This window comes from Salvia splendens, chromosome 17, assembly GCF_004379255.2.
Source record: "Salvia splendens isolate huo1 chromosome 17, SspV2, whole genome shotgun sequence".
Lineage (NCBI taxonomy): Eukaryota > Viridiplantae > Streptophyta > Magnoliopsida > Lamiales > Lamiaceae > Salvia > Salvia splendens.
The window spans coordinates 8,921,446-8,992,722 of NC_056048.1; the positions used below are offsets into that span (position 1 = coordinate 8,921,446).

Consider the following 71,277-nt stretch of genomic DNA (forward strand, 5'->3'; position numbering starts at 1 on the left):
ACTTCTCTCCTTACACTCCATGGCTTCCTTGTATGTGGCTGGCTCTCCAAACTCCACCTCCTCAGCCACACATAATGCAAAATAAAGCATCTCAGAATCAGCAAATCTGGCAGGTACTCTGATATTTGTTCTTTTAGTCCTATCCCGAGCCAGCTGATAGTGAGTCAAATCCTCAAGCTCTGTAACTGATTCTTCTTGTGGAGGATCATTTAAAACTCCATCAGCTCCACCTGAAACCAAATCCTCAGACTCCACCTCAAACTCCATAGATATATCAGAGTCTGCAGCAGCCTTCCTATTATTCTGTGGTTTCTTGAGAGGCATCATAGCTTCATTGAAAACAACATCACGGCTCACAATAATCTTCTGGTTCCCAGGTTCAATGCACCATAGTCTATATCCCTTTACTCCAGACTGAAATCCCAGAAGAACACACCTCAATGCTCTTGCATCTAGCTTGCTTTGTCTGGAGTGAGCATAGGCTTGACAGCCAAAAATCCTGATTCCAGAGTAGCTTCCATATCTGCCATACCATTTAAAATCAGGTGTTTCACTATTTATGGCAGAGAAAGGACACTTATTCATTAGTTTCACAGTAGTTGCTGCAGCCTCGGCCCAGAATTTTTTCTCCATCCCTGAGCTTATCAACATACATCTTACCCTCTCCAATATAGTTCGATTGGCTCTTTCTGCCACCCCATTTTGTTGGGGGTTCAAGGAAACAGTTCTGTGCCGTTTAATCCCTCTCTCAAGGCAAAAGCTATCAAACTCCTTTGACAAGAACTCGAGGCCATTATCTGTTCTCAGACAACCTAATGATCTGCCCTTCTCTCTTTCAACCATCACACACCAATCTTTAAATCTAGCAAATGCCTCAGACTTTTCTTTAAGAATGTATAGCCACATCTTTCTAGAATAGTCATCTATAATTGTCATATAATATCTTCCACCTCCCACTGAATTCACAGGAGAATGCCCCCACAAGTCACTATGAGCATAATCAAGAGGTGCTTGTGAGAGGTGTTTACCTGTTGGATAAGGAAGCTTCTTGGCTTTACCAAGAATACATTCTTCACACGGCTCAAACTTCTTGTTATCCTCACAACTGATCACACCCTTCTTGATCAATTCTTTGACACTTCCAACCGCTGGGTGCCCAAGTCTCATATGCCATGTTCTTACTGAGTCTAGAGTAGCAGTGTTAACTTGTGAGTCATCAGTCTTGACAGCAGCTCCACAAAGATAGTACAAATTGCCCTTTCTTTCTCCATTCATGATCACTGTGGCCCCCTTTTTGATCTTCATTACTCCATCAGAGGATTCAAAAGTGTATCCTCTCTTCTCAAGCATGCCTAATGATATGTGATTTCTTTTCACAGTAGGTATCAATCTAACATCACTCAAGATTTTTTCAGAGCCATCATCCAGCCTGAGTTTTATATCTCCAATTGCTTCAACATGGCACACCTGATTATTGCCCAATATAACTGTACCTGTAGACTTTCTCAGATTAATGAAAAATTCCTCACATGGACATATGTGGAGGCTGCATCCGGAGTCAAGAATCCATGAACTCCCATCCTCATACGCCATAACATTCAATACTTCAGGAGATTCCTCAGTGTCTTCCACAAAATCAGTGGTATTTCTCCCTTGTCCAGATTCAGAGGCTTGTTTCTTCTTCCAAGCGAAGCAGTCTTTCTTCAAGTGACCTGGATTTTTACACCAAAAACAAGAGCGCGTCTCCCTTTGATCACTCGATGATGCTTTGCTATTTCCACCGATCTTCTTGAAAATTTTCTGGAGTTTGAGCTTTCTGATGTTGAGACTCTCTGGTACAGATTCAACTACTTTGCAGCCCTTCTTGTGTAATTCCTTGGCTCTCAAAGCATTCTGAACCTCCTGTAGAGTAACCGTCCCTTCTCTCCCAAAAAGTATGGCGTCTCTCAACTGATCAAACGACTTTGGTAAGGCATTCAACAGCAATATAGCTTTGTCTTCATCACCAATGGAGACATCAATGTTCTCCAAATCATCCACTGCCTTATCAAAGTCTTCCAATTGCTCCAATATACCCTTGTCTTCCAAGAAACGATATGAATATAGCCTCTGTTTCATAAAGAGTCGATTTGCCAAAGACTTAGTCATATACAAGTCTTCTAGTTTCTCAAGAATCCCAGCAGCCGTTGTCTCTTTCGCCACTTCCCGTAGCACCTTGTCTCCCAAGCACAACACAATAGTGCTATGAGCCTTAGCAAAGATCTCTGCCCGCTTTGCTTTGGCCTTTTCATCGAGCGCTGGAACCTCCTCCGTCTTGCTCGCTGGAGCCAGAGCCTCCGACAACCCCTGCTGGATAAGCATCGCCTTGATCTTCATCCTCCAAAGGCTGAAGTCATTCTTCCCGGTAAACTTCTCTGCTTCAAATCTTGAAGCCATCACCACGTCGCCGAACACTGAATTCGATCGATACTCTCGCCGGATCTTCCCACAGACGGCGCCACTTGTTGGAGATAACCGAGAAACACAATCGAATAAGATGAACACGGGTGATTGAAAGGAAAACTCTTGTATTTCTTTCTTGAGAGAATGTGAATCGTGTTTGAGTTACAAAATGATTCTATTCAATCATTGACTTATATGAAAACCGAAAATCAACAGCTAAAACAACAAACTAACAAATCAAGCTAAAACAAACTATTCACTTTCAGTTTAAACCCAACGGCTAGTTGGATCAACGGCTGAGAATTAAGCTCTGCAATGGCGCGCGATCCAACGGCTCCTGAAGCTCGGGAGCTGTTAGCTTATTTCCACGTTTAATCTTCATCACTCAGCAATTGGTAGGCACGATTTACAAAGAGTTTGACAAGAATACAAATCAAATCAAGCAAAGCTTATTAGTGCATTTTCATTACTAGCTCGTTGATCACCTTGAAGTACATGCGCTCACAAGTGTTTAGAATGTGTTTATCACTCACTCTCAAAGTGCATAAGGTAAAGAATATATGCTCTCAGATCATGCAACATGCAAAGTTTACCATATGCTTGCTCGATGTCTAATCTCTCATCTACTTTATGTGATTAAAATCAAAAATCCGAAAGGTCTTTATTTTCGGTTATAATGTAGGCTCTTAGGTAAGGTGAGGAAATATGGCTAAAAAGTGACTAATCCCAAACATAGCAAAAGTGATCAATTTCTACTACATCAAACATAGCACTGCACCAACAATGATATATATTTAGTTTGATTCTTAAAAAAATTATTGAAAATGATTTTAATTTTCATAAAAATCAAAACTTTATTTGTTATTTTATTCATTTATTTGAAGTCATAGAGAAAACGAGTAAATCGAACTTTGATTTTTATGAATTTTGTGAAATTAAAATTTCAATAAGATTTTGTTTATATATTAAAATTAAACTAAATATATAAAACAAAACAAACTGTTCAATATTGGACTCCTTTCAAGTGGGTTGCTAATAATATTGCTTTGGCTAGTATTTTGTTGAGCCCATTCATTTGTGTTATGGCCCAACTCCGGTTTTGGCCGGTGATTTCCTTCAAGCTCCTGTTTCGACCGATGATTCTCAGCATTAGAGAGATCTATCGGTGTAGTTTGAGAGTTAGGTCACTACTTCGGTTTCCTTCTCAAACCTAGGGTTCGGTCTTCTTCTGTGACCAACCCAGTTGTGCTTGAAGGTGTTGTGCGAGGGTTTCTTGTGTGCAAGACTGTGTTCTAAGAGGTGCTTGTGGATCCGTGTGTTGAGATGGCCGTGGTGTGCGAGAATCAGTGAGATCTAGGGTTTCACAGATCTCTGATTGTGTGGTTTGTTCAACGATGTTCATCTTTGTGACTTGCAGTGAGGATTGAGGTCTGAGGCCTAGTGCAGTCACTGCTGTGACCTGAGCCATATATGACCCGATTCTCTGATTTAGTCTGTTCTACATGTTTAGATCCTTCGGGATCAGTTTCTTGTGTGACTAATACTTCTACTAAGTGTGCAGGTGACTCGGTGAAGCTGAAGTCTCAAGTCCAGAGATGTTCTTGAGATAGCTTAGGGTTCTTACCGTGTAATACTTAATCAGCTTGTAATGATCTTGATATCACAGTTGTACTTGGCTTGTACCTCTGAGATTAACTATCTCAAATTGCGATAAATAAAAGAGGTCCCAGTAATTAGTGAATCCATAGTGGCCTGATCCCTACACAAACAATATTAAACATACGTCGAACGAGGATTGTAGTCAAATAAAGAACTCACGATATATAGCACATCGTTTCTCTATGTTCCAATATCAAATAATTTTCGGAAGAGCGAACTATATGTTTTGGTTACTAGGAGTAATAGTTTTTTTTACCTTTTTTCGGAGCCAAAATTGATCAGTACTCACTCATTTATCTTTTTCCTTTTTTAAAATTGAATAAGTGGAAAAGATAATCCATCTCTTTTTACATTTTTGGACAGATGTCAAAAACCTTTTAACTTCAACCTAATTTGACTTCAGATTTTGGGCATAAATAAGTAAAAAATTGAATTTGAAATCAAAATATAATGCATTTATATTTTACAATTACAGTAATTTAACTTCAGATTTTGAATATAAGTAGGTAAACATTTCAAAGCAGAAATTTAAATATACATGAGCATATTGCTAATGGCGGTGGTATAGATTATTAAAATATTGAGTGGAAAAAAAAGAAAGGAAGAAGATAAACCGCCCTTTGAGTATAAGCAAAGCAATACCTACTTTTATACCATAGTCTTATGGTATAACAGACAAAATTGTTAAATTCTTGCAATTTAAGTGCCTAAGTTGCCACATCCCTTTTTAGTCAATCTAATGCTAATGGATGCATCGTCACATTTTATTATTTAGCTAGCGTTGGTTGTATATATATATGGATGCGTTATAATGCTAACTTTTCTTAAATTGCTAACTTGCTAACTCATCAACGTAGTGTATTAAAAATGTCAATACGATCACATTAAAATGTCAACACATATTTGTATAAGATAAGATATTAAATACAAATTGATTCTCCACTTGAATAGCTTAAGGTTTAAAAATAGAAGACCATTACCCTAATTCCCTAAAGAAATATGTATGGAATGGTGAGTAAATTCGGATTATGTCAAATAATATAATTCAGTTGTCTATTGAATAATATTGATTCATGTTGTTTTATATCATGCTTAAATAAATCTTTAAAATACTTTATGGTGCAAAAGTTTTAATTGATACTTTACTTATATTTGGTTATACTTTATTTCTTAGGTAAACCATTTTTTTATATTCATTTATTCTAAAGTACTTAGTTTTGTTTGGCGCTAAATATATATTGTCCTTGTCTCTAAAGTCCGTATTTTGCGTTATTTTTTGTACTTACTACTGAAAACGGATTACTTCATCCATGCTAATGCTACACATAAATTTTTGGCATGGGATGGATGTACATATGGTTAATAATAGTCAAAATTTGGACAACAAACCTTTAGAAATAATTGATCATGCTAGTTGCTACCATCAACGCATTAAGTGGTGAATAGTGATGCAACGGTTTACAAAGTGATGTTTGATCATTGTATAAATAATTTAAAGTCAAGTTCACCAAGAATACAAAACAACAAATTTGTTAATTGTTTTTAAAGTCAAACTCATCAAGAATGAAAAAGGACAAATTCGTTAATGTATAGATAAAAAATAAAAACAACATGTCATCCATGCATATCCCATATTTCTATGATTTTACATTGAGTCATATTTTTCGGTTATAATATATCAATTACTTTTATTCTCTATCTCTAATACTATTCAACTATTATTATATTAAAATCGGTATCGTCTACAATTAAAACTATTTATATGAACGAATGTAGTTATTTTACAGAAAATACAAGTATAACCATAATAAGTGATATATAATTGGAAATAATAAGTGATATATAATCGGAAATAATAAATGATACTACCATATTATAAGTGTGAAGGAAACAAACTAGGTGATTAGCTAGATTTCACTGAGTCTGGATTCCAGCTAATACTAAAATAAATGTCTCAGCCGTATTTATGGAGCTAATAGCTTGGATTATTCAACTAATTATACCACCCATCATTTTGGTCCAAATATAGCTTCTATCCCTGCACACAACTTCTTACAGTATACTACTATAAGAATAGTTTCATTTGCTGGGTAGTGTAGTGACCATTGACCATCAACAATATTTTTCTCGAATAAAATAATTGTTGCTTATTGAAGTTATAAGGCTATTTTTCAATTCATACACAAACTTTACTCATGTTCGAATAAAATTTTTTAAGAGGCGAGAATACATTCAGACTTAATACTTGTCAACTTGCTAAATCAAAGTTTTACTTACTAAAATTTACTAGGAACAAAAGTAAAGGAAAAAAAAAAGACCACGGCTCTACCGTATTTCATTGGAAAAAGTAAATGTGTAAGTAGATGAATTAGCGGATCCAGACAATGAAAAAGTCGATTGTAGAACATTTGAAAAAAGAAAAATCCATGAAAAGAAAAGAATTGGGTAAAAAGAAACGCCAAAAGTCTTTATCAAATGTTTGTTTTGCGAATTGTCCTTCAATTATAAGCCTCTATGCTATATATGTTGCAGTAACTGTTGCCTCACACATTCTCATATTCATTCCCACACACCTTCCTCTCTGCACCATAAAACATCAGAAATAAATTTTATCTCACTACAAACTAGAAAATATTTCTCTTCCACAACTAGAGAGAGAGAGAGAGTGAGAAAAAAAATGGGGAGGAAGATACAATGTAGTTGGAAGTTGAGTTGGATGGCTCTTCTTCTTCTTCTTCAAATATTCTTGCTTACACAATGTTCTGCATCAAGATGGCAGTTAAGTCTCCAATTAATCATCTTTTATTTATTTATTTTCCTTCAAATTGTTATTTTATGTGCATGGTTATCATTCATGTATGAGGTAAAGAGAGTCTGTTTTATGTTTAATTTGACTTTTTAATCTCTTCTCAGTTCTTCACTCTTTTCTCAATTCCCTTTTGCCTTTTTATTGAATCTGTTTTCACATATTTTGGATGCATGCCTCGAAAAAGTTAATTTGTAAACTTATTAATATGTCTAGTGGACATATATTAGTAGTAAAATGTAAATAGGATTATATTTATATGTTACTCCTTATAAATACAAACAATAGAATTAAACCCAACAAACCGAATTTGGTTTCCAATGATGAATAATAGTTTTGGAGGAAATGAATTCCTCTGTTTTGCCATAAAAGCTATTTTTGATCACCCATTCTCTCTCTAGATATGTACTATGGTATTATACTCCCTCCGTCTGCGAATAGGAGTTTCATTTTTCCATTTTAGTCCGTCCGCGAATAGGAGTCCCGGTTCACTTTTACCATAAATGGTAATAGGGTCTCACCTTCCACTAACTCATTTCACTCACATTTCATTTAAAACTAATATATACAAGTGGGACCCCTATTCCACTAACTTTTTTTCACTCACTTTTTTTAACACTTCTTAAAACCCGTGCCGCCAAGAAATGAGACTCCTAATAGCGGACGGAGGAAGTATCACATGCATAGTAGCATGATTATGTGGCAGGGAAAGTTAGTTTGGTGCACTCCCGTGATCACCTCCCATTCCCAACAAAAAAGTTGATTCCATCACACACACACCATTCACTTTCTTTTGCATCAGAGCATAAATAACCCCGTCCCAAGTTCCGACCCCAAGTCCCCTCCACGTCATCATTCCTCTACAGCTGCGGCCCGGCCTGAGAAGCCTCTAACCCTGCAGGCCGCAACTCGGGTCGCAACTAATAAATGACACTATTCACAACTCCAACCTATTTTAAACATTAAAAAAACGCCGGAAATTTATAACACGGAAAATTTAATCTCGCCGAATACTGCAAAATTACAACATATAAATTTTAAAACTGAAAATAAAATACATAAAAACATAACGTCAATGCTGGAAAACGTTGGTGCGAGTCCATTTTTCTTCGATTAGATCGGCTTGGAGGCGAGTGTGTTGTTCCTCTTGGCGCATCGCAGCTGAACGGACCATGACATTGCGGATGTCGAGAGGAAGGCCCTGCACGGGCGGCTCGGTGACAACGTAGTCACTCCCGGTGCTGGCGAGCGGATCCTCGCTCCACGATATGACGTTATCTTGCTCGTCCTCAACGATCATGTTATGCATTATGATACATGCATACATGATGTCGGCGATGTGTGACCGCTGCCAACCACGGGCCGCTACCTTCACGATAGCCCACCGCGCTTGGAGGACTCCGAATGCACGCTCGACATCTTTCCGAGCCGCCTCTTGCCTTCGGGCAAACATTGCCCTCCGATCGGTTGTCGGAGCTGTGATAGTCTTCACGAACACGGGCCATCGAGGGTAGATCCCGTCTGCCAGATAGTACCCCATACTATACCGACGTTGGTTGGTCGTGAACTCTATGTTCGGTGCTCACCCGGCACACAAGTCGTTGAACAATGGAGACTCGTTCAACACATTGAGGTCGTTGTTGGACCCCGCGACACCAAAGTAGGCATGCCAGATCCACAATCGTTGGTCGGCAACGGCCTCCAAGACAATCGTCGGATGTGTGCCCTTGTGCCCGCTAGTGTATTGTCCTCTCCAAGCCGTTGGACAATTCTTCCACTGCCAGTGCATACAGTCGATGCTTCCAAGCATCCCCGGGAAGCCGTGGACCCGCTCGTGCATGTCGACCAACTTCCTAACGTCGTCGGTCGTTGGCTTTCTCAAGTACGTATCCTTGAATTCTTCGATGACTGCCCGACAGAATCTCGCGAGACACTCCCGTCCAGTAGGCTCGCTTACATGGAGATACTCATCGAACATATCTGATGTAGTTCCGTAAGCGAGTTGACGAATGGCAGACGTGCATTTCTGCAACGTCGATATACTTTGCCGGCCCACAGCATCGGTAGTTTGGCCGAAATACATGTCACGAGATACAACTGCGTTGACAATGCGTAGGAACAAAGGCCTCCACATCCGGAACCGGTGACGGAACATCTGATCACTCCATCGCGGATCTCTTGAGAAATAATCCGTGAAAAGCCGAAACGCAGCTGCTTCACGGTCTCGGTGAATATACATCCGGGAACGTGGTACCCGGGTTTGTTCTTCGTTCCAAGCTTGGAAGCGTTCAACTTCGTTGTTCATTTCTTCTTAGATTGCCGGCAGCGCCTCGCCTAACACCCGGGTCAATTGATCTTCGAATATTCTTTGACGAGGAGACATTTTTTGGAATTATAAGAAGAGATTTAAAATTGAACGTAAAGTTGAATGTGTATGAAAATGGAGTAGTATTTATAAAAAAATTTCGAATTAAAAAAAAATCGGTTACTGCCCGGCCCGATAAGCGTGTAACGCTGGGCCGGGACTCGCGGATGCGGCCCGGCTCCCGAATAACGCCGTCCCAGGCCGGGCAACGGGACGGGCACCAGGCCGCGATAGCGGCACGGGGACCGGCCCAGGCCGTGCCGCCTCCTCCTCCAACGCGCGGGACGGACCGGGACTCGCGAGATGCGGCCCAGCCCCAATCGTTATCCATGCTCTCACATCCCTTCTATCTAGTATGAATTTTTTTTGACACCACTATATGATTTATTTATTTAATTATTATTGCTCATCTTTAGAACTAGGAATGTTTCTTTTCTTCATTCCTACGCACTTTGTGATAATTTATCAGCATCACATAAGAAATTTTCTCTACACCTTATATTATATGCAAATTGATCTTCATAATTTTGAGAAAATTTTTAATTTTTATTCAAGTGCAGAAAGGTTAAAAAAAATGAGACCGATGGCGATACATATTACCCTCCAGTAAAGATGCATGATTTCGACGACCACGTAAGCATTATGTTTCTTGAATTCTTTACAATTCTATACATGTTCTACATTTTCATAAAAAATAAATTAAATTTATAATATGCAGGTAGTGTTGGACAATGGCATCCTCAATGTGACTCTGTCAACCCCAGAGGGCATGATCACTGGAATAACCTACAATGGAATTCAGAATCTACTCAAACAAGAGTACAATGAAAACAACAGAGGGTACATACACACCATTTTCTACTTTGTGCAATGTTAAGGTTTGATATCTATAGAAAATTATTTTTAGTTTAATGATCATGTAATGAATATTCAGATGCCATGCCTTATAACAAAATGAAATTAAATTTATAGGTATTGGGATCTTGTTTGGAGCTCACCTGACCACCCTAAAGAAATTTTTGACAGGTTAGTAATGCTCCATCCTTTTCTCATTCCAATTGTTAAAGCAAATGAAATTAATCTATATTTGTTTTCATTGAAATGGTGCAGGCTTGATGGGACTAATCTCTTTGTTGTACACGAAGACGAAGAACAAGTGGAGCTCTCGTTCGTTCGGACTTGGGATTCTTCGCAGACAGGGGTTCCTCCCCTCAACATTGACAAAAGGTATATTCGACTCGTCTAACATGATCTTCACTTGTCGGACAGTCTAAAGCGAGTTTTATGTCCTAATGGGAAGGTTCATAATGCTGCGCGGTTGCCCTGGATTCTACTCGTATGCAATATTCGAGCACCTCCAAGACTGGCCGGATCTTCACTTGTCTCAGGGGAGGATAGTGTTTAAGCTACAAGAAAATATGTAAAGCTTTGTCATCTCTCTTTGTACTAATTTTAGCTATGGTTTGGTGATTGAAGCATTGTGTTTTGTTCTCTAGCTTTCAATACATGGCAATATCGGACGACAGACAGAGGATTATGCCAACGAGCGAAAACCGGAACAGAAGCCAGGTTCTAGACTACCCGGAAGCTGTTCTATTATCGAATCCAAGCAACGCTTTCCTCACAGGAGAGGTACTAATTTTTGTTGAGTGACTTGATCTCCTAACCTACTTGTTGAAAATAATGTGAGGTTACTAGTTTGAAGTTGTAATTTTTTATACACGTGGCGTGTACAGGTGGACGACAAGTACCAATACTCAAGCGACAACAAGGACAGTCTGGTCCACGGCTGGATAGCCCCGGACCTTACTACAGGGTTCTGGATCATCACCCCGAGCAACGAGTTCAAGACGGCCGGGCACATGAAGCAGGACCTCACCTCGCACGCCGGCCCAATCGCCCTGTCTGTAAGTGGGCCAGTTAAAAACAAAACTTAATATACTAAGTATTTTGCAAACAATGCTTGAAAAAATGCATGATATGTGCAGATGTTCTTCAGCGCTCACTATGCCGGCCTGCCGCTGGAGCTGGAGTTCCGGGGTGGCGAGCCGTGGAAGAAGGTTTTCGGACCCGTGTTCGTCTACTTGAACTCGGTCCAACCCGGCCAAGATCCGCTCGCATTGTGGCCTGATGCCAAGCAACAGGTAACTGCAACACAGTGTTCTTTTTCAAGACTTTACAGAGCTTTAGCATGTAATTTCTTACATAGATACTCTGTTAGATGCTCGTAGAAACGCAACATTGGCCGTACGATTTCCTGGCGTCGGACGACTTCCCTCGTGCCAAGCAGAGAGGCAGAGTAAGCGGCCGGTTACTTGTCCGCGACAGGTAGTAAATAAAAAATTATTTCTTGAATCACAAACTTAAAATTAGGAAAGTTTAGTTCGTTTTTTTTCTGCGTCCATCCCTGATTATGCCTGGTTTGCTTCAGTTTTATCAACAAACGCCTTATGACCGCTAGCAATGTGTACATTGGACTTGCTTCCCCCGGGGATCCAGGATCATGGCAGAGAGAAAGCAAGGTTAATATCTTCAAATCTTCCACAATCCAACTTGTTTACAAGATTTCACTAAACCTAACATGGTTTCTTTTGGTTGGATGTATACAGGGCTATCAGTTCTGGAGCCAATGTGATGCTTTAGGATACTTCAAAATCAATAACATCAGAGCTGGGAACTATAGCCTCTATGCTTGGGTTCCCGGGATCATTGGAGACTACAAATACAATGTTCCGATCAACATCGAACCAGGTTAGGACAGTCTCTTCACTACAGCATAAGCTCAGTGTCTTTTCCTTAACAAAAAACAAGATTGTTTTTTCATTGAAGGAAGCAAGATTAGGCTGAAAAATCTTGTGTATGATCCTCCGAGGGACGGGCCTACAGTGTGGGAAATCGGGGTCCCTGACCGTTCAGCTGCTGAGTTCTACGTGCCTGATCCAAACCCGTCTCTCATGAACCAGCTCTACAATGTCCACCCCGACAGGTTAGTAAACACCGTGGTTTTTTTCACATGATCACGAGCAATGCAGCGATAAACTTTGCTTGAAATTCCACAGATTCAGGCAGTATGGCTTGTGGGATCGTTACACCGATCTGTATCCGGATGAGGATTTGGTACATTCAGTCGAAACAAGCGTTTATCAGACTGATTGGTACTTTGCTCATGTGAATAGGTAGGTATTTTTTACATAAACCTAATTAGTAGTATATCTTTAAACTTTGATACAAGTGAAATATTTTCTTGCAGAAACATAGGGAACAAAACCTATGTCCCAACAACATGGAGGGTTCTATTCAACCTCACAGACGTCGACACTTCAGCAAACTACACCCTGCGGATTGCACTGGCCTCGGCCAGCGATGCTGAGCTGCAGGTGATCATTCTTGGACTTGATATAAGGTTTACCTAGTGTTTGTGTTTTGATGTTTTGAGTTTGGTGTTTGTAGGTGAGGATCAACGCGGAGGTAGGAGAGGCTCCATGTTTTACGACGGGGCTAATTGGGAAGGACAATTCGATTGCTAGACATGGAATCCATGGACTGTATTGGCTTTATAGTGCGAGTGTAAGAGGTTGTGTTCTTGTTTGTGGGCAACATGCAATGTTGTTGACTCAATTGAGAGGATCTAGCCCTTGGAGAGGGATCATGTATGATTATATTCGTCTAGAGGGTCCATCTTCGAATATTCAGACATGAAAAATATACAGTAAGGTAGAATGAAAGACAGAATTATCGGTTGTAAAAATATGTTCTCGTCTCATCTATAGTTAACCCAAAATCATTGAATGACTAAACATCAGCTAATTAAGCTCATTTAGAATATTTTTGAATGAAGACTTAATAAGAAAATTTGAATTCTTAGTAGTAATATATATCTGTATCAGACTATATGTGCCCAGGAGCATAACATTTTACTCCATATTGGAGGCCCACAAGAAGACGTGTTATCATTTGAATTCTTTATTAGTACTTAGGCACACTCCAAACTTTCATAGGCCCACACCTTATTTTTATTACAGTACGAGATAAATTTGTAAATTTCAAATATAGCTCATTCCATAGTACTCCCTTTGTCCGCAAATTGGAGTCATGTTGTTCCATCGGTCCGTTCGCGAATAGGAGTCTCAGTTCATTTCTATAAATGGTAATAGGTCTCACATTCTACTAACTCATTACACTCACATTTTATTTAAAAGTAATATACACAAGCGGGGTCAATATACGAGTAACTTTTTTCCACCCACTTTTCTTAACATTACTTAAAACCCATGCCATATAGAAATGAGACTCATATTCGTGGACGGAGGAAGTAGTACTTAATAATATACCAATAGATTATACTCCCTTTGTCCGCGAATAGGAGTCTCGTTTTTTCATTTTAGTTCGTCCGCGAATAGGAGTTCCGGTTCACTTTTACCATAAGTGGTAATATGGTCTCATCTTCCACTAACTCATTTTACTCACATTTCATTTAAAACTAATATATACAAGTGGGACACAAATTCCACTAACTTTTTTTCCAACCACTTTTCTTAACATTTCTTAAAACTCGTGCCACGCATAAATGAGACTCCTAATGACGGGCGGGCGGAGGGAGTAGTACAATTGACAGTGCTAAGCTATGGTTTTGATTTTCACATTAAACAATGCATCTTTGTACTTGTACATACACAATGTAAATGCATCCTTATGATAATGCATTTGTTTACGATAATAGGGAGTAGTAAATTATACAAATATCAACGATTCAGATTAGATCGTCGATGGTGAACCATACTGATACTAGTATGAACGGTGCAGTAACTCTCGTACAGTTGGCTACAGTTGCATATGAGCTGCAGGCTATTATATTTTTAGAGAAGCAAAATTCATTTTATGTGTTTAGACCTTCAGGCATTACACTTTTATAATCCTCAAAATTTACATTTCATAAGACCATTCATCATATTAAATTCCAATTTATGAATAGTTTTCTTCTTAATTATCCTATGCACCAAAATTAATCACTAGCAACACTTCTTTATCATCATCTTAGATGCTTACTAATTTGTTTTTATATGGCAATGATTGGGTGATTTTGTGTTTTAATTTTTGAAATACGTATGTATTTTGGAAAAAGTTAAAAGAGAAAAATGAAGTTGGTAAATAGGGAAGCGAAACAGTTTGAAAATGGAGATATGGAAAGGGAAGTTACATAAGAAGGAAGAGACAAAAGTTGGGTGTGTGAAGAGGCTGTCTCCCCAAACCAACCTATTCCATTCTGCTTCTGCAATTTCTTCCAAATCTACAATGCTACTTATTACTCCCTCCGTCCCCTAATAGGAGTCGCTCTTTGACCGGACACGAGTTTTAAGAAATGTAGAGAAAAGTTGGTTGAAAAAGTTAGTGGAATGTGGGACCCATATTTTTATATTGATTTTATAATAAAATGTGAGTGGAGTGAGTTAGTGGAATGTGGGACCTACTACCATTTATGGTAAAAATGAAGAGTGACTCTTAATGGGGGACAACCCAAAATGGAAATTAGCGACTCTTATTCGGGGACAGAGGGAGTATTTGACTTGGATTCTCTCTCTCTCTAACATCTCCCATCACATCAACACTGCACACTGACACACTTCCTCATCACTTCTAACCAACTTTAATTCCTTTCTTCTAGCATAACTCTGAATAACAGTACTACCTTGGAAGCTCTGCTCGAATTTAATTCCCTTTGCATTTCAATTTAGATCAATTACATGATGATGAGGAAATTATGGGCTTCGTCAAGATTCCCTTTTTCAATTTGTGGTGCTAGCTTTTCATAGATATAGTCATAGACTAGTGACTACCATCAGTAATTACTGTATATTTCAAAACGCTCATAAAAAAAGAAACAAGAATATATGTATTTCAAGTATAGACCAACTGCATTTGTAGTGAAAATTAGAATTGAAAAATAGCTTTTTTTTGCACATTTTATGATTCGAACCCATGTTTGCACTAATCTAATAAGGGCTGAAATTGATATCACGTTCTTGTGATAAAACATAGTATTACTCTATATGAGTCCATAGAAATCAATCATGTAGAGTATCGTTGTAATGCAACAAACACTAGATTTATTATTGTGAGGCAATTTGAATAAACTTTTGTCAAGTTTTCCCTTTTAGGGAATAGAAATTCTTGTCCAGATTCTCATGGTGGTAGCATTGCGGCTCTTGTTTCTTGTTTTTCCTTCATTAATTCGTTTTACTGTTTATCTTTCAAGTGGTACATGATTTCCTCCATTCTGTCCCTTGCATGCAAACTCCAAATCACCTCTGCAAACCAGACTATTATACCATAATGTACTTATTTTTTTAATTTTCCTCCAAATCATGTTTATAAAGGAGTATGGGATATTTTTTATTTCTGTAGTATTTATATATTGTACTCCTTTCGTCCCCTAAAAATAAAAATATTTGAAACGGCAAAAGTTTTAATGCAAAATTAGTAAAGTAAGAGAGATAGAAAGAAAAATGTGTTAGTGTAAAATGGATCCCACTTCATTAGAGAGAAAGAAATTTTCTATAAAGTAAAATTTCTATTTTTAAGGAATGGATAAAAAAGGAAAAAAATTCTATTTTTAAGGGATGAAGGGATAATACGTGGTACATTTTCCACTAATGAATGTTTACATTTTAACTGTTTATGACATCAACTAGTTAAGTGCATTATTCCTAAATTAGTAAAGTGAAAGCATGAATTGCAACTGTAAACAAGAAACTCAGTAGACACGTGTAATTATAAAATATATCAAAACATTGTAAAATGAAATTAAGAGAATTAATATAATGATTTTATCTTAAACATTAAAATCTATCAAATTAATTTTCATATATTTATATATAGGTGCACCTAGTTGTAGATGTAAATGTAAACACCCATAGAAATCACAAATATGGTTTTCCACTTGATGAAGATCACAAGAGGCCCTCAACACCCTCTCATTTCCCATCAACCCCATGCATGAATCCAATTAATTCCCATCATCACCTTTCCCTCACTCTCCAAACTTCCAAACTCCACAACTCCACAACCACTTTCTTCTTCTTCCTCTTCTTTTTTCCTCTCTCTATCCTAATAACTCAATGTCCTCCGGCGGCGCGAAACCATCCGGCAAAGACGAAAGACGAAAACCGGCGCAAGATCCGGCGGTGAAATGCCCCCGCTGCGACTCCCCCAACACCAAATTCTGCTACTACAACAACTACAGCCTCTCCCAGCCCCGCCACTTCTGCAAGACCTGCCGCCGCTACTGGACCAAAGGCGGCGCCCTCCGCAACGTCCCCATCGGCGGCGGCTGCCGCAAGAACAAGAAGCTCAAGCCCTCCCCCCGCCTCCCCAACGACGCCGCCCCCCTCAAATTCTCCTCCGCCATGGATAATTTCCACCTCCACAACCACCAATTCGCTTCCAATTTCGCCGATTTGTCGCCACAGCCTCCGTGCTTCGGCCTCGACCCCTCTCAATTAGGGTTTGCCCCTTCGGTCAAGCAAGGGGAGAATTTAGGGTTTCAGGAAATGGCTCGCCACAGCAGTCTCGCGACCTCGATTGAATCGCTGAGCTCGATCAACCAGGATTTGCACTGGAAATTGCAGCAGCAGAGACTAGCGGCGCTCTTCGCCGGCGACGGCGGGATTCAGAATCAGAAGGAAGCTTCTGGAAGCATCCAGAAGCCGCAGACGATCCAGTTTCAGAGCCTGGAAAATCACAAGACGGATGGAAGCTTCTCGAACACGGAGTGGTTCCTCAATAGTAACAATGCCGGAAATTGGAGCGGCGGGATTCAAGCGTGGGCGGAATTGAGTCACTACACTTCTTCGCTGCCGTGAAAAGGTGTAGGGTTAATAAAAATGTTGCTAAATTAGTTTAATCAATGTGTGTGTGTACCAATTGTAGCATTTTGTTGTTGTTGTTGTGTGTTTTTTTTTTCTTTTATATGTATGTGTGTGTGTGTCAATTACAGTTCCATCAAGAACACATGATTAATTACTTGAAGCTATACAAGTAAATACTCCATCACAAGTACTACTTTCAATTTGAGAAGGTTGAAATATACAAGGTCATCGATATATGTAACCTTTTTGTATGGCTTATTGTGTGTGAATACTGTTGGGGATTGGAGATGGGGTTGATTGGTTAGAGTCAGACGGTCTGTATGTAAGAAAGAGGAAAGTAGGGAGACTTGGGATCAACTACTGACAATGCATAATAGCACAACACAGAGGCTAAGACCATGCATTTTTAGATGGGTTTAATTAATGGATATTAGTTACTAAATCATGAACTTTGGTCCAATTGTGGTATTTTTCACTAACTTCAAAAATAGTATAAAATATTAGTACAAATTTTATATTCCATATTTTATTTCTCAACCCGACCTGAATAAGATATTTTCAAAACTATGTCTACATGGGTCACCGTGAAACATTTGTGATACTACATCTGTCCTTGAAAAATAGAAACTTTTAAAACGACTCGGGTTTTAATGTACAATTGTTAGTAAAAGAGAATGAAAAAAAAACAGTGGAAATTGTTTTAGTGGATTGTGGGGTCCACTTCATAAATTAGAAAATTTAGAAAACTTCTATTTTTAAGGGATAGACTAAAATGGAAATAGTTTCTATTTTTAGGGACAAAGTATTAATTATAGACCACTTTTAATTAGTTGTGCCAAACTGAGATAAAGAAAAAGTATGTACAGATATAGTGATTGACCCATCGTGAGAAATAAAATAGTTTTAATATTTTAAATCAATTTTAGGGACCATGCAATATCCCTCTAATTAATTAGTAGTAGTAGAAGAATTTAATAAACGTGTGTAGATGAATATTATTTTATGCATAAATAAAATAAAAAAGAAATCATGAACTTACAGACGTATGGAAGAAACATAATCTAATTAGTCTAATTTAAATAGAAGACTCTAAATTAATTGAATTCATTTCGACAAAACTAGCTAGAACATTAACCATCGATTAATATGTTGATAATTAATAGCACAACTATATTTTAATGCACTAAACTACCTTAGCACCACGTAATTATGTGGTTAGAGTTCATTATTGCTCCTAATCAAGTTAATTAATGTATAGTTATTCACAATTTATATGTACTTGACACGATTACATCTTAATAAGTGATTAATAATAGAATAGTTATTCTATAATTTCTTTATTATTAAGGCCATTCATATGAATTATACTAGTACGATATTTTTCCTATAGCATATTCATAATGTGCTATGAATTTCTGATTCTAGTTACATCTAAATATTTATCACCGAAGTGTTTCATAAATTTCGATTAGTATTATAGTATTTGACATGTTAATCGAAAATTCGATAATATTATTGATATTAATGTTTCAAAAATCTGGTTAAAATTGGAAAATAGGTAGTTCATAGTTATTGCCTATCTTTTTAATGAGACAATATATAAAGGTATCATGCAAGACTGTTATTCTACGATCATGATTAGATAAGTTTAACTTTACTTTTTCTTGAATTCTCTTGTTTTTCTCCTTTTACTTTCTAGAATAATTTTAGAAACTGAACCGAATGAAACTTTTTATTATTATATTTAATTAAATTAAATATGTGAAAAACGACGAAAGGAAATTGGTGGCTGAGGAGAAGAGGATGGATGTAGCATAGTATGATTAACGTGATATCAACTGTCAATTTACAAACTGCAAGAATATCATGAGCCATCACAACTATATTTTTAAGGAAAAAGAAAAGAAAAAAACTTTTTTGTGTGCGTGTGTCTTCACCCTACACGTTAGCCTCCAAATTCTATCTCCAATTAGATCATCCGATCATTCATTCATCTTCGTATTTTATTTCGAATTTAACTTATTATTTGAGACTCCTCTTAATTATTTAAATTTATTTGATTCGATTCGTGTGGATAATTTTCATATATATTTGGATATAAGAATAGTCTTAGACTTACTGGGAGGGGTGTGTTATAATGCTAACTTTTCTTAAATTGTTAACTTGCTAACTTATCAACGTAGTGTATTAAAAATGTCAACACGATCACGTTAAAATGTCAACACATATTTGTGTTAACATTTTAATAAACTATGTTGACATTTAAATATTAATGTCAACACAATGTATTAAAATATCAACTTAAATTTATGTTGACATTTCAGTATCATCGTATTGATATTTTTAATACACTACGTTGATGAGTTAGCAAGATAGCAATTTAAGAAAAGTTAGCAACGGATCACACCCTTACTGGGGAGTGTTATATTGTTAACTCAATACTTAATTGCTAACTACAACTAAATAATAGTCATTAGATATTTAAATTAAGAGCCTAGATCATTAGCCCCGGAATGTCAATACGATCAACAAAAAAAGTCAATAAGGGTATTAAGGTGAATTTACAACAAATTAGTTGTAACTAACTTTTGAAAAAATATCTCATAACTTTAAAACACATATAACTTTATCGATTTAAATTATTTTTTCGCACAACATATATCAAATTAAAGATAATTTCTTAAGGATTCTAACGAGATCTCACTTGCATATGTTCTGATGTCAAAATTTGAAAAAAATTCAAAAATTTTTAATTTTTTTCATACTTCATCAAATGTCAACATATAAAATATGTCGATATAATACATGTAGAATGTCAATATAAGCAATGTGTTAATATTCTCAAGGCATTGTGTTGATATTTTCGAAACACTATATTGACATTTTCATCCAAAACCCTAATTTGGTAGTTTTTTTTTATCTTTTTCGATTTAATTAATAAAAACGAAAATTACACGTGGCAAATTGTGAACCACAGTTCATCACTCCCGTATACTTAGTAGTATTAAATTGATTACCATGCTGCAAAGGTTCATTGTCATAATTCATATGTTATATCTCAATTAAATTTGGATATATCACTTTTGACAATCTAAAGCAACTCGAAGTTTTAGATTTGGAATTATCACTTTTTAGGTGTGAGTCGTGTGAATAATATATGGTGAGCTGAATTGGCCCCTTGTGAATTAGACTCACACCATCCAACCTTTCCTAAATCATCATTTTATTTTAGCATTTAGTGCGTCATATGCTCTCGTTTTTTCTCCTCGTACATATGTTTGCATGTCTCAACTTAACTTCACCTATCAAATAAAATAGATGAAAAAAATATAGTAGGAAAATTGTGAAAGTGTGAGTTTTATTTCCTTTTTATTGGCATGCATGCATTAAAAACTTAACATAGACTTCATCAATATAATTACGTTTGTTTCCATCACATCTTCCTATTAAATGAGTGGGAAATTGGGATTTTGTCGTCAAATCTAATTACCCCTATTTCAAAAAATAAATGTAAAAAATATAAGTAACATTAATTACTTAATCTCTGCCAAGATTATTGACTTATTGTCTATTTTGGTCACCTAATTTGTTTTTAGTAAACTAGTACTAGTATTATCTACTATCAAACATGTCACAAAACCCTGTTAGAATTGAACTAGAAACTGGACTGAGAAGTAACGTAGTTTTATACTATTATTGAGTGAACTACAAAACAGTCCCTGGACTACGCGTTTATCTCGCCCTTAGTTCACGGGCTTTCAAAATATCCCCAGACAATCCTGTACTAAGCGTTTATCTCGAAAATGGTCTTTTTTCACTGTTTTGGGATGAAAATACCCTTTTGAGCATTTGGAAAATTTGATCTTTTTACACTTTTAACATTTTAAATCAGATATTATTTCAGTGATGTACTAAATCTGATATTATTTCAAAATTATCATTCTTCTTCCCTTTACTATCCTTCACTTTGTTTCTTTATTTATTAGATTTAATTTTATAAAATTAAATTTTAAATTTTGATTTTTAAATATCAATAAATTTTTAGTCAACTTCATAATATTTAATCACAAGCAATTATAACAACCGAACGAAGGCTAAATAGAATAGCTTTTATTTTTCCATCATGATTAATCTGTACTTCTTCAATTCAGCTGAATATTATATTAAATAACAAAAATTAATAATTTTAATCAATATTTATAGTGTCCATGAATTAATAGTTTTAATTAAAAAAATTTATTGATATTTAAAAATCAAAATTTAAAATTTAATTTTATAAAATTAAATCTAATATTGAAATAAAGAAACAAAGTGAAGGATGGCAAAAGGGAAGAAGAATGATAATTTTGAAATAATATCAAATTTAGTACATCACTGAAATAATATCAGATTTAAAATGTTAAAAGTGTAAAAAGACCAAATTGCCCAAATGCTCAAAAGGGTATTTTCGACCCAAAACAGTGAAAAAGGACCATTTTCGAGATACACGCTTAGTCCAAAGTTGTCTGAGGATATTTTGAAAGTCCAAGAATTAAGGGCGAGATAAACACACAGTATAAGGACTATTTTCGTAGTTTACTCTATATTATTAGATTCCAATGAAAAAAAGCTCAATAATCAAATTGGGCGGGCCCAAACATCATAGTTTCTTTCTCTATTTAATCATATACATCTTTTTATAGTGAACAACAACAAAAAGTCATTTGATAATAGGATTTACACCTTTTCAATATCGAACTTTTATACTTCCTCTCCCAACTCATGCAATTGATTTCTTTTTGGCTGTTGTTCGGAGAAAATGATATCCCCCGTCTCACTCAAGATGCTCACCTTTCATTTTCAGTTTATCCCACTTAAAATGTCTACTTTATGTATTTGAAAATAAATCACTCACTCTTCTGGCTTCATTAAAATATTCAACTACCTTTTTTCTCTCTACTTAATCCTGTGTGACTCAAGAATGTCCAACCTAACTTCTCCTAAAATCCCGTGTCACTCAAGAATGTGGACATCTTGAGTGTGACGGAGGAAGTAATAAATAACTGAAGTTGAGAGAATGTAAAGTAAGAGAAAGAATAATATAGAAGTCGGATTCCTCTACATTATTCTCTCTCTTGTCTAATTTTCTCTCCACTGTAACTATTTATTATCATTTTCTCGAAATACATGCTGAAAACAAGTCCATCACTCGAGTGGGGACCGAGGGAGTAAGCCATCGGCGGATCCAGGTGGGGTCGGGCGGGGTCGGCCGACCACACCATCGGCCTCGGAGTTCCGCTGGAAAGCTCCTTTCATCAACCTCCGACCCAACGCAGTGAGATTATGAGGAGACTAGCATAGAGAAAAGAAGTGAGGCAGTGGGAGGCGGTTGTCGAGAATGAAGAAATGGAGAGGTTTGAGAAAGTGAAACGAAAATGGGTTTTGCGCAGTGGTTGAGGAGACAAGTTGAAGATGGTGAATACAAAAAGTCTTTCTGCTCATTATTGATTTCTATTCTCTGTATTATTATTTACTCCTAGCAAGCTATAATTGAATACTATAGCATATAGAATTACGTGTATCTGATTAAAATTAATACTCCTACTACTAGATTAAATATCTTGAATTATGTGTATTTGATTGTAAAATAGGCTTTGAATTTTTCTTTCTTTATTTGTATTAGTTCTTTAGAAAATATGTCTCGTCTAATAGTTTCATTTAAGGTTAAATTTATTTTTTATATATCAATATATCATTTTATTTAACTTAAACACATACTTCAATAAATATAAAATAAATACTTCTTAATTTCTTCTAATTTTGATTTTATAATTAAAATTTTCAATATTAATATTCGTATTTATATTCAAATTATTTTTACATTTGTAAAACTTAGGATGTTACAAAAAAAAATTGGGATATTGGTACCTAAGTATTTTGAAATTTCCCAAAAATTTGTTTTTTCTACAAATATTAAACTTGGCATATAATATCACAAATTTAAATAGTTGTCGAATTTTTTCCACCAACTAAAAAACCCAGCTACATTTCATTTGTTATTACATCACATAAGATATGATTACCACTTAAAAATAATAGTGGTGTGTGATTACAAAATCTCTAGATGCCAGATTGGTTATTCATCTCATTTTAATGTAGGAGTAATTAGATTTTGTCGCCGGTGAGAAAAATTCGACAACTATTTAAATTTGTGATATTATAATATGTCAAGTTCAAAGTTCGTGGGAAAAATAAATTTTTGAAATTTTTTGTAATATTAGGCGCCAATATCCCAAAAAAATTATACATGTTGTTTGCATACTATCGGTACTCAGAATAATTATATAAATTAAAATATATATTTATAAAAATAATAATTTAAATAATTATTTTAAACAGTACTATTATTATTTCGTTCGACCCACGATATTTAGTTCCTGGATCCGCCACTGGAGTAAGCTATTTACGCATTTTTTTTTTACTTAAGGCTATTTTCCCATTTCTTTACTTTCTTACGAAAATAGTGTAAAAGTATCTGAAATGTGATAAAATCTAGACTAAAGTCCCAAAATGGTCCCTAACATTTGACCATTTTATCTTTTAGTCCTAAACTTTATCTTTTTGATTTTTTGGTCCTAAACTAACAGATCCGTCAAATATTTAACGGTCAACATGTTTAAGTCTGATTTTGACCCATTTCATTTAGTTTAGAATTTTTTATTTTTCCTAAAATAATAAATTATTATTCTAAAAAGTAAATTAAAAAAAAACTCTTTTTTTCAGATTCTTCTTCTTTCTCGTTCATCTTTGACCGAAGAACCCTAGTAGATCTGGGAGAAACTGGCTCCGGGAAGACGACGCGGATACCGTAATTTCTTAACGAGGCGGGATACACGCACGAAGAATGATCGGATGCACGCAGTTGCGGCGATTGGCGGCCATGAGCGTCGCCGCTAGAGTTGCTCGAGAGAAGGGGGTGAAGCTAGGGCACGAAGTCGAGATGCTCGAGAGAAGGGGGTGAAGCTAGGGCACGAAGTCGGCTACTCGATTCGATTCGAAGACCGCACATCGAAGAATACGGTTCTGAAATACATGACGGATGAAAGATTACTCCACGAATTCCGTCAACAGTTTGCTCAAGGATGTTGCTCGAGCTCGTCCCAATTTCAAATTGCTCATGTCCAGCGCAACTCTTGATGCAGTCAAGTTCAGTGATTACTTCGATTGTGCCCCAATTTTCAACATTTCTTGAAGAAAATTTTCGGTTGAAATACTTTACACCAGGGCACCAGTGCCAGATTACTTGGTTGTTGTTGTTACTACTGCTCTTCAAATTCATGCAACGAAGGAGATTGAAGAGAAAAGATTAGAAATTTAAGAGCAAAAGATTAGAGATTGAGGCTACGGATGTTATTTTTATTTCATTTTGTGTTTTAATATATTTGTTTTGTATTTTAAAATGATAATGTCTAATATAATAATTAAAGATATAATTTGAGAGTTAATAATCATACTTAAAGATGGTAAATGGGTCAAAATCAGACTTAAACATGTTGACCGTTAAATATTTGACGGATCTGTTAGTTTAGCAAAATGATCAAATTTTCATATGTGCAGGACCAAAAAATCAAAAAGATAAAGTTTAGGACCAAAAAGATAAAATGGTCAAATGTTAGGGACCATTTTGGGACTTTAGTCTAAAATCTACCGAAAAGGTGCACATTTTTTTCATAGTTCACTCTTTTTTACTTTTTTTTTGTTTTTTTACATCTTCAACGGTTTTTTCCACCCGACTTTAATTACTTTGCCCCTTCTAATTTTGCAATTTGCATTTATGGTTGTGTATTTTCAAGAAATATTTCCAGGAAATTTCTTACTACAAAGGAAACTGAATTTTCAAGAAACAGCTTATTTCATTTTGAGCTTCTCCAAACTTGAAGAAACATTGATCATTCAGTGTCTAGTGTTTTGAAGTGAATATGAACAAAAGTTATAGAAAAGTTTATGTTATGAATGATATTACTAATAAAAATCATTTGAATGGGCCATGCATATTACAAAAATCTTGCCAAAAAGTGTTTTAGCGGAAGACAAACAGCATGAAAACAACTCACTAATCAGTAATTTGGTACTATATTATATAGATAGTGATTTCGTAGACAAACTCACTAATATTACAACTTTGAAAACATGCACACACACACTATTAAGGCAGGCAGTCAGGATGTCAATTTGTGAGTTAGAGAAGTAATGGGGCATTACTTAGTTCGCTATCTGGTCCACATTCTTTTCTTGCTGTCCTTCTCCTTGATCTCCTGAACTGCTGCGTCTCTTGTCGTCTTCACACGTGCAACGGGCCTCTGCACCGCGATTGATGGCTTCGTCACTCTTGAAACTCCAGCAGCGGCAGGCTTTGGAGGATCTGAACGCCTGCTTTTGTAGCCGCGGTGGTCGCTCACCGGAGGTGGAACTGCACCATTATTCTCAACTTCGCTGTTTCTTGATAATCTCTTCCTCCTGACCTCATGGAGATTGTCATTCTCCTTGGCGTGGTGGTGGCTCACCGAAGGTGGAACTCCAACTTCACTGTTTCTTGATAATCTCTTCCTTCTGACCTCATGGAGATTGTCATTCTCCTTGGCCATAGCAGAGCCGTGACTGCCTCTGCGGTTTGCTAGACTCAAACTTCTTAGAATGCGATGCTCAGTTTCATTTGTCATCTCCTCTCTCACCGGCTGCTGTTCTTGCTCTCTCAGTTTGTCTTCGAGTTCTTTAATCTGCAATAATCACATATAAATAATAATGTTAGCAGTGAACATGCATCCACGGGCTTGTTTCAAGTTAAGAATGTTGTGAGTACCGTTTGCCTCAGGGAGAGACACTCCGCATTTTCATCCCGTTCTGTCAACTTTCTTTCAAGCTCTTTGACCTAACCATGATAGAACTTTCGATTATACATGTGACTTTTCTTCGAAACAATACTGCATGTTTTATTTATGTAAAAACAAGAGCAAGAACCTTATGTTCGAGTGTTTGAGAATTGGACTCAGATTGTTGCATTTGCTCTCTCAACTTGTTCTCAAGATCATTAACCTTAATTTGGTATGTTGTAGAATGCTTTTCGTCTTTCTCTTTCAGCTTGTTCTCCAACTCCACGACCTTCAACAAACACGAGGAAAGGATTAATTTTCAAGATTTCCAAGTTTACCTTACCTGAGCAGAGTGGTAGTAGGCACATAAAAGTCGATATCTCACCTTCTGTTGAAGTCTGGAACACGATTCTTCTTTCCCCTTTAACTTCTCCGAAAGATGTGAAACCTGCTTCTCGGATTGGCATTGCAGTGATGACTTCAACTCTACTTGACCCTCCAACTCTTTTAGTTTTTCCAATTGGGTTTTGTAGAACTGATCCTTTCCCTTAGCTTTACTCTCTAGGTTATGTAGATTTTCTTCAAGCCTTTTCAAGGATTCATCTTTGGACTTACATTCCATTCGTGCTTTCTCAAGCTGCATCAAGAAATAGACGGAATCGAATCAAGAGAATGTTTTTAAAGCATGCATTCATTCTATACTAAATTTGATCTTCTTGAATAGCATACCATAGTTTTCATCTTCTGGAGCTCATTTGTATCAACTTGTTTTCTAGCCGGACCCAACTCGACTCCTCTGACTCGGGTTGCAAAATTAAGCGAACTCAGAGTCTCGCTTAAGTCTTTATCTGAGGGACTAATTTGTACAAACATCAATGTTTTTGAGTCACCACCTGCAAACATGAGAAATACATTTTGTAATTGTACAAGAGAATGGGAAATCTATCCTCGTAGCTATGTGGAGTTTATACAATCTGAGGAACCATTTAAGTTTACCTAATGAATCCTGCAGTAAATGAGTCAGCTTCGAGTTTCTGAAAGTTGCAACGATTAGGCACCGAAGTCAGGTTTCATATATAAAGGTGTAATAACTCTGAGCAAAATGAGAAGGGCTGTCTGTTACTTCATCAACCTGTATGGTATGTGGCTGCTTTTATTTGCAAGAGCAGATATTACGTCTCCAAGAGCAGAGAGCGACCTGTTAATGTTCTGAGCTTCTTTAAGTCGGTCACCTTGCACGTCAGTTTTTGCAAGCCTCTCACTTCCTGCTAAGTCCACAAGCCAAAGTTTGCTTTTCGTGCACTCTCCAGTAATATGATTTTTGCTCCTTACCATAATACATAGCATGCTGAAATGTGTGAAAAGAGAGAGAGAGAGAGAGATGAGACCTTATAGATAACAGGGAAGAAAGAAACTAAAAGTCTGCAAAAGGCATTACCAGTGCGACCGGCTGCTGTGCTCGTTCACATTATTTGATCCAACAGCCCGAGCGCTACTTCCTGCTTGTAGAACATTCCAAACTTGTTGGATATTTTCCACTTTGGCTTCAACAATTCCAGGAATATGATGTGATCCTTCAGAAGCTTGCTTTATCTCCAATCTAGAATTATTCCACAATTAGTATGTTAATTGTGTAACTATACTTTCCAAAATTGTTCAATTTATGAGAAGAAAACAACTAACTTCTTGGATGTTTCTATAGCCAGCAAATCCCTTATCTGTTCATTGTAAACTTCAAGCACACTAACTGAAATGTTGTAAGTGTTTGTTTCAGTTCTCTCATTGGCAATCTTGAACAGTTCTTCCAGGGTCCGATAATTGACTCCTCGATTCTCCTGAGTACCCTCCATTGTGAATGTCTTGCCTGTTCCAGTTTGTCCATACGCAAATATACAAACATTATATCCATCTAAAACCGAAACCACCATGGGCGCAGCATCGGCAAACACATCAACTGCTCATGTAGAAAACAGTAGGTAAGAATTTAGATATTGTGTTAGAATGATATTTTCCTCCAAAACCGAAAAATATAATAGGAAGCGCCCACCTTGATCATCTTTGGGAGTGTAAACGTGATCAAACTTGAAACTCTTTTTGTTGGAGCCATTTGCTGCAATACCAAGATCTCCATCCTTAGCAGCATCAAAGTCCATCACTGATGGACACCCAGCTACGACCTCAGACTTGCTTAAGGGACGGCAACGACAAAAAACCCTGATATTCCCTGATACACAGCTAAATTTTGAGAATAGATTCAAATCTAAGATACATGATAAGAGTTATCACAAGCTAACCTTTGGTCTCCTGCAACTGATTGTGGAGCTTCCGCATCTTCATTTGCTCATCATTGTACTTAAATTTGAGATCTTCACACTGTTCAACTGCATAATGAGTCGGATTATGTTATATGCATATCACATAATAGGTTATTTGATGTTGTTCTAAAGCGTACCAAGTGCCTGAACTGCAAAAACCATTTTATTCAAGTCAGGAATGGAGTCTGCACATTCATGTGCTTCACGAGAAAGCTCCGAATGTTCTTGTTTCATGATCTGCAAAAAAAAATCAGCTTGCTTCATACAATGCAAACGAACTCCAAATAAATGGACAATATATTTTTCTGCACTGTATTAATATGGAAGCGTCGACAAACCTTTACTTTCTGTTCTAAGTCGCTGATCGCCTTGGTCCAAGATTCCTTGTCGTGCTCATACTTGCTTGCAAGGTCCCTAAGCTTCGTGGCTTGCTCCTCTAGAGTTTTGTCTATAAAAAATTTGACAAAATTGGATCACAGAATCTTAAGTGCCACAAATTACCTTAAGTTCAAAAATGTGACAACAATCCTAACCAATTCTTACCTAGGGAGTATGTCTGGAATGTCTTATTGTCAAGGTCCATCCTAACCCTTTGTAGTTGTTCGTTGGTTGCACTCCAAGACATCCACGACTGATAACATTCGTCAGTCTTTTGCTTCAATGTGTCTTTCAACTCTTGTATATCTTTCTCATACTTGGCTACTGATTTTGTTCGTATAGCTTTTTTCTGAAATATCCAAATAGTGCCACTATAAATACCAAGATAATCGAAGGATAGCTTTTTCTGAAATCTACAAACATGTTTATTCACAACATACCTGAGGTGAAGGATATTCTATCTGAGTAGAACAATTTGAACACGTAAAGTACTCATGAGTCGGCTGAGGGACTGCAACCAATGACAAATGCTTGAACATTCATAGTTATCTTCTAAAAATTCCTACCAGATAGAAACATTTAGGTACAGAACAAAATACCTGAGCTTTTAGGTGCTATCCTTACACAGATTCCACTAACTATTGGATTCCCAAATACCCCTTCAAACCTTAACCGAAGAATCCCATCATCCTTAACAGCAGCTCGAGCACCAATGACTTGCAAAGGTTTGTTGAACCCCACAATGGAGAAGATATCAAATTCAGACAAAATCTGCATTGTGAACAAAATTGACTGTAAACTACAGGCACAAATACTTGAAATTTTCTCATGTAAGACAGTGAAAATTGACAAATTCACTTGCCTTTTCGTCTTGCATGAAAACATTGAACACCCTCATTCCTTTGGGGCCATTGACATTAATAATTTCAGAAAAGTGGAGATCGATGAAATAATCCCCTGTCGGAAGATTCTCAAAGCTGTAGCTGAAGTTTCCGAGTCGTGCAGACTGATGAATGAACGAACAGTCTCCACCCTCGGAGATGAAATCCTCTGTTTGAAATGCATCTCCGCCTTCGTAAAAATTGTCTGCCGTAAATTCAACACCCGAGTCTGATTTCAGCGATGTCATGGAACCAGCATTGACAAAGAGCATAATTTCATCTGATCAACAAAGAAATGAGCTTTAGTCAAAAACAACAAACAGTCTAGCAGTCTCAGAAGGCATAAACATGAAGAAAAAAAATGATTTTTCATGAATTTCCCTCTGTTTATATGTTAAAAAAGGGAAGAAGGAAGAGATCTTGAATTTATTCCTCTGCCCTCATCTTCATAGATCTCATTTCCTCATTAAAGAATAGCAAAACAAAAACACTATTTAACATCAGACAAAAAAACAAAGCCACATTTCCCAAATATTTACTTCATAGCAAAAGAGATGTTTCTACAACAAGACCTAGTATTCTTCAGAGAACAAAACCCTAATCTTGATATTGTTTGAAACATTTTCAAAAACATCTAGAAGGCGTACCTGTAGGGCAAGGAACTGTGAAGCCGTTAGGGATTAATCTCGCACAAGAATCCCAAACCATTAGATCAGCCACAGACTCTTCCTTTTCGTCTTCTTCCATGTCTTGAGTCGAATTCTGTGCTTCTCCCAAATCGAAACCGGTGGAAGAATTGCGAATTTCTTGATTGACATTGAATAATTGGAAATCGTCATTTTGTTCCATTTTCGAATTCGGGAATTGGGGTTTTCTGATTTTTGATTAGGGAAAATGGGCGTTTCTTTCTGCAATTTGAGTGCGGCTTTGTCTGTGTTTCGACTGTTTTCGGATGCGTTTGAATTTGGATTCAGTATCTGTTTCAAATTATATGACCGTTACTCTTTCTGAACTAAAGTAGAATTTGAAAAATGGGGAATGATGTGATTAACTAAAATGCAGGGACCGATTAATAAATTAACTTTGGTAGGACCGAATAACTAAAAGATACTACTAATGTTTTTGTTGAAACAAATTGATTTTTAATATCTCCAAAAAAAGTCATTATATACAATCTAATTAAAATAAAATTAAAACATTATCGTGCCTATAATAACAATTTGCATTAGATATTTTTAGTAACAAACATTATAATATAAGACTTATTTGACAATTAAAATTTTGCCATTATTTTATTTTTATGTTGAGATAATAATTATTTACATCATGAAGTGTGATCAAATTCTACTTAATCATATTTTGTATATAAATCGACATATTTTAGTGTTATTAAATAATTTAATAAAAGAAAATAAAATAAATGAAAAAATATCAATATATATTTTATGGAGTAAGTAAAAATTCAACCCTTTTATACGTAAATCTTTTGAAATAAGTAAATGTTAACACAATTATTACAATAATGTAGTTTACAAATAGTATAGTGATAAAGTGAGTTTATATAAGAAATAGATTTTCTTTTCATAAATAGAGATCCATTTATCACTTTGTAAAGGGTATTAGGAAATGGAGTATTTAGATGAGAGTAACTTATTGTAGAAATCTTTTCTCTCATAATGTTATGGTGTATATACTCCAATAAAACAACTATTTTACTAGTATTTTTTTTATGTTGTTTTCCATAACAATGAGTTATACAAATTTCGAAAATCATTCACCTGTAAAAATGTGTACAAAAGGAGCTAGCCTTATTTGTTAAACAATTTTGTGTATACAAGTTTTCATTACAAGTATTTGATTTTGATTTTGTTGGGTTCTACTAACATTTTTGTTTTTCCATTTATTTAAAATTAGTAGTCCACAAAATTTGAAAAAGGAAAAAGATAGAGAATTCAAAAGAAAAGTCATTGATCGGTACAATCTAGTCTAAACCAACGAACAAATCGTTATAACTTTTAAGATTACGAAAAACCTTCCCAACAAACATCGCAGTTCTACACAAAAATGCAATGTTTGAACACATTCTTCATCTCAGCTTCTATTTCTCTTACCAATCCACCAAATTCGCAGGCCAAGAACCCAGCTTTTCACGCCACTTGTAAAATTCGACATTGCGACGAAGGTGTTCGTGAAAATGCCTCAAAGAAGGCGTTTTCTTTACCTCCAAATGTGAATTCCATTATAAGCACGTCCAACCCATTTGTTAAACATTGTGTGAAGCTTCGGCAGAGCTCCTCGCATCGTCATCTTCATGGCATGGTTCTCGTTGTCGGCACTACTCCTCTAAGGTGACTTCATTTTCTCCTCTCAAATTCTTCTTGTCTTTATCAAGATTGCTATTTAGAGTTTTGTTTATTGTTTCCTGTGAAGAAATTCACCAACTGCATTTATCCTATCTATTTGCAAACGATCACAACATAAGCATCTGCAAAGTCTACAATAGCATTTTGTTTAATTCACCAGGTGTTGAATCTATCAACTGTGTTGTTAAAGTGATAAAGGAAGGGGAAAGTCCCAATAATCAAGGACTATTAGACTTAGTTCAACAATGTCAGTGTTCATTGGAAATTGCAGCAGCTTTAATTCGACATTCGGCAAGGATTGTTAGACTTAGTTGAACAATGTCAGTGTTCATTGAAGGTTTTGGGCTTCTTTTGTTTATAAAATTCTAGCATGTGTATGTGCTGCTTGTTAATTTTACCTTGCTTTCATTATTGGTGAGTTTTAGGTGCCTGTAAGAATTTTCCTAGGAGGCTTGCATTCACCCCGGTTTTCTGCACCCTACAAATGAATTTAAAAGAAAGTTAGCGAGGTTATAGTCTAGAGAGTTAGAGGTTATCTTTGTTTATCTTTGTTTCTAGAGTGGTTGACGTTAATGCAGACCATTTCTCAGTTGTGCTCCATTACTACCTATAATTTGGAGGTAGTGCTTTGTTAATGTGAAAATTACATCTTATCTAAGTAGATTTACTGCTCTCATATGTCATTTGTTAATGTGAAAATCTACTTTTTGTTAATGTGAAAATCTACTCAGTTGGAGGTAGTGCTTTGTTAAAGTGAAAATCTACTTTTTGCAGGGAGATTTACAGCTCTCATATGTCAGAAACAGGTAAGCCTATAATTGAATGCTTGTTTGTGGTGGATAACTGTTCTATTCCTGAAGAAATCGATTATAAAGCTGTTCACGTAGTTGAAGTTAGTCCGGAGGTGATAAGAAAAATATCCGGTATCCAGTCTGTTGATTCTGTTGAAGTCATTGCTTTGATGAGAATCCCTTCAAGTTTTCGGATTGTCAACAAGCATGATGAAGATTGCCGAACATTGTTTCCATTTCCACATAGGATTCTAGTTCTCGATGGGATCCAGGTATGCTTCACTAATTACAGACAATCACCTTAATTATGTAACATGACAACAGTAGAAATTTTTCTTGAAAATAAGTAGATTTTTTCATTCTCGATTATTGGCAGGATCCCGGAAACCTAGGCACACTTGTAAGATCTGCAACAGCATTCAGATGGGTAAGGGCTGTTATTTTCATAGAAAAAATTCGAACTTTTTTTCTTCTTTACATGTATTTTGTTCCAACATTTCCCTGTTCAACAGGATGGTGTTTTCCTTCTGCCCGGCTGTTGTGATCCGTTCAACGACAAGGCACTCAGAGCTTGCCGTGGAGCCAGCTTTCAGATTCCGATTGTTTCGGGTAGTTGGGAAAACGTAGGAGACCTCAGAGATGAGTTTCAGATGAGGATGTTGGCCGGCCATCCAGCCAAGGGGGACGACCTGAAACCGGTGATGAAACTTTCTAAAGATCTTGCAGAGTCCATGGAGGATTTGCCGCTGTGCCTGGTATTAGGAAGCGAAGGCGCGGGGCTCTCGCAGTTTAGCCGGAGGGCTTGTGAGCTTGTAAGCATTCCCATGTCTGGAGAATTTGAGTCTCTAAATGTATCAGTAGCTGGTGGGATTTTCATGTATATGTTGCAGCGTCACAAATAGTAAACATGCTTCACTTAATAGTATTACTAAACATCTTTTTTCTTTCTTTCTATAATTAATGTGCAGTGTTAGCCAATGCGATAACGACACAATACACAAGTATGATATTCTGAATATATACTTACACAAACACAACACTGTTTAGAATTGAACAAATATTAGAAACAGGAAGTTGAAATGAATACTTAAATCTGGTTATGTTTCTATTACTTAGCAGTAGTACTTACGACGAGTATTATAAATGTTTGCATGTATGTGGAGTATCAAATAACATAGAATATTAATATTTTTATTTAAACCAACTAATAATTCATTTATTTTATATTTTTTATGTAATTATTTATTATGATACATATAATTATCATCCTCTAAATTTTATCTATACTTTCCTAGTTACTATATTATTACTATAACGCTTATTACTATCGTTATATTATACTCCCTCCGTCCCATGTTACTTGCACTGTTGTTTTTCGGTTCGTCACAAACTCCTTAGACTATTTATAGTTTAAGTTAGAATTAATGCATTTAATTAATATGTTAGTTTAAGTTAAGAGCTCATTTACTAAGTGATGTCTCATTACACTTAAAATTCTAATTTAATTACACTAAAAAATCAATCCCAAATTTACTGCCTAAAATGAAAAGTGCGAGTAACATGGGACGGAGGGAGTAAGATTCAATTTTTTCAATATATTTATTTATTATAGTTTATTATTTACTAAATATATATTTTTATAGCATATATTTAATTTATGTAGCCTAACTATTGATATTAAAGTATCCTTTTGTTTAAACTAACTAATAATTTGTATTCGATTATTCAACCACATACATTTTTTTGAATTAATATAAATTTGGTTTATTTTTATATGTAAAATATTTAATTTTTATTCACACTAACTAACAATTTGTATATTTTATTATATTCACTAAATTTTAATGTTTTATATTTGTATATACTGATTTTTTGTAAGATTAAATGTTTTTGTGATATATTATTGATCATATTTTATCATTTATTATATTGGACACTATATTTTACATTATAAATTGAATTATATATATTTGTAATAGTAAAACGGTTCGACCAGTGATTAAACCGGTCCGTCCGGTTGAACCATGAACCAGTAGCTTCACCACCGGTCCGATTTTTAAAACATTGGTTTTATAATAAAATGTGAGTAGAATTGGTTGGTAAAATGTGGGATCTACTTACTATTTATGATAAATGTGAAATGTGAGTCTTATTGTGGGACATACTGAAATGGAAAAATATGACACATTTGGTAGGACGGAGGTAATAATAGGAGTAGGAATCAATAATATGGAGTTGCAGACGAGAAATAATCCGTGTTGCAGAAGAATGTTTATCCATATTTGGAAAGAAAACATGAGTTTCTATTCTAATTTAGGGAAGAAAGCATTTAGTGGGACCGGTGTTATTAATTTGTGAACAAATGCTTTTAAAAAATTAGTTATATGGGGTGCATGAATAAAATACTCCCTCTGTCCCATAATAATTGTCACTCTCTTAGGTTGGAATGTGGAACTCACTTTTTTTATACTGATTTTATAATAAAATGTGAGTTAAGTGAGTTAGTGGAATGTAATACCTACTTACCATTTATGGTAAAAATGTAGTATGACAATTATTGTGAGACGGACCGAAATGGAAAAGAGTGACAATTATTGTGGGACGAAACGAAATGGAAAAGAGTGACAATTATTATGGGACGGATGGAGTATTATATAAAATATTAGTTGACTAAAAAAACATGTCAACTTTTTAATACTCCCTCCGTCCCATAATAGATGTCACACTTTTCTTTTTAGTTTGTCCCACAAAAGACGTCATATTTCTTCTTTTGTAAAAAGTTCTCTCTCACATCAATTATAAAATTATATTTCCTCTCACCACTTAACACACAAAATAACATCTGCTAAAATCGCATGCCATCTTCCAAGTGTAACATCTAATATGGGACGGAGAGAGTATTAATTAAAGAATTAAAAAATGAAAATTCCAAATGCTCCCATTCGCTACCTATCACTGTTCTTGAATATTGTAAACCCTAATTTGAATTACGCCACACACCGCCGTCAGTTCAAAAAATCTACCCCACCGTTTTTATTTCGAGATTTTCCTCCAGCCTGCTTTTCTAGTCTTCCTCACTCTTCTTTTAATTTTGTATTCTTTCACTTAATCTTGTTCATCGCCTTAGATATACAGATTTTTGCAAATTTATTGTACCTCACTTTGTTTGCAATTGATCATCTAGAAACTAAGTAAACATTAATCATTTTTATCGGTAACTTGTTGTACCAAACATTTAAATATGATAACTCACAATTATCCTTAGCTATCAAACACCAAATCAAAATAAATTAACTGATTGAAACTATGATAACTATCACTACTTATATCATGTCTAGTCGAAACATAACTTAGCTCCCAAACCATGTCTAAATATTCAGGGTATTCGACTTCGCCATGGATACGCCCTACAAAAGTAAATAAAGTATAGGGCTGCGGAAAAATACCGAAATACCAAAATACCGGCCTTATCGTACCGAAAAAATATCAAAAATACCGAACTTTTGTTATACCGTGATTTTCGGTACGGTATAATACCTTACCGAAATCTTTCGGTAAAGTAACGGTATGAATTTTCATATACCGCGGTATAACGCTTCATACCGAAGTTCGGTATGTACCGTAAATTAAGGTATATACCGTAAAATATAAATTTAATAGAATAAAATATATTTTATATATTTTTAAAATTATAAAATTTATTGTGAAATATAAATATAATTATGAATAAAATATATGTAATATATATATATATATATATATTTTTTTTTTTTTTAAAAATATATAAATAATATTCCAAAAACTCGAATTATCTATTTTCATTGATGTTGAAAGTAAGGTATACCGCAAAAGTACGGTATATCAAAAATGAGGTACTGCATCGGTATGGAAATTGGTCATACCCAAAATAAGGTATATCGAAAATTTTGGTAAGGTAAATGTATGATTTGTTCGCATACCGAATTTATGGTAAGGTATACGATATGGTGGTTTCGGTAAGGTATACCGTACCTACCCACCCCTAAATTAAGGTCTACGTGGTTTGATATGTTTGGCTAGATTTTGGTACAAATATATTGGTGGCTAGTTATCAATTTGACACTATTTCAATAAGTTATTCTGCCTCGTTTATAGTGTATACTACTCCCTCCGTCCCACAAGAATATGCACCATTTCTTTTTTTTGCCTGTTTCACAAGATATGCAATTTCTAATTTTGAAAGATATTTTCTCTTCTCTCTAATAGGTGGAACCCATTCTCCACTAACCCTACTTTAATTAGTTTTTCTCTCTATCTCTCTCTTATTTTACAAATTTTAAATTAAAACTCATATCGAATCCAAAGTGCATATATTATTTGGGAACGGACGGAGTATGAGTTTTGATTAGTTAGTCTGACTCGAATTTATTTGGCCAACCAAACTTCAGAAGGAATGTCCGAAACGCTTGTTGCTAGCAATGTAAAAACAAATACTCCAGTATATGATCTAGAACGAAGACAATATTTAAGCATCCTACACAATTGGAAGAAATTGATTGGATTTTGGACACAAGAGGTTAGTGAAGAAATCGACTGAGAACAGATATTTGTCCAGAGTCTCCGTTCAAAAAGAAAACTTCCAGCGGAACATAAGACGACGACGAGGATGCCGTTGCTGAACTGAATCTGTAAGTGGTTGCAGTATTTTAGTGCCCTTAGGACACGGAATGGTCAGAAGGCGATGGCCAGTTCTCATCTGCAAGGACAAAGTAAGGAAATTCCGAACCTTGTAAGTGAATCCAAAGTATTAGTACTATGCATGGTTAATTGAAACTAGATATTAACGTTCGTCTGACAAGGCACATTCATGAAACATGGCGAGACCTTTAAGAGAAAAAGAGTTCAAGACTACGGCAGAGTGTGTTGTTGTATTGTTTCGTGTTCATGTGTATTACACAGTTGCAAAGCTGAGGAAAATGTGAGTTTTATAGAAAATACATGTTGGTTCTTCATGCTATAAATCAATTAGTAGTTGAGATAAAAGCTTCATCATCACTGACTTCATCATAATTATCTACTAGTATTCAAGAGAAAAATATACCTCAACTATTCCTTTCCGTGGTGCATGGATTGCTAGACACAGACAATAATCACTTTTTGTGTGTTCATAATAAGCAGGACGTGAGACAGCTTTATCTTTACTGGCTGGCAAGCATCTCTACAAATAAACAGCTTGCATCACGATATCCCTGGAAAGTAAATTAAGGTTGTATATGTTACATGGTGACGAAGTAGAGAGAACTTGAAGCTCAAACTGGAAACGATAGAGTCGAGAATACAGTTATCTAAAACCCTGGAATATGGCAGGTTTATTGGAAAACATAATAGTGTAATAAAATTGTCAGGTACCTTCCATAAACGCACAACAACAAGGGCCTTAGTGTCTAAGAGCAAAATACGCCCAAGTGAATCGGTATTAGGTAATGGCAGCCAAAGAACCACTAGGTGACAGTGTGAGCTTCTCGCCCTTCCTTGGATGATCTTTCAGACAAGTCAGAGGAGAGGCTGTCACAAAGTGACATTGTCAGAAAAAGTCCAGCAATCATCTTAGATACTAAGATTGTGCAAATAGTTAGTTTGTTTGAGTTGGTCAAGTGGTAGAGTGGTAACGCCTCTGGCCAGGGTTTGAGTCCCTCGTGGCAACGCCTTTAAATTTATATTCATTTGCTCATAAAAAAAATTATGCAAATAGTTTACATTACTATTAGATAAGTATTATCTTCAGTGCAACGAAAATATAGTGATTTGGAGATAGCAGCCAAAATTTACATGCAATTTTCTCACCTCGGGCAAATGGTTGAGATTTAGGTTCTACTTTTTTTGGACTGTTTGGTTCGCTACGCCAGATAAATTTCGAGAGTGAAGCTATTGTTGGAAATGTGGCAGGAACAACTTTTGACAAGATAGCTCCCACAAGTGATCTGATGTTGTCAACCGAAAGCCTTCAGGAAAGTAAAATCAACCAATAGAATTAAGAAACACGAATCAAGGCAATATCAAGTTTAGGTTGAAAGAGGAAAACTCCAAAGGAAATAAGTTAAACATTTCAAAATCTAACTAACCTAAATGCTGATATGACAGCATCATCTCCAATGGTGACTGCACAATAGTAGCGCTGACTTGACTGCCAATAAAATCAGCTGAATTCAAATACTAGAATAAATTCAGAAAATTCCCAGGAAATTACAAAAATGACGGATAGAAACCACCACATTGTGGAAGAAGAACTTCTAACTAGGGAAAGTAGACATTTAAAGGAAGAAACAGAAAACAAGAGACTGAATTTTTGCCTTCATAAGTACTATGCACCGAAGCATAGAATCGGTTTCAGTCATCAACATGATTTGCATATTAAGTCTGATGGAGATTTCAGGCAATACAGGTTTGATTAGGTAACTACCTATTTCCATCAACGGCGGGGGCATGACCCCAGTTATAGAAGCATCAGCACATACTCCATACTTGCTAACGTTCCATAGTTGGTAAGGAAGGCAAGGCTCCTAACTGGGTTACCTGAATTATCCTGAAACGCATTGGAATCCTGATCCCAAAGCCGAGAGTTTGATTCTTGAAACCACTGCTGCAGCAGACTCTGCATTTATAAAAGTTGTGTAAACAACACAATTTGAATGGACATTCATTCATAGAGCAAAGAGAAGAAAAAATCAGGGAAAATCTCTTCTTCACAAAGAACAAACTGGAAATCACTCCAACAAAAGAGAAAATCAGACATAACAAAAGTTCGATGCTCAGTAAACAACAATGATTTGAAGTACCTTAATATCAGATCCATTAAAACGACCAACTACACCAGGCATTGCAATGCAAACCTCCTCTGACGATGTATCGTGAGTCAGATCTTGCTTAATATCACGGACCCTTATCTTAAGAACCTTTGCCGGATTGACAATCTGCAAAGTACACCATCAGCAGAAAATTCAAACAATTTAAGCTTAACTCTTGATAACCATTTATTTCCTCACAAGCTCAATACAAGGTAGACATCAAGCAGAGAGCATGTAACTTCACAATATCATTGATCAAGTGATCATCTGCCTCACTAACGTAAACTACCCAAATAAAAAAGCAGCAAAATACGCACCTTATTTCCAAAGCAAATAATGAGATGTGCTCTAATTTGATCATGTAACTACTAAAATTACACAACATTTCAACAAACAGAAACACATAAACGAGCAAACATCGGCCCAAATCGTCGAAAAACGAATAGCTCATCCAATTATCTACACGGTAAAAAATAAATTCGACAACTAAAGAGCTAAAGTCTGTGAATGAGACCTGTCTGTGGATGAGACGACCTTGGATAGAGAAAATCATAAGATAACCGCAAGAGGTGCCGACGGCGAGAACTCTGATGTCGTCATCGAAGACTAGCCACTCGATGGCGGAGATGTACTCGGCCTCGATCGGGGAGAGCTCAGGCATGATCTTTGCAGCCAGATTTGAATCCATAACGGATCCGACGTTAATCGATTGAGACCAATTGAGGATGAGGATGAGTGAACGGTTGGCGAGAGCGATCGAATTGGTGTCGAGGGCAACAAGGAGATTGGGGCTTTCCACCAGCCATCCTTCCTTTCCGGCGCCGGCTATACATCCGAGCTCCTTTGCCAGAAATTCAGGACATATCACTTCTGACTCGCGTCGTTCTTCCTGTCGAATTTTGGAGTATTATTATTAGTCCCTAATGAATTCTATTAGTCATTTTATATATATTTTTTTTATATTTTATCTACTGTTTTAAAATAAGTTAATTGCAAATTTGGCATTCATATTTAGAGCATCTCTATTAGAAATAGCTCTTCATGCCACATCATCAGGATAAGCAATAGCCTAGCCATAGCCTAGCCACAATAAACAAAATTATAAAAACAAATAATTAACAATCACACAAAATACGAATTAAATTTACAACACAGATACGGGAAAACTCAATAATAATATTGAAATTTAAAAAAGTACATTAATTAAAAAAAGTACATTAATTAAAAAAATTACATTAATCTAAAAAAAACTCCTCCGCCACACACGAGCCCCCCGCCTCCGCCTCACTCCTCGCCGTCACTGCCGCCATTGTCACCGCTATCCGGGACCCCCAAATCTGCAGCATCTGAGCCCGCGACTGAGCCCCCCACCTGTGCTGCGGCAGGATTCAAATCGGCCCGCATACTCACGAGCATTGCATGAAGAAAACTCTTCTCCTCGGGGTCAGTTGTCGCCCTCCATTCAGCTAAGATCTTGTACATCTGAGCTCGCGTTTGTTGACGCGCGAAGAAGAGGAGCTCGACTGTCGACCCGCCAACAGGGGGTGCCGACTGGACCTCCTGGGAGGCCTGGCGAGCCCGTTGCGCCCACCTTTGACCAACCGGGCGAGTGCGGCGAGCAAACGCGGGAGGGGACGAGAACTCCTGTACATCCTCGGGGAGGTCATGGGAACCGCCGCTACTGCCGCCGTTGTAATCACCGGTATAGTTCAGGCGTTGCTTCTTCAGCCAGCCAGCATCGACATCTGCCTGAAACTTCTCGGAGTCCATCAGCACCTCATAGTAGTTCCAGTACGTGAACTCCTTATAAAGCCCGGGCACGGGGAAGGCTTTCTCCGCTATGCTCCTGCAGTCGTCCTCAGTTTGGCCACTGGTCTGCATGCGGAGGGCGTTGGTGTACAAGCCCGAAAATCGGGAGACCCCAGCCCTGATTCGGTCCCACCCCTTTCGGCACTCCTCCCCGCTGCGTGGCCTCCCCTCCGGACAAAATGCCTCGTAGGCTGCTGCTATTTTAGCCCACAAGTTTACGATCCTCTGATTGTTCAAGGCGAGGGGATCATCGCAAACACTCACCCACGCCTTGGACAGCGCGACGTTCTCCGCGTCCGTCCACTTCCTCCTTGTCGGGTTGTCGTCATCAGCCGGCTGCGACGACTCGCCGACTACCCTCTTGCCCTTCCCCTTCTTCTTCTTTGGCGCGCCCCGACCCCACCCTACTCCCCCCGTTTGAACGGGGGTGTTCACATCCCCGAGATCTATCCACAACGCATCATCTGCTGCCAAGGGTACATGTTGTAGTACCCGGCCGTCGGACCCCATCCACCTCCCACGGGTATCACGGGAGTTTGAGATCCGCTCGTCCCTAGAGTAGGCTCGTTGTTGTGCTCCATTTCGCGTTATTGCTCTTGTACAAAAATTAAGATAGATAGAATACTCATTAAAATAAGTGGTGCAACCCTCCATGCCTGAGGTACTATTTTTCCCTATCACTGCGTTTATGCAATTCCTGGAATTCACTGTTTTTTCGGTTTGATTCGATCAATTTCGTCGTTTTCTGCTTTTAGGATGTTGATTACGGCGAAGGTGATAATGCGGAGAAAAGTGTGGTTGTGGAAAGAGAGAGAAATGAGAGTGACGAAGCCGATGTATACCATTTGCCGAAGGTGTTTAGGTTGAACTACGAGGAGATGTTGAAGAGATTTAAGGTGTACGTCTACTCCGTGGGGATCGGAAAACCTATTACCAGACGCCGCGGAAGCTGACTGGAAAAATGCGAGCGAAGGATACTTCTTTCAGAATCTTAGGGATAGTAAATTTGTGACGGATGATCCAGATCGGGCGGATTTGTTCTTCATCCCGATCTCTTGCCATAAGATGCGAGGAAAGGTATGCCGACATTCGTGAATTTTGATCGGGAATCCGGTTGCTTTTAATGCTTGTAAATGGGAAACTGGATATACATAATTTAGTCTATTGAATGCTTTTCTTCAGTAGATCAGTATCTTTTTTGCTAAAAGCGGATCATTCAGCTGCTTCAGATGTTGATTTTCCTACTGCATTTATGTATCTTCACTCTGATGGCGTTCTATTTCAAGAGATATCAGTTTATCTTCTCTTGCCTTGTTTCTTCATTCATTTTTTCCTTTCGTAAGAAATTGTTTATCTAGTTGCCTCCTGAATAAACTGATATTGTTCCTTCTTTTAAATTGTTCCTCAGCATGCTTAATGATCTTGTTATTTGAGTGTGATAGTGTGTGCCATGGTTAAACACCTATCTCCTTCCACTTTAATTGTCACCTTCAGTGCTTATCACCATGGGCTGTTTCATTGCTATAAAAGCAGAGTGCTAATGTGTATTTCACCAGCTCTGCTATTGCTATTATTTTGTTATCTATAGGGACTCAGACTCATGTGAAGAAGGGGTAAAGTTTATGTGCAATTGCTTACCATGTGGTTTGAGTTATTAGGGATGGTTAATTTGAATAGTTTTGCTTGCATTCTTCTTGTGTTCTCTACCTGCAATACTATAAATTTTTAGGGTTTTGGTTGCTGATGTATGTATCTTTTTAAAATAACATGCAGGGTATCTCATATGAGAACATGACTGTAATTGTCCGGGACTATGTGGAGGGATTGATGTCCAAGTACCCATATTGGAATAGAACACTAGGTGCTGATCATTTTTTTGTTACTTGTCATGATGTTGGTGTGAGGGCCACTGAAGGACTCCCAAACCTTATAAAGAACTCGATTCGCGTTGTTTGCTCTCCTAGCTATGATGTTGGGTTTATACCACACAAAGATGTTGCACTCCCTCAAGTTCTTCAGCCCTTTGCCCTTCCTGCTGGAGGAAATGATATAGAGAATAGGTACTTACTTTCAAAATCTGGACCGCTTTATTCTTCCTCACTTCACCTTTTGGTTACTTGCTGCTGTGCTGTTTTCTTAAGGTGCTTGTTGTTGTCTACCTAAATTATCGACTTGACCATGTATAAAATATTTTTTTCAATCTGCTTTTGAGGGTAATAGTATTCAGAAATTTGCTACTAACCTCCTTCGCTGTGAGTGAAATGAGAATGTTTCATGCCTTGAAACCCCATGAGCAAGAAAATAATAAAGGAGACTTTTTTCTGATACTGCTGTTCGGGTGAAATCTGGATTTCTGTTTGTAAACTTTTGGCTGCTAAATTAATCATCATATGTTGCAGGACGACACTCGGTTTCTGGGCAGGGCATAGAAATTCCAAGATTCGTGTCATATTGGCACGGGTATGGGAAAATGATACTGAACTTGACATTTCCAACAACAGAATTACCAGGGCCACTGGGCATCTTGTATATCAAAAGAGATTTTACAGAACAAAATTCTGCATTTGCCCTGGTGGCTCTCAGGTCAATAGTGCCCGTATAGCAGACTATACATTACGGATGCATACCTGGTGAGAACTAATCCTTTCCCATCTCACCAATTCATATCCAATAATAAGTTTAAGTGGTAGTCTGATCTTGATATGCCAATACAATAGCTAAAACCTCGCTAACGCAGAGGCAATAATCCTTCTTGTGACAAATGGGATCATGCATAGAGCAAGTCACTAAAGCTGCTATATTTTCCAGTTTGGTCTTGGTATATAAGATTAGAATGTAGCCGTGCTAAAAAATGGAGATCTAACTATAGAAATGGATATGTAGTAATCTACTGTCAGAAAAGGAGTACGACTCGTACAAGAAATACTTATGCCAAAAAAGAAAAATAAAGAATTTTAGTAACAATATTTGAAGTATACTAAGGATGTGATTTTTTTGGGGTGCATAATGATGCTTTGATTGTTATTAAGCATGAAATATATATTTGTAATTATTCAATGTCCTTCATAACTCTGGTTTGGTCAACTGTGGATTGTTTGTGCAGTGATACTCTCTAATTACTACGACTTGCCTTTCAATGACATATTAAATTGGCATAAATTTGCGGTGGTACTAAAGGAGAAAGATATCTATCAGCTTAAGCAAATCCTGAAGAATATAACACAAGAAGAGTTTGTCAGACTGCACAACAATTTGGTTAAGGTATGGTTCGATTCTCCACAATTCAAGTCTTTCTTCACCTCCCCTATTCTGCACGATTTTGGGTTTGCACCTTGGAGTGTAGAGCATCTGACCGTGTTAATTCTTTATGATGCTCCGTTGTCAGGTCCAAAAGCACTTCCATTGGAACTCGCCTGCTGTCAGTCACGACGCCTTTCATGTGATCATGTATGAGCTGTGGTTGCGACATCATGTTGTCAAGTACTCGCTCAACACATGGCTAGCTTTCGCTGGCTGTGAATATGAAAAACTTGTATATTACCGAGTTGCAATTTGTTCATTCGTTTGTGTGACAATTTATCAAAAATGTTTTGGATCTGCAGATAGAAAAAAAAGAGGGATTGAGTGCGTTTTTGTATCGATACTAAAAATTTAGGTGGGATAGGGGTGCCTAGTACACATGCATATTCTTCCCATTTATTATCTGGAAAATACAGTATGTGTTTATTTTGGTAGATCTTTATGAGATAATGATAGTTGAAGTTGATGTACTATATGTATTTAAAAGACTCAAACTCAAATGCAAGATTTTTGGTTGATTGAATTTTAGTTCTGTGGCCCTTTTGGAGTACTAGTTAGACAGTTGATGTGTGTCATTTGTAAATTACTACTATCTTAAAATGAGAACTTATTAGTTGGCAGCACAAATTACATCAATTGACAACTTTATGATTTTATGCCACTGATTGATATATTTTGTGATTCCAACGAATAAGTTTTCAAATTTCTCATAGAGTTCTCAATTGAACCACTTTCATATTTAATATACATAAAGTTCTTATTGCAATTTTAAATAACTGTGGTTACAAAAGATAATTTTCCAAGAATTGATGGAGCAATGAAATTCTTACTATGTTAATATTTCAGTCGCGATTATGTGTATTGCAATAATTGTAAACCAAATTTTGACGGATATCGACAGTGAAGGGCGGCCATCCATGTTTCTACAAATGGATGGTTAAAAATTGTGGCCGTCCATGTGATGTACACTCCTTTCTTCTTCATTTATGGAGTATTATAAAACCACTAGTCCTGAAACTTAGCCATAGTTCATGCTTTGATTAATTTCAGTATATGTGTCTTGCATAATCAAATTTCAATGGTCTTACCCAATATTTGATGCTAAGAAAAAAATGTGTATTCATTCTTTTCATTGCTTTGTATCTTGATATCTTTTCTTGGAATTTTGATTTTTTGATACTTAATTCTTTCTAGCTTCTCCTCAGTAATCCCTATCGCTACTAGAAGAGGACAAGGTACTCTATAATAATACTAAAAAATTGCAAACATTTTCTGCCGCTAAACTGATTTCTTTTTCACACGAATAAATATTCCTCATTAACTAAAATGAATTACGGAAACAAGAGATAAATTTTCTAACTTTGTACCAAAAGATAGAGACCTCTACTTAAAATATAAACACTGATAAACTGAGAATGGCCATGTCCCATGCTATGCAAGATTGGATTCTCTATATAATTCCTACATTGAATTAGTAGACGCAAACAAGGATTGTTCTATAACTGGGTTCAGAGATAGGACCAATGAGTATTTATCTAATTCACATACTCAAAGATGAGCATTTACATTACTACTTACGAGGAGAAAGTAGCTTATTTTCCTCTGAATCATGCTTCGCGGAAGAATCCCCGCCCATCAGCTCCTGGAAACCTTCAACTTTTACAGGTGGAGCCCTTGCCATTGACATGGTCCTGCATACGAGAAAATAGGCATCAGATCCAAATAGCAATGGCATCCCTGAATGACATGGAGATGAGGAAGAAATAGTTACGGTGAATGAATTTGTGGGATTTGGAGAGAAGTCATAGGCCTAAAGGCATTGTTGTTGGCTTGAGCGTGAAAAGAAGATATTGCAGCTAGTTGTTGCTGCCGCAGCTGGGGTTGTCTGGGATTCATCGATGTGAAGGTATTTCTATCCAGTGGAAAATCGGATGGAGCCTCCATCTTCACTTGCACCAGAGGCCTATCCTTGTCAATACTCATGTTCATATTCATGCCAGGACGAGGTGTTGACTGTTGTTGCTGTTGTTGTAGCTGTTGTTGTTGTTGTAGCTGTTGGTGCTGTTGCCGTCTCCTCATCCTTTCCCACTGTTGCTGCTGCTGCTGGAATGCCAGATATTGAGGATTATTCATCTGCTGCATCTGGGGATTCATTTGCCTTAGCATCTGTGACGTGACCAGAGTAGATTGATTAGAATGCAAGTAACAAATATTGTTAACAGCCAAAAGTTAGAAAATTAAACGTTGACATGACCTGAGAAAGTTTATAGTTCAGGCTAATTTTATTCCAACCTGATTGACTATTAATCAATCATTTTCTGACATGTGCTAGTTTTCCTCGTAAATATGTGAACCAAACATGACACTTGCTGACAGACAAAAGCGAAAGGAAGGCTTCACAGTGGCTATCAAGCAAGGTAAAGAAAATTCATACCTGCTGAGACTGCTGAACGGAAGGCTGCTGCTGCGGTAGATTCTGTCCCTGGATGCTGAGCCCTTGCTGCTGAGTTTGTGGAGCAACACTCTTCGAGTTATCCTTCATAAGTTCCACAACGGTCCAAAGGTTACTGGAAATAAAACAGGGCAGAAGGTTAATGCTTATGGCAGTTGTCTGGTAACTGTACACTGATTATGTTATTAAGAACATAAGTAAATTAGTTAAAGTCGACGATCAGCATCAGATACAATCATACAACTACTGAGATAGTATGCATTTTAAAAACAAAATGGCAAACAACAAATTCAATTTATATTCAACAATACTGAAACGTATATCACTAACCTATATCCTGCAGTTTGAAGGAACATCTTTAGTAATTCAGTGGCTGAACACTGTTTCCTATAACTATCCGCAAGGAGCTTCAAGGTGCGCCCTAATTTATTGATATGACTACTCAAAAGTTGTGCAATAACTTCTAAGGAGGTGTCTGAAGAAGATTCAAACCCCACATTGTGTAGCAATCGCACTACCACTTTCTGTGAAATCCGTGATGCTTGTTCTTGACTAAGAAGCTTCCTGCTCCCTTGAGAACCATTCTTTCCCCAACCTTGTCCTTGTTCCATGCTGAGATACTCAGGTCGGATACCGAGTCTCTCGATCATAATAGGGCTCATCACTGGGCTCTTCGTCATGGTCTGAGGTAAGTTGTCTAAAACCCCATTGAACGGAACTTTCTGATTATTCTCAAGTCTCCTTGTTATAAGGACTGCACTATCAGGAACACAATTAAAAATGGACATTGTTTCTGGGAACAAGGGAGCATCGTCAGCCGGACTGCCATCAACCATTGCCGGGTTTGATCGCAAGCTTGATATATTGTCCACAAAGGCTAATCTCCTTCTCTTGTGATTCTCAATCAAACTAAGATAAGTAGACATCTGTTCAGGTGTCCGTTTTTCAGAATCCCTATCCCCAAACATCAATGTATAAGATTTGGTTGCCCTATATTTCTCAAAAAACTGATTGTACCATGTTTCCGGTAGTTCTTCCAACCTAAGTCTTTGTGATACAGCATCAACGTCTGGTTCACTAAATCTTGATCCAACGCCAGATGCGTTTGAGCGCCCCTGTACAGTTCCATACTAATGTTAATATGTTATACAGCATAAATAACAATGAAAAAGAACATTATGACATGTCTGCATGTTCATGGATTTAAAGATCAATAAGATGATACACAACTAACAAAGCCAGATCATAAATTAAATATCCACATACTAAGATGGTTGTATAGCATGGGCCATGGAGATATTGGACATTTGATTGAAAGAAATTTTATTACTACTTGTCTTTCATATTTTTTTCTTTAACAGCTTGGGATATAGTGGAGGGAGAATATTACCTGGCCTGGCCTCACACTGGAAACTAAAACCGAATTCCAGCTTTCCTAATGAGAGATGGCTAGATTTAACATCTAGAAGAAAGAAAGACATTCTACATGTACCCGATATAAAATAACACTCCCTTCAGATGGAGGTAACATATCATTACTAGATTTTATTAAGAAAAAATGGCAGTACAGCTGAAATGAACACTCTAATTGCACTACTGCACAGTCGGAGTGCAGCTGCACAATTTAAATAAGGCATACACAGATATGACGGAGATGTGTGCTGAGAGAGAGATATTGATACTCATAGGAATCTACAAATTAGGCTAAATGCATATTTTCTCCGATTAGTAAACAGCATATCTGCCTGGGAAAAGCACAATGACAACGGCGTGAAATGTTATCAAATTGTTGTGTTTAAGTTCAACTTCTCCAACATCTTGCATATTTCATATTTTCAGAGGTATATAGCCAATGTCGGACACCTAACATTCTGGACAAATGACAATGACCAAGCAGAAAAATGATCAGCAACCGACAAACAATGACGTGGAGGAAAGATCGATAAATTGATCTCAAAACTAAGTAACTAACACCAATTCCAGTTGTCCTTATGAGAGATGGATAGGTTTAACATCTAGAAGAAAAGAAAGACATTCTACATGTACCTGATATAAAATAAGTAAAATAACCATCAATCCAGATGGAGGTAACATATCATTACCAGATTCTCTAACGACAAAATGGTAGTTCAGCCGAAATTGAACACTCTTACTGCAGTAATGCACACTCAGAGTGCAGCTGCAATTTGAAGAAGACATGTGCAAATTGCATGACATATATGAGGGAGATGTGAGCAGAGAGAGAGAGAGAGAGAGAGAGAGAGAGAGAGAGATAGTGATTTTGATACTCATAGGAATCTACAAATTAGGCTATATGCATTCTTTCCTGATTAGTAAACAGCATATCTGCCTCCGAAAACCACAATGATAATGACGTGAAATGTTATCAAAATGTTGGGTTTGTCATGTTAAACATCTTGAATAGTGAAAATACATATTTTCTGAGGTATATAGTCAATGTAGGACACCTAACATTCTGGATAAACTACAATAACCAAGGACAAAAATGATCAGCAACCAACAAAGACTTGGAGGAATAACTCATTACGGAAGGGTTTAGTGATGAGTGAGAATGGTGATTAAATTCAATTCAAGGTAATCTAGTTAAGTTTCTCACTAGCAAATGCTCTTTCTAGTTCTCTCTATTACAAATTTACAATGCATCCGTTTCTTCCCTCTTCAATCGATTATACCCACAAAAAGACACGATAATGCCGAAAAACACAATTAGATAAAACAATAAAAGACACTCCAAAGCAAAGCGGACAGGCTATTAAGATAAAACTTAAATACCTTTGATGATGTAGCACTTGAAGCAGCAACGCCTGGGTGTCGTTGGTCCACATCTTGCCCACCATTTTCCAACGTAAAATACACATCATCACCGTGCAGCTCCAGATCTTGACCAATTTATCATGTAAATTTTAATTATAAAAAACACAGAAAAGCGAAAAATACTACTAACATCATAAATTGGAAACAACAGAAACAATTGCTGCAAGCATAGACCATGTAATTAATGGAGATGAATAAGCCAGCACTTCAACTAAATTTCCACAACAGTAAGAAAGCGAATTAAACATTGGAGTCAAACTTACGACATCAATATACTGATTTCAAGCAAAATTATAAATCAATAAATTGATATAGCAGCAGCCAGAAAACAAACAAGCAATCGTAACTCACAACCAAAAACCTAATCACCTAACGAGACCTAAACTTCTTCGTTTCAAACCGAGCTAAAAAATTGGGGAAAACACAAAGTTATAGCAAATGGTAAACTTCGACTCACAATTAGGATTGAGGTTGGAGAGAGCGGTAGGCTGCGCGAACAGAGAAACGGATGCCTTATCGAAGAGAAGAGCGCGGGCTCGGAGCTCGAGCGAGATCTGCGGCCTAGACTTGGAGTCGTCGGGAAGCATAAAGGAGTCCCAGGCTGCCGGCGACGAGAGGAACGGAATGAAGGAGGAGTAGAGCGCGTCGCCGAGCCACGACCGCCAAATACCCTGGCTCTCCAGCTTGCGCGCCAGCTCGTAGCCTCGCCCGTCCTCGCCCAACAACGCCATTTCTACTTTGAATTTTGCTCTGCGATCTCTGCTGCTTTCACTTGATTTTGCAGACTACTTAACTTTCATTTTTTCTTATCACCCATTCTAATTGGGCTTTTTATTGGGTTTACCATGATAACAATATTGGGCCTAGCATGGCCCATTATTATCTTATTGACTTATTCTGACCCATTTATTGAAAATTCATAGTAATAAAAATAATGATAAGCAATCATAGTAAGTACTAATATACATACGATCTATCTTATCAATTACTATAAAAACAAAAGGCTATTAACAATAATAAGGGAGAACACAATAAAGATATATAAATGGGGAGAATTATTGGATTGGTTGAGCTAGAAGCACTTTAGTGTGATAAATGCTTGATTACTGAATATTTTGCACTATAAATCTCAGTGCAGATCGATGTCACTCACACAGCCTTTCTATACTCCTATAACATTTACTATTTGAATTACACGTTTGGGTTTTTATTGATTATAATTATGTATAATTAGGCCACACACCCCTAACCAACCCAAAATCAATTTGCTTAAGTAATAAATAATTGTCTGACTACATGTTAAGGCCTTATTACCTCAACGTGATCGGCGGCGGGGTTGCGCGGCGATCCAACGATAACTCCGGCGTCCTACACAGGATCGGCGGCGTCTTCTAGCAGCGGCTGTGCGCGGAGGATTCTCCGTCGGGCAGCGGCGAACTAGGTTTAGATAAACTCACGTATTTTGTGGGCAAATATTGTAATTCTTATTCATCCGTAACTTGATAAACAAAGCCCTATTTATAGACTAAGGACCCTAGGGTTGGTTCGACTTCTAAACCTAATGCATCTCGGGAAAGAACCAACAAAGAAAACCCGAAACGGAGCTTATAGATATGCTCGACTCATTAAAATAACTAAGTTACCAAAAATAAGAAAGACATAAAAAGGAAATAAAATCTAAAAGGAAAAAGAGAATCCTAATTCTACTTCGCGACGTAATCGCCGAATCGGAGAGGCGCGCGCCGAACTCTTCTTCCCCTTGTTGTCGCGACCGACGTCTGCATGTCGTTCTCGCCTCTCGCTGATCTTCCCTCCGATCTCTCGACGTCGCCATGCAGATTTTCGGCGTCGCCATGCAGCTCGGCATTGTGCTCTTCGGCGTCGCGCAGCTCGGCATCGTGCAGCTCGGCGTCGCGCAGCTCGGCGTTGTGTTGATGCGGTGGTTGCCTGGGAATCGTATCACTACATCACATTAATATTTGTCTACTTCTCAATTTTTTGGTGGTCCACCTTTTGAGTTCGGACTACCAAATCCAATTAGCAATTTCTTTTCATAAATATGATTACTTTTTTTCTTTTTTGGTGGCTTGTATCCAGTCAAGAATAAACTACTTTGGCTTGCATCCCAACTCATAATCGTGATCTTTTTTTCTAATTTGTTATACAACAAATCATTTTTATGTCGCAGGATTTATAGTACAACTTTATTAATTAATCAAATTTTAAATTGAATCTGAATTTTCTTTATTTCAAAATCACTAAGCAACAACTAGAACGACAAGAAGCTCTACGCACATAAGGCTTTTGAAAATTAGGAAATGGGCGAAATATAAGGATTGAAACAAGTTTATCTAAATGTTGCTAAGTAATTTTTCAACTATTCTTTCCTTTTCTTGACGCAAAATGAAGTGATTTTAAGGCAAAATAAGAGGATGGTTTTAATTGAAAAATAACCAATTCGTTACTTAAATACTTTATCCATTCTAAAAAAAAGCCTTACTGTATTTTGCTATTTTGTTTTATTCCATAAAATTAATTTATACTAAATGTTTTTTCACCATAAGTTACATTAGTAATAATGTGGGTCTCGCTATTTACTATACTAATTGCTATTTTGCTTGTTATATGAGCGTCTGCTTGGATTTGTTGTGTGCTCTTGAACCTTAAATCATTGAGTTATTTGCAATAGGTATATGATGTTTCGATCTTAGGCATCGCTCAGGTAAATAGGCTAAACCGTTAGCTTTTAAATTATTTAGTTGCTAGAGACCGTTTTATTATGTTTGGGTAGGCAGCACCCAATTCTTTTAGTCCGTGATATTATGTTTGGGTTGGTAGCGCCCAATTTTGGACTTTGGTTTAGTTTTTGTTTTCCTTCGTAATTTATTTTTTCCGCTATTAGTGATTCTCAGATCTCGTTTTGAGGAGTTTGTATCGCTTGTCATGTTTACTTGAATTTGTTGTGTGCTGCAAGATCGATACATCTAAATACTTGATATTGGTGTGTGAAGCTATTATTTAATTTTATTAATATTTTAATATACGTTTCTTGGTATAGTTGTTTTGCTACCCTTCTCAACGTAAGATGCTTGCCAATTTTTGGCATGCGCATTTTCATACATAAAAAAAATCAAAAGCTTGGGTAACAATCAAGATACTTAGATCGATCGAAGCTTTCAAAACAAAACTCGATTCACAATATAAATATAAAAAAAATCTAGAATTGCGATATCAATCTATATACAAACACTCAAGTGCACAAGTTCGTTCATAGTGATTATTTTTAAATGATGCCTTATAATTAATGGGGGGAAAAGTAGATGCTTTTGATTAAATGGAAATATTTGGAATTGTTGCAATCACAATTAAGCAGCCTTTACTTTCCTTAGAAATGAAAATTGGCTCAAATCTGAAGATTAAACATGTGATAATTTGACTTAGGAATCATTAATTAATTAAGCCTGTTGTTTTCCCTACTCATAAGAAATAAATTGAGAAGAGTCTTATATATGGAGTATCACTTATGTTACATTTATAGTCCTTTATTTTACCTAAAAGAGTAGCAAATATCCGATTATTTATTCTTTTTCAAGTATATACATATTTGAGTCTGAGACGAGAACTCAACATTATTTCATACTCCATATCATATGTCATACGGAGTATCAACTTATTTGAAATATTAACATGTAAATTACAAGATACTAGAAATTAGGTAGAATATATTGGAAGAAAATAAAAATGGGAAATTGATCGATATAATATACCAAACATAATAAATTGAATTTATTAACATTTACGTAACGAAATTATTTGATTGTCACGAACCGCCCAGATTTATTCACATCCTAATTAAACCACCTTCATCATTTTTCATTACACTATACTACAAATTCATTAACAAAATTATTATTATTTTAACTAATTCGTGCTCCATAAATATACCGTTAATCTATACTCTCTTCAACCATTTCAGAAGTAACACCAGCTTTCTCTCTCCTCTGTTCTTGCTGAGCGAGAGAAGGAAAGAAAAGCTCTGTGTTCAATCATTTCTCACATTTATTTCTGCGCTTTCAATTGCAGCAATAAGATCGCATCATCTCCATGAAGATCGAAGGTAATCTGATAGTATTCATTACAACCTTAAAAAATCAAAAAATTCATGTAAGAATATTGTATGGCTGCAGAGTGCAAAAACATTCCAAGAAAGCAGAGGAAGAAGAAGAGCCTTGAAAAGCAGAGGTCGAAAACAGAGGATGAAACAGAGTCCCCTGCATCTGGGCCGAAGCTGGGAGAACACGTCTCCGAGGGGAGTTCTCGACATGCTGGTGTCGGGCCTCGATGAGAAATCGGGGGAGCTCAGCAATCTTCAGTGGAAGAAGATGTTCGGGCAGGTGAAGAAAACGTCGTCCGTATGGAAGATTTCGACCATCTCGCTGAGGAGGAGGATGCAGGGGAGGCGGAGCAACTCTGAGGACGCCGGGGATTTCGTCATGCCTAAACCGTCATGGAGGAATTTCAGCTACGAGGAGTTGAGACATGCTACCGATTGGTTTTAGTTCCGGTAAGAGTTAGTTATTTCACTTATCTCATATTTTTTTTTGTTATTTTTAGTTGTTTTAGTTTTGTGTTAGTTATAACTTATATGGAATCTTGAAAAATATGGGATGTCTCGTTGTTTTGGTAAAATCAAGAAAATGGTTGATGGTGGTTGTTGTTTATGTACCAAGTCAGCAAAAGTAGTTGGTTGACATTCAAGATTTTGCCATACTATATACTAAATTCTTGAATCATTATTTGTCGTATGAGGAAACTGCAAATTCCAATCAAGAATTCCTCTTGATCTAAACCACTACTTTTTATTGGCTTCCATCAAGAATTTCAAGTTGAGATTTTGAGTCTCTCTTTCTCCTATGTTTACTTTTGTTGACCTATTATATTTAAACAGTCGATCTTGACATATATCGATCTGCATTGATAGATAAACTGATCGGGAAAGGAGGGCACGCGGAAGTGTACAAAGGAAAGTTATACGACGGTCAAGTTGTGGCAGTGAAGAAGATAATGAAGGGGGAGAAGAACGGTGATTTCTTGGCTGAGCTCGGGATCATTGCCCACATCGACCACCCCAACACTGCTAAGCTCATTGGCTTCAGCGCTGATCAGGGCTTGTACCTCGTGCTCCAATACCTGCCCCATGGAAGCCTTGCCACTTCCCTACACGGTGATGTTCTTGCTTTTGTTGGTGCTGGTCTTGGATTTGGACTACATATGATGTTGAATCATGTTTGATGAAGTATGGATTACTTTTTCAGGCTCAGAAGATTGTCATCTGGATTGGGGGACGCGATACAAGGTGGCTATCAGGGTGGCCAGAGGCGAATAATCCATAGAGACATAACAGCCTCAAACATCTTGCTCTCGGAGGATTATGAAGCTCAGGTTCTTGTTCTGGTCTTTGTCAGCATCGATGAAAGCTACATTGATTCGATACAATGGAAGTGTCTTTGTGTTTGCAGATATCAGATTTTGGACTAGCAAAATGGCTTCCTGAGGGCTGGGCTCATCTTGTTGTCACTCCAATCGAGGGAACTTTTGGGTACGAAACCACACTTTTTTTTCACCCATTGCATCTCCCTTTACATCCGTACTAATGTTTTCTAAGTCGATATCAGGTATATGGCTCCGGAGTACTTCATGCACAGGTTGGTTAATGGGAAGACAGACGTGTTCGCTTTTGGGGTTCTATTACTCGAGCTCATCACAGGGCGCCGCGCAGTTGATTCCTCCAGCCAAAGCCTAGTGATGTAGGTATGTCTGTAATTTGGTTATATTTATGCTGATGAAATAAAATACGAGACTGAAAAGGCCCGCGTCTGCTGTCAGGCAAAGCCTCATTTGGAGAACAACAGCGTGGAAGAGATAGCCGATCCTAGGTTAGGAGGGAACTACAACGTCACGGAGATGAAGCGTGCAATGTTCACAGCATCGACGTGCATCCACCACCACTACCAGCCTACGCTGCTAAACATGATGGGTGTAATTAACTGACTCTTTCCAAGTCGAGATACACAGCTGCGAGAACCCTTCCACCCACGTGTTTGTGCAGGTTGTGCAGCCGCTGAAAGGCGATAACGGGCTGGACATGAAGCAGATATAGATAGGGGGACGAACGCTGCACATAGATGCCTGTGACGCAGAGGACTACGACTCGCCTGCTTATCTCACGGATCTGAATCGCCATATGCAGGTAGTTATGGAGTAGTGCATAATATACATAGCAACAACACTCTAAAGAATCAGGAGAGTTGAAGTTCCATGTGTTTCTCACCTCTTTTTTCTAGTGTTTGGTGTTCAATATTGTTGCTCAAAATAAAGTATGTACAGAGAGCAGAGTGTACTTTTCATTTAGCTTTTTTAAAGAGGTTTTGATTAGTAGACATGTCCAACTGAACATGAGACACAATCAAGATCAAAGAATCAAGGAATTAGAGAATATATATTTTGTGTGATTTTTAAATATATGTGCTAAAAACTGCAGCAAAATTTGAGTGAACAGGAGCAGATTGTGGCAGTGGAAAACTGATTGAAAATTAATCCACGCCAACTGCTACCTGCATCATTCAATACACATCTAAAAAACCAAAGCTACTTACACCACATTTTCCCATCTTCTACCTAGAACTAAAACCTTCCATTTCATTGTTCACAAGACTAATAATCCTAAGAGTTTATATCAGGTCGGACGAGCGAGCGACACGATGGTTAGTCGACAACGAATCCCCTTGAATAGCGACTATGGGTTAAACATTAGTAGAAGAAGACCAGTATCTTTGGCTAAGTGTAGCTAGCATGTTAATAGGTGTGGTGAGGCCAGACGAAGTACTCCCCCGGCGCCGGCATCATGTTCATCGGTGTAGTCAGAGAGGAGACCGAGCTGGAGGTGTCGGAGGCCACCGGATCGTTGGGGTAGAGGTGGTGGAAGAAGTTGTGGTGGTAGTACGGAGTCGAGTTGTCCACGGGCACGCCACATGGGATGCCCGAGGATGGCTGGATCGCGGCGAAACTGATGCTGCTGCCACCGCTGCTGTTGCACGGAGTTTGAAGCATGCTGCTGCTGCCCAGAGGCAATGCTTTGTCGACCCCCTCGAGGGAATGCTTCAGCCGCTTCGCAGCCCCACCGATGGGGAGGGGGCTCTTTGCAATTGCCTCGACGTCATAGCGGTTCATCTCGAAATTCGTGACAGCATTTATGCCTCGGAATTTGATCGCTGCTATGTCGTACGCCTCTGCTGCCTCCTCTTCAGTTGCTGCAACAAGAACTTGTCAGTTTCGACATTTTTCGTTATATATCTCATCATCGACACGGAAAGGAATCAGAGCGTACCAAATGTACCGAGGTAGAGATCTTTGTTCCCTGCAACACGGCCAATTCTTGCTTGCCATCGGCCTTGTTGATGATGCCTGTGGAAGTAAGCGAAATATGCGCTTAACAACGTGTTTTTCTTGATGAATAAACTTAGAAATTAGCCTTGATTTCGACGAAACACACCTTGTAACACCTCTGTAGATTGATGCTCCTCTTGAGAAGCCACTGCTTTTCCTGAAAATATTACAGAAAATAATGATTTAGGCAAAATGTGATGCCTAAATAGAGAAATTTTTCCTTAGTAGTATAAGCAAACCTTCTTAGTGAGGCAATGAACTCTTGTTTAGTCATATGTTTCATCTCCTCCACTTCTTTGGCGTAAGTCGACATCTAAAAGCACAATTCTCTGATTAGGATTGTAATCCACGATAACAAAATCATCCGATTTCAAGAAAAGGCGATTTAGAACTATACCGGGAAATTAGTAGTAGCCGTAGGACCCCAGTACTTAAGAGCAGCCAAATCATAAGAGCGTGCGGCCTTGTCTTCCTTATCGTATCCACCTGCATTCCCCACATCACATGATAAACACACATCCATTCGATGAAATTGCATATTTTGAACAAAGTTGTAGAAACAAAATTAAACGTCACTCACCAAGATAAACTGTAGCATAAAGTTTGCGTTTTGAGCAACACCGACACGACCATGGTTCATGCAAAAGAGGATACATTGCGTTAGAGCAAACAAACAAAATCGGTACAAAAGCAAGGAGAGCTTCTTTATGTTAAAATTCAGCCATTCTACTTACACAAGACAGGCTCATTTTTTACCATCGACTTTTTTTCTTGTTTAAACCTATGTCACATATAAATTGCAGCTAAATTGGCAAATGTCACAGCCTACACTAGATAACATTTTAGTCCCAAAATTATTCACATGTTCCCATCACTAAAAATAACAACACACATTTCCGTTGTCCCAATTTCCCAATATAGCAATGCATGCGATCATCACACCCCATTTTATTAAATGATGATGTTAGTAGATATACTTGAAACAAGAAACTTTTGTTTGTGGTGATGCCTATTTTCAAAGAAAGTGAGCAAATTCCAGAAAATAAGGTGGGCATTCAAATTTCACATTTGGTCAAACCTCATCTAAAGTCATTGTCCCATGATATAAAAAGAGGCAAAAGCTAAAGTAAAAAATCTGATAAAAATTTCAGAAATTCAGACCACCAGTGTTCAGACTAGCTGAGGTAATGAGGGCATGTTCACAGCCAGATGCTTGTGTTACACTTATTACAATCAAATCTAAAACAAGAATAATTTCATTAACTTTTGGGTAAACATTTCAAGAATTCAGATAACAAGATCAAAAACTGTCAAGTACATTTTGTACACTATTTCTCAATCAATCATCATAAAACCTGATTGAAAGATAACAAGATTCAATTTTTCTACACAATTTTCTTGGAAGGATGGAATTAATTGATTATTCCTCGAGAAAAAGTACAAGCCCAGAGAGAGAGAAAATGAATTAGGTTGTACCTTGACGCCCTTTTCTTGCTTGGCCCTCTCTTCTACAGCTGTTATCCCATAGATGCGCTTCATATCTCCCTGTCCATCTATGTCTGCAACATCACAATTAAACCCAATAATCAAATCTTTTTAAAATTTATCTGGGCCATGCATGTAAACAGAAACAAATTCTTCTGAATCAAGAAAAAGATTGGATTTTTTTAAAATTTTATTCACCTAGTGACACCTCTGTAAATCGAAGTTCTCTGACCAAATGTATCGGCGATTTTTTTGGAATCCGTGGCCACGACAGCTTTATTGGTGTTGCTGTTGTTGTCAATGCAGACGTCGAGAGACAACCCATTATTAGCGGCGGCGGCGGTGGCGGGGGAGTGAGAGTAGGGCGCCAACTCGGTGGCCGACTCAACGGGAGACTGAGTCTTCGCGGCGAAGGGCGAGTCGTCGACGTTGGAGGCCGAGTTGGCGGAGAAGGCCTGGAACCCAATAATGCTCTTCAGATCTTGCTGCTCGCCTCCGTCGAAGTAGGCGGCGCCGTGGTGGTGGTGGTCGTAGATGTGGGTCAGGGAGGAATCTTGAGTTTCCGTCGAGTCGCCGGCGGCGGCGAAGAAATCCTCCAGCTTCGGCGGCTGCTGCTGCTGCTGCATGTAGTGAATATCGTCGGCGGCGGATTTGTGGCTCGGCCACCCTGAAACAGTGAGTATGATAACGAGTTGTTAGCGAGTTAACTCAGCCGATACTATATGTGAAAATTAATGAAGAAAAAGGGGTGCAAGTTTTCAAAAAAAACGGAGAGATGGAGGTGTTTCAGAGTGAAGTTTTTAAAAGGGAGCATTCAAAGATTCCTGAGAAAATGCATATGGATATATGTGTTTACACATACCAGAGGTGTAGAAGTTATCTCCGAAGGAATAGTAATGGTGGGAATGATTAGGCTGATGAGAAGAAGAAGAAGATGAAGAGGAGTTGAGCATTTCCATTGAAGAGAGAGAGAGAGAGAAAGAGAGCCAGTTGTTGTCGGGCGCCATCTTTTTAATTTCTTCCTCGGTTTATAATCTGAAAATGAGAGAATATGAGATTAACCACAGGTAAAAACCTATGTTTAAGAAGTTGTAGTAGTAGTAGTACCTAATTAATTAGCAACATCCATTAATTAATGGAGTGGGATCAAGAAGACCAAATGCAGAAGTTTGAAATAAAGGCAGTAAAATTAAGTCAATCAACAGCTAGCTAGCAATAAGTAAAAACTGGTGAGAAGTTAAATTAAGGGCATCCGCAGTGCTGCGGATGTCCCGGCGGAATTCCCTACGAATTCTCGCTGCCACGTCATAAGGACTTCCCACTACTCTGCTACGTCATAAGGATTTCTCACTGCTCTGCCACGGCATACGGACTTCCCACTGCACAGTGACGGAATTCCCCTGCGGAATTCACGACGGAATTCCCAAATTAAAAAAAAAATTACAAATTCATAAATTAACCACTTTCCGGAAGTAAAGAATTTACGGAATTAAAATTTCGACGTGAATAGGGAAAAAATCCATTAAAAAAAGAAAAGTACATTTCACCAAATAAAAAAATGCATTTCAATAATTACAAACTACATCAACGACGACCTCTACGCTGCCACATTTCTTCAATAATATCGTTCAGGAGTTGAACGTGGGCTTGTTTTTGGCGCATGTCGGCAAATGCACGGACTCGATCGACGTCGTCATGGGGTATCCCCATGCGTACATTGCTCGTGGCCACGCCGTGGCTTGGACCCGCAGCGTCAGTATCATCATTGGCCCAATCGGTCAGTGCTGGGCCTTCATCTTCGACGATCATGTTGTGCATGCGTACATGATGTCGGCGCTGCTGTAAACATACCACAGCCGTGACGGACCCTTCACTACCGCCCACCGAGCTTGGATTACAAAAAAAAATTTCTGCGCGGAATTCCATAAATTCAACGAGCCGTATATATAGACATTACAAAAAAAATAATAAATAAATCAAAATTCCGCGCGGAATTCCGCGGAAAGCCACGGACCTGCGACGTCCTTATCTCAATTCCGTATCCGTGTCATTTGTGCCTAATGGCGGACGTCCGCCACGGAATTCCGACACATCCGTGGGAATTCCGCGGCGAAATCCGCCATTGCGGATGCTCTTTAAGTAGAAAAAAGAGAGGTGTGTAATGTAATAATGTGTATGTAATGTAAGAGAGAGAAGGCAGATGGAGGAAAGTAATGGGGAGGGAAAGGCGGTTGATTCTGCCATCCAGAGGGGAACGAACCATGAGGCCATCTACTACGTTGTCTCTATACCGTCCCTTAAACCGTCTCTTAACTACTATTTGACCACTATTTGAGGGCCCCACTGTACTTTATTCCTCCATCCCTTAACTAAGGGACGGAACCTGCAATGCTTCGTCCCTTAACCGTCCCTTATTCCGTCCCTTAATTACTATTCATTCAATTTCATTTTTTATTTTTTTTTCCAACCCAATTCAATCAAAACAAACACACTTCATTAAAATTAAAATAACATTACAGCATAAAATAAAAATACAACTTTAAATTTTTTTTAAAAAAAGCATAATTAAAATCTTAAAAAATAAAAATGACATAATTTAAAATACAATTTTATACGGACATCCTTGAATGTTTTATGTTCCACTTTTGATGTGGGACAAAATCATTCTTGGATGTCTCTATAAAAGAGAAACAACCAAGAATGATTTTGTCCCACATCGAAAGTGAAACATAAAACATTCAAGGATGTCTCTATAAAAGAAGAACAACCATGAATGATTTTATCCCACATCGAAAGTGAAACATAAAACATTCAAGGTTGTCTCTATAAAAGAGAAACAACCAAGAATGACTTTGTCCCACATCGAAAGTGGAACATAAAACATTCAAGGTTGTCTCTATAAAAGAAAAGCAACCAAGAATGACTTTGTCCCACATCGAAAGTGAAACATAAAACATTCAAGGTTGTCTCTATAAAAGAGAAGCAACCAAGAATGACTTTGTCCTACGTCAAAAGTGAAACATAAAACATTCAAGGTTGTCTCCAAGAATGAAGTTGTCCCACATCGAAAGTGAAACGTAAAACATTTAAGGTTGTCTCTATAAAAGAGAAGAAACCAAGAATGACATTGTCTCACATCGAAAGTGGAACATAAAACATTTAAGGTTGTCTCTATAAAAGAGAAGCAACCATGAATTATTTTGTCCCACATCGAAAGTGGAACATAAAACATTCAAAGTTGTCTCTATAAAAGAGAAGCAACCAATAATGACTTTGTCCCACATCGAAAGTGGAACATAAAACATTCAAGGTTGTCTCTATAAAAGAGAAGCAACCAAGAATGACTTTGTCCCACATCGAAAGTGGAACATAAAACATTCAAGGTTGTCTCTATAAAAGAGAAGCAACCAAGAATGAGTTTCATAAATTCGCAAGCCCATAAAATATATGTGGGCTATTACGAATTTCTTGTATTTATTTATTTGTAAAAATTATTTTTAAATATAAAAATAATTTTTATAAATAAAAAGTATTTTTTTTAAAATTCGATTTTTTTAAAAAAAATTGATTTATTGCGACAGCACGTGACGACGCCCACTCGCGGGCCGGCGAGTGGGCGTCACGCACGACGCCGGGTCGCACCACGTTGTCTAGGCGCGTGGCGAGACGGCCCGTCGCTTGTCTCGGCGACACGGAACGCGGGACGGGGCGCGGGACGGGACAGGATGGGACGGCGAGCTGCAACGCGTCGCGCGACGGACCCGTCTCTCCGGGACGGGTCGCGGGACGCTGGCGTGACGCGTAGTGGATGCTCTGAGTTTTTCCTTTTTCTCCTTAAAGAGATAATTTTTGAATTATTTAGCAAAAGCCAAAAGGTGATGAGATAAACAATAAAGTAGACAGTTTTCTTTTTATGTTCTGCGGCAAACGTCGCGTAAGATGCGGGATGGCGGTCTATCTACGAAGTTTATCGAGCTTTTAAATTTATAGGGGATTTTTTCATTTCTTCTATATTTTGCAATATGTTTATCGCCTAGTACTTGGTGGACTAGTATAATTCTATTTGAAGTACATTTGTTTTTAATTTGAGTGAATTATAAATTTAGTGTTTGGACAATTTAGTTTCAATAAATTAGAGTGAATTATAAATTTAGTGTTTGGACAATTTAGTTTCAATAAATTAGAGTGAATTATAAATTTAGTTTTGGAGAATTTAGTTTCAATAGCACCTTTAATCTATAGACATTCTATAGTCACATTCGAGAAACTTTTGCATTCTATTTTAGATATTTGTACCTATTTAGCTTTTCCATAAACTAAGGAATAAAATTACCCATTAACAATTTAGGGGAGTGGTCAATTGCTAACTCACTCTCTAATTGCTAATTATGATTAATTTAAAACTATAAGGTCATCTGCAACGCTGTCTCTTATCTGTCTCTTAACCATCTCATCTCTTAACTATTCATGGGCCCCACTATACTTTTCACTCCATCTCTTAACTAAGAGACATAACCTGCAACCCTCAATCTCTTATCCTCTCTTAACCATCTCTTAGCTTACTATTCATTCAATTTCATTTTTTATTTTTATTTCCAACAAATTCAATTAATAAAAACACATTTCATTAAATAAAATAAAATTACAACATAAAATAAAAATACAACTTAAAATTCAAAAAAATAAAAAAAACACATAATTAAAATCTTAAAAAAATAAAAATTTCGTAATTTAAAATACAATTTTATAGAAATTTAAAAAAACTACTCCGCCGGTGAATCATCCCCTGAAGGCGGTGGCGGTGCACTCAAGCTACCTGGAGGCGTCATGCGGGAAGTGTCCGCCATCGTGGCGGTCAAGTACATAGACAAAAGGGTGTTCGAGCCCGAGACCGAGCCCGTGCTGGCTTGATTCGCCTCGGCCCCTCCTCTCTCTTGCCGCCTTCGGCGCCTTGGTCCCTTGGGGCCGACGGCGCCCACGGAAGGACCCCCCGGCATCGTCTGTCGTGCCCTCAACCTCCTGCGAGACAACCTCTTGTGCGGCGCTGCCCGAACCGCCCCCACTAGACGAGTATTGGCCACCCGCCGTGTACTTCGTGCGCTTCGAGGTCGAGCCAAAGCTGGACCGGGCACCGCCGGCCCACCTTTCCTCGTCTTTGACGGCCTCCCAAACATCGACATGTCTGAATTCTTTGCCAGTGTCTTCGAAATAAACTCGTAAAGCCGATCTCAGAATGTCGGCTCACGTGGCTCCGCTTTGGTAATGAGTCGCTTCGTTCTTGTAGATGCCGCAGAATTTTTTGACCTCACTGTCGACTAGGTCAAAGTGAGAGCGGAGCATCTTCAATGTGCGGCGGCGGGACCCCTTCGGCTTAAAGCATCCAAATCCGTGCTCTTGCCAACGAGCACGGATGTGGGCCCGGACCCACTTTTACTCCTTGCACTTAGGCAAGAGCATAACACCCACATCCGTGCTCTTCAGCAAGGAAATGCTCAAGGGTTCCACCATTCTATTATTCAATTTAAATAAAAACATTTCCACAATATTAAAATGCATTAAAAATAACCAAAATAATATTACAAATTACAAAAAAATTAAAAATTACATAATTAAAATCCTAAAAATTAAAAATTACATAAATAAATTCATAAAATTAAAAATACCACTACTCGTGGCCGAATTTCGCCCAAATGCATGATGAATATGTGTATTTATAGATGATTTTGGGATTAAACTTTTTTTAAAAAATTTAAAAAAAAATTCAAAAAAATGGTAATAAAATCTATATATTTTTGGGAATCCAAAAATATTTTTTTATATTTGGTATTATTTTTTATTTTAAAAAAAAGAAAAAAAAAGAAAATGTCAACGGCCAATAGAAACGCTCTACGTCGCCCTGCTCGCTGGCATGGACGTGCTCTTAGCTAAGAGCAGCGCCGTGCCAGCGGCAAGAACGCAGCGGCGGACAGCGGTGTCGTGCCGCTGGCACGGACGGACGGACATCGGTGTGCTCTCCACTGTGGAAGCTCTTAATCTCGTTGTAGGCATCGGTGACCTTTCCCAGAAGCACTTTCGGGTTTGTTGATTCCCGACGATGGGATCGTACGAGACGCTGATCCAGGCGTTGTACACAGCCATAGTGTCCTTGTGGCTGTACAGATGCTGGCTTACATCCTCCTCCTCCTCGGCCGCCTCTTCCTCCACCGCCTTGTCCTCCTTCCGGAGTGGGTTCATCCGGATAATCCTGTCGAATTTGGGATAATCCCTGCGAACTCCTCGGGGCGGAGGGACGAGCGTATGCATCAACATCAAAATGGGGTGGTTGGTACCCTGCCGGCGTCGACGAGCCCTGGGTGCCCAGCGTCGAAGAACCACCCAAGACATTGTACATGCCCCCCCAGTCGCCAAACGCGTTGATGTCAAATCCGCTGGAGCCGCCACCGCCATAGTTGCCGTCGCCAGACATTTTGTGATGACAATCGGAGAGGTTAGATGAAAATTGGAGAGGAAATGGAGATGATTTGGGAAGAATAGATGTGTATTTGTGTGTAAAATGAGGATGAAATAGGAGTATTTATAGAGTAAAAAAAGGAAAACGGTCTAAAAATGGTAATATTACCGTTTTCGATTTTAATTTTTTATTTTTTTAATTAAATTCAAATTTTTTTTAAAAAATAATTTATTGCATCAGCGTGACGAAGCTCACTCACGGGCCGCCGAGTGGGCGTCACGCATGGCGCCGGAGCGCGCCACGTCGCGCGAGCGCGTGGCAAGAGAGTCCGCGATCTGTCTCGGTGGGACGGGCGTCTCGGCGAGACCAGGACTAGACGGGGCGCTGCAACGCGTCTCGCCGCCGTCTCGTCTCGGCAGGACGAGATAAGAGCCACCCGCGGGTCGCGTTGCGGGTGGCCTAAGGTTTGTAGAGATCAAGTGATCTACAAATTGTCATGTGTGATTTTGTTTTATTATTATTTAAATTTAAAAAGATAAGAAAACTACTAAAATTAGGGTTGTAGATCAAAATGTCAATATAGTGTATTAAACATATCAATATGATTAATTGAATATGTCAACACAATTTAGGCCATCCACAATGAGGCAGACGATAGTGCGCCCGATGCATCGGGCGCGCTATTGTCCGCCACTGTGGCACCGCGGACGACGGATGATGCGTCGTCCGCGCCCGACGCTTAGTCCGCGGACGAAGCGCGGAAGATAGGGCATCGTCCGCGTCATCGTCCGCCCACTGTGGGCGACGCGGACGATGGCTCAGACGATGCAACGCGTTTTAGTTTTTGTTTTTTAATTCAAAAATTTTGTTATATATATACCCCAAGCCGAGCGCCTCCAGAGGTTGAGCGATGAGTTGAGCCGGAAGTTGGGGCTTTTGTAGGATAGTCATTTTTTTTATTTCTAACTCGTGTAACTTTGTTTTTTAAATCAATGATTTTTTTGCCATTCTTTTAGTTAATCGTTGTGTTTTTTAATAAGTTTGCATTTATATATTTGAAAACATTTAAATTAAATAACAAAACAATAGTAAAATGCTTAGGGCGCGCCTTAGGGCGCCCCACTGCAGGTGGAAGGGCATGAGGATAAAATGCTGACGTGGCGGTGCATAGGGCGGGCTTTAGGGTAAAATGCTTAGGGCGCGCCTTAGCATTGACATTGTATATGTATTGACATATTATCATAGGTACGTTGACATTAATCTGCTACAACAAAAATACTAAAATTCAAAAAAAAAAAATTTGACATCGAATCATATGCAAGTGAGATCTCGTTAGAATCCTTATAAAATTATCTTTAATCTGATATATTTTGTGTAAAAAATGCTAATATAAATTGAGATAATTTTTAAAAGCTAGTTATATCTAACTTTTTGTTAATTGACATTAATACCCTTAATTGACATTTTTTGTGCGTCGTATTGATATTCGTGGATGAATGATCTTGTGCCTTGATTTAATGATCCAATGCATATCATTTAGTTCTAGTTAGCAATTTGTGAATTAGTTAGCAATATAACACACCACTATAGATCCATTAATATTGCAATATATATTAATATAACACACCACTATAGATCCATTAATATTGCAATATAACACACCACTATTATTTATGAGTCTCTTAACTATTTCATGCAATACAAGTTGATCTGTCGGATCTATAATCTTGACCCATTGGAAAATTCATGCCAAGTAGTACAAAATAATACACGTAAATCTGTAGGTTTTCAAAAACAAAAACAAAAACTTAAATGCTTTAACAAAATTTAATGTTGTTTTACTGTTTTCCAAAATATAGTTTTGCATAATTAATTTGTTTCAAATTACTCATTATTCATGCTACTACCATTTGCAATTTTTTATTATTTTGAAAAATAAATATTTTAAGTAATTGATTAAATTCTTACAATTTTTATTGTTCACTCTATTTTTAACACACTCAACTAATTAAATTATTTCCTCTATTACTCATTATTCGTGCTAGTTCACTTTACAAATTTCGATTATTTTGAAAAACAAATATTTGCATATTTGATTGAATAAGTATTCAGAAAAGGGTGTTATTAATAGACGTTATGACGGTGTCATTGCTACTTTCTGACACTGCTGAATCTTTCAATATTGACGATGTTTTTAACAATTATCACTATAAAATATATTTTGTTTCTATTGCTTATTATTTAAATATTTTATTTCTTTATTCATCTCTCGCATGTATCCCTATCAACCACATATGAGTTGCTTTTATTAATATTGTTATGGAGCTCCCAGTATTACAATTTTGCCTTGTACTTACATATTATTTAAATTAATACATTGTTCAAAAATTCTAATGAATTAATCGAACATTTCATGTTATATTGAAATAAAATGATAACAAAATAATGAAAATTTAAAGTAATATCTTTTGGCAGAATCTTTATTATTAATATTAGTCAAAACAATTTGTATGTTATGATATTTATTCGTATACAAAAGAGAATTTTGGTGAAAATAATAAAAATGTTGTTATGTATTTTTTAATAATATTTGGAAAATGGAAAAACTATTTATATTTTAAATGTTGGTTTTTGAAAATAATAAGTGTCATTTTGGTAGCTATGTTACAGCTAGATAGAAAGACTTATCCGGGTTTAGTTGTGTGTTTGGTAGCTACGTTACAAATCCGCTTGACCCGTGTTTTGTATCCGGCCCGGACAAAGCCCACTTAAAAGCCTATGTTTCAAGCAACAATGTACTATCCATTTGCCTAGGTTACATATTTAGTAAACCTAGTTAGTATTTGGAAAATACAATTTTACCCATCAATTTTATATATAGTCATATTTATATATACACTATATTTTATACAAATACATACTTTAATTATATTTCAATATAACAAATAATAATTAATGTAATTAATGATATGGAATAATATAATAAAAAAAATTAAACTATATACGTATTCATATAATTAATATATGATGAGAAATGCTAAATTATGGTATGCTTGGGTATTTTTAATTACATAAAATATATAATAAAAATAAAAGTAACAAATATAGTTATGGTCATATCTATTTAATTTCTCATTTTTAGTATTTTTACGTAATAAGAAATGGTATTCTTGAATATTTTTCATATAAATAAAATTATATAATAAAAACAATAAAATATTTAAGTTATGATTAATTTTATTATGTACTCCATTTTTAGCATTTTATATAATAAGAAATGGTATGCTTGGATATTTTTCATCTTCAGCAAATTGCCAAAACCATCCAAAATTAAGGCAACATGGGGATATTTTAATCATTAAATTAAATTAATGAGGATAATTTCGACAATTCTAATTTTTATCTTTATTTGTAACTTGTTGTACCAAACATCGAAATAGGATAACTCACAATTATCCTTAGCTACCAAACACTCAATCAAGATAAATTAATTACTCGAAACTATGATAACTATCACTATATCTATCATGTCTAGTCGAAACATAACATGGCTACCAAACTATGCCTGAAAAATTTAAAGTCATATCTTTTGGCAGAACCTTTATTATTAATATTAGTCGAAATAATTTGTATGTGATGATATTTATTCGTATACAAAAGAGAATTTTGGTGAAAATAATAAAAATGTTGTTATGTATTTTTTAGTAATATTTGGAAAATGGTAAAAACTATTTATATTTTAAATGTTGGTTTTTGAAAATAATAATAGTGCCATTTTTTTTAAAATAAAATTAAAAGAGTGAAAAGATTTATATATATAGGGTCCTGTTAGGTTGAGATTTTTTAGCTAAATTGAGAAATGAGATGCAATATCAGCCACTAATCCACAAGATTAACTAAATGTCAACAACTATCACATTATGTAAACATGGGGGTATAAGTGTCATTTCATTAATTAAATGGCGGAAAAAAATAAAATTAGATTTGAAATCATTTTCTAAAACTCTCGCTGAAATATCTTCTGATCTTCATATAATTCATACAATTGTGCAAACGCAAATTTGCTGATATTCAAAATTCAAATCGTAAACCTTCAAACATAAATTTCTACAATGACGATTGAAGACAAAATTTGAAGAGAATCGGCTGACGCGCCGATTGTAGCTGAATCGGTTGAAGCGCTGATTGTAGCTGAATCGGTTGAAGCGCCGATCGAAGAGAATCGGCGTTCCACATCAGCGGTGGTTCCGACTTCTTTAGGTTCAGCAATTGATTCAAATTTTAAGTATATTGCTTCGATTTTAGTGTATTAAAACAAATTTGGATTTGTTTTCTTATGAATTCGATTTGTGCTGAATTTTTTTGTTGATTAGCCATGGTAGAATCGCAATTGGAAGCATCACCTTCCAGTTAAGGATTTGTTTAAATTTTTAAGATTTTTGACATTTCATACAATAGCTATTGACATAGCTATAATAACAGTATATGCTTGTTTGAATAGCTGTTAGGATGACTGTAGATTGGACCAGAAAGAGTTATTCACATAGATTTATTGTGTTTCATTTCATACAATAGCTATTGACATAGCTATAAAACAGAGTATATGCTTGTTTGAACAGAGTATAATGTATCGTAGTTGACATAATTATATTAGTTATTGATATGGTTAGTATAATATAGTTGACATGATTTGTAATTGTAAGTAACATTAAATTCACTGACAACAGAACCCTGTTCCAATCTCTGAGATTCCACTAACTGAAGCTAGAGAGAGACGGACTCGTGCTGAAATGCGTCCTAGCCCAGTGCTACGCTCACCATTTGAAATACGAGCTGTGCATATGAAACCAACCCTGAACCCGGTTGAAAGAGATATCTACTACTACATAGTAGAAACTGAAGGAACAAATGAGTATGCATAATTTAATTCTTTGAATAACTTTTAAATTTCTATGCAGTTGACATAATTTATGAATGATGTTTAAATGTTGTCTGCACGCTTTCATTTCAGTGATACATGTGCTTACACTAATGGCTTTGTTTGGGCAAGCAAATGAGTGTTTTCATCTCTGAAACCCCATACAAAAATCAGTATAGGTGTAATTGATGTATGGGCAACATACCTGAACTTCAGAGAAAAAGAAAGGGCAGAAACGTCACCTCCACGCCTGTTTCTAACAACATCCCCATACGTGAGTAATCTAAATTTATATGAAAACTATTTGAATGACATATTTCACTCACAAAAAATGTTGAATGCAATATTTGAATATAATAAATAGAGAGCCTCATTGGAATCCATTACAATCCAAGAACAACTTTATGTCACGAATTGATCAAGAGACTAGTAGAATACAAGATTTCGATTGGAGAAAAATTGATTTGGTAACAAATTTATTTTTGTACAGAGATATCACAATGTCAACAACATAAATTTGGACAGGTGTCAAATTCTTTTCTCTACTATTTTCTCTCATGTTATACAGGTCTTCTTCCCAGTTTTTACAAGTGGCTATTACTACCTTGTGGTATTTTGGATGAAGATCAACAAAATTGAGATAATAGATAGTGTCAAACCACCTAAAGACAAGGATCCATTGGAAAAGTATAACCTTGATGTTGGAATACTGATATGCTTTTTTCAATAAAATTGACATTATGTTTACATTTTGTTGACATAATTTATGCATCTTGTCGAAATGCTTTGTATAAATAGTTTAGTTTAGTTTTGTTTTTATATATTTGCAGAAAGATATGTTTGAGGCATACTTCAAAGAGAAGAACATATCAGAGCTATCAGAAAATATAAAGAAGTCTCCATACAAAGTTGTTCCTTTAGATTTGGCCACAAGCACCAATAAAGAAGACAGTGGTAGATATTTGATGAGACACATGGAAACTTACTTTGGCAGAAAGGGAAGGGAATAGAATAGCTTTTTTCCACGTGGCACAAAGATTCTA

General features: G+C 37.1%; 6 protein-coding genes and 3 pseudogenes across 8 annotated transcripts; 5 read left to right on the top strand and 4 right to left on the bottom strand.

Annotated features, from left to right (window-relative positions):
- The first annotated feature begins 6,664 nt into the window (after positions 1-6,664).
- On the top strand, positions 6,665-13,022 carry LOC121773228 (probable rhamnogalacturonate lyase B). Its single transcript, XM_042170043.1, has 16 exons — positions 6,665-6,879; positions 9,833-9,905; positions 9,991-10,112; positions 10,245-10,298; positions 10,383-10,499; positions 10,573-10,692; positions 10,769-10,904; positions 11,009-11,179; positions 11,261-11,416; positions 11,494-11,600; positions 11,704-11,794; positions 11,882-12,023; positions 12,102-12,258; positions 12,332-12,448; positions 12,523-12,649; positions 12,723-13,022. Exons 1-16 carry the CDS (start codon positions 6,779-6,781, stop codon positions 12,969-12,971), a joined length of 2,040 nt encoding a protein of 679 aa, XP_042025977.1. The 5' UTR covers positions 6,665-6,778; the 3' UTR covers positions 12,972-13,022.
- Positions 13,023-16,192: 3,170 nt separating this feature from the next.
- Positions 16,193-17,306, top strand: LOC121774017 (dof zinc finger protein DOF5.7-like). Its single transcript, XM_042170933.1, has one exon. It carries the CDS (start codon positions 16,388-16,390, stop codon positions 17,129-17,131), a length of 744 nt encoding a protein of 247 aa, XP_042026867.1. The 5' UTR covers positions 16,193-16,387; the 3' UTR covers positions 17,132-17,306.
- Positions 17,307-25,148: 7,842 nt separating this feature from the next.
- LOC121774127 (kinesin-like protein KIN-14R) lies at positions 25,149-30,528 on the bottom strand. Its single transcript, XM_042171045.1, has 18 exons — positions 30,208-30,528; positions 29,542-29,840; positions 29,279-29,450; positions 29,120-29,190; positions 28,845-29,028; positions 28,640-28,749; positions 28,439-28,538; positions 28,281-28,367; positions 28,034-28,210; positions 27,670-27,940; positions 27,425-27,586; positions 27,119-27,334; positions 26,983-27,020; positions 26,716-26,879; positions 26,372-26,623; positions 26,135-26,275; positions 25,977-26,045; positions 25,149-25,893 (listed from the first exon to the last, which is right to left on the bottom strand). Exons 1-18 carry the CDS (start codon positions 30,407-30,409, stop codon positions 25,387-25,389), a joined length of 3,222 nt encoding a protein of 1,073 aa, XP_042026979.1. The 5' UTR covers positions 30,410-30,528; the 3' UTR covers positions 25,149-25,386.
- A 799-nt stretch (positions 30,529-31,327) lies between these two features.
- On the top strand, positions 31,328-33,662 carry LOC121773583 (uncharacterized tRNA/rRNA methyltransferase slr1673-like). Of its 3 annotated transcripts, none has more exons than XM_042170473.1 (5): positions 31,328-31,908; positions 32,698-32,729; positions 32,799-32,986; positions 33,091-33,141; positions 33,227-33,662. In XM_042170473.1, the coding sequence occupies exons 1-5, from the start codon at positions 31,625-31,627 to the stop codon at positions 33,614-33,616; spliced, it is 945 nt and encodes a 314-aa protein (XP_042026407.1). In that variant the 5' UTR covers positions 31,328-31,624; the 3' UTR covers positions 33,617-33,662. The 3 variants fall into 3 exon arrangements, with proteins under 3 accessions (XP_042026407.1, XP_042026408.1, XP_042026406.1); XM_042170474.1 differs by having other exon boundaries at positions 31,329-31,908; positions 32,811-32,986; XM_042170472.1 differs by having other exon boundaries at positions 31,338-31,908; positions 32,698-32,986.
- Positions 33,663-37,317: 3,655 nt separating this feature from the next.
- On the bottom strand, positions 37,318-40,436 carry LOC121774269 (annotated as a pseudogene).
- Positions 40,437-41,999: 1,563 nt separating this feature from the next.
- Positions 42,000-45,175, top strand: LOC121774270 (annotated as a pseudogene).
- An 828-nt stretch (positions 45,176-46,003) lies between these two features.
- LOC121775044 (ras guanine nucleotide exchange factor P-like) lies at positions 46,004-50,696 on the bottom strand. The gene is made up of 6 exons (XM_042171997.1): positions 50,392-50,696; positions 49,893-49,999; positions 47,430-48,214; positions 47,082-47,214; positions 46,419-46,813; positions 46,004-46,338 (listed from the first exon to the last, which is right to left on the bottom strand). Exons 1-6 carry the CDS (start codon positions 50,663-50,665, stop codon positions 46,218-46,220), a joined length of 1,815 nt encoding a protein of 604 aa, XP_042027931.1. The 5' UTR covers positions 50,666-50,696; the 3' UTR covers positions 46,004-46,217.
- A 3,221-nt stretch (positions 50,697-53,917) lies between these two features.
- On the top strand, positions 53,918-56,807 carry LOC121774622 (annotated as a pseudogene).
- LOC121774621 (AP2-like ethylene-responsive transcription factor AIL6) lies at positions 56,418-59,872 on the bottom strand. The gene is made up of 9 exons (XM_042171485.1): positions 59,728-59,872; positions 59,064-59,532; positions 58,857-58,939; positions 57,961-57,969; positions 57,778-57,866; positions 57,620-57,693; positions 57,487-57,537; positions 57,322-57,398; positions 56,418-57,244 (listed from the first exon to the last, which is right to left on the bottom strand). The coding sequence occupies exons 1-9, from the start codon at positions 59,870-59,872 to the stop codon at positions 56,790-56,792; spliced, it is 1,452 nt and encodes a 483-aa protein (XP_042027419.1). The 3' UTR covers positions 56,418-56,789.
- Positions 59,873-71,277: the final 11,405 nt, after the last annotated feature.

Excerpts from the sequence above, each read along its gene's own strand:
- LOC121773228 (XM_042170043.1), top strand. The coding sequence starts at position 6,779 with ATGGGGAGGAAGATACAATGTAGTTGGAAGTTGAGTTGGATGGCTCTT. Across the intron at positions 10,905-11,008 it reads ACGCTTTCCTCACAGGAGAG|GTGGACGACAAGTACCAATA; the intron begins GTACTAATTTTT and ends TGGCGTGTACAG. Across the intron at positions 12,449-12,522 it reads TACTTTGCTCATGTGAATAG|AAACATAGGGAACAAAACCT; the intron begins GTAGGTATTTTT and ends ATTTTCTTGCAG.
- LOC121774017 (XM_042170933.1), top strand. The coding sequence starts at position 16,388 with ATGTCCTCCGGCGGCGCGAAACCATCCGGCAAAGACGAAAGACGAAAA.
- LOC121774127 (XM_042171045.1), bottom strand. The coding sequence starts at position 30,409 with ATGGAACAAAATGACGATTTCCAATTATTCAATGTCAATCAAGAAATT. Across the intron at positions 29,841-30,207 it reads CACAGTTCCTTGCCCTACAG|ATGAAATTATGCTCTTTGTC; the intron begins GTACGCCTTCTA and ends TTTGTTGATCAG. Across the intron at positions 25,894-25,976 it reads GTCTCTCCCTGAGGCAAACG|ATTAAAGAACTCGAAGACAA; the intron begins GTACTCACAACA and ends TGATTATTGCAG.
- LOC121773583 (XM_042170472.1), top strand. The coding sequence starts at position 31,625 with ATGCAATGTTTGAACACATTCTTCATCTCAGCTTCTATTTCTCTTACC. Across the intron at positions 32,987-33,090 it reads TAGTTCTCGATGGGATCCAG|GATCCCGGAAACCTAGGCAC; the intron begins GTATGCTTCACT and ends GATTATTGGCAG. Across the intron at positions 33,142-33,226 it reads CTGCAACAGCATTCAGATGG|GATGGTGTTTTCCTTCTGCC; the intron begins GTAAGGGCTGTT and ends CCTGTTCAACAG.
- LOC121775044 (XM_042171997.1), bottom strand. The coding sequence starts at position 50,665 with ATGGCGTTGTTGGGCGAGGACGGGCGAGGCTACGAGCTGGCGCGCAAG. Across the intron at positions 50,000-50,391 it reads CTCCAACCTCAATCCTAATT|ATCTGGAGCTGCACGGTGAT; the intron begins GTGAGTCGAAGT and ends AAATTGGTCAAG. Across the intron at positions 47,215-47,429 it reads CTTCAAACTGCAGGATATAG|TAACCTTTGGACCGTTGTGG; the intron begins GTTAGTGATATA and ends TTTTATTTCCAG.
- LOC121774621 (XM_042171485.1), bottom strand. The coding sequence starts at position 59,872 with ATGGCGCCCGACAACAACTGGCTCTCTTTCTCTCTCTCTCTCTCTTCA. Across the intron at positions 58,940-59,063 it reads ATTTACAGAGGTGTCACTAG|ACATAGATGGACAGGGAGAT; the intron begins GTGAATAAAATT and ends GTGATGTTGCAG. Across the intron at positions 57,538-57,619 it reads TTCATTGCCTCACTAAGAAG|GAAAAGCAGTGGCTTCTCAA; the intron begins GTTTGCTTATAC and ends TAATATTTTCAG.